Source organism: Salvelinus alpinus, chromosome 1 (assembly GCF_045679555.1).
Source record: "Salvelinus alpinus chromosome 1, SLU_Salpinus.1, whole genome shotgun sequence".
Lineage (NCBI taxonomy): Eukaryota > Metazoa > Chordata > Actinopteri > Salmoniformes > Salmonidae > Salvelinus > Salvelinus alpinus.
Window position 1 is genome coordinate 33,142,266 of NC_092086.1, and position 64,277 is coordinate 33,206,542.

At 41.5% G+C, this 64,277-nt stretch overlaps 5 protein-coding genes across 16 annotated transcripts; all 5 read right to left on the bottom strand.

Annotated features, from left to right (window-relative positions):
* Positions 1-8,620: 8,620 nt before the first annotated feature.
* LOC139573651 (transmembrane protein 238-like) lies at positions 8,621-10,556 on the bottom strand. Its single transcript, XM_071397348.1, has one exon. The coding sequence runs from the start codon at positions 10,340-10,342 to the stop codon at positions 9,818-9,820; it is 525 nt and encodes a 174-aa protein (XP_071253449.1). The 5' UTR covers positions 10,343-10,556; the 3' UTR covers positions 8,621-9,817.
* A 713-nt stretch (positions 10,557-11,269) lies between these two features.
* LOC139567809 (phosphoinositide-interacting protein-like) lies at positions 11,270-12,644 on the bottom strand. The gene has a single exon (XM_071389346.1). It carries the CDS (start codon positions 12,578-12,580, stop codon positions 12,158-12,160), a length of 423 nt encoding a protein of 140 aa, XP_071245447.1. The 5' UTR covers positions 12,581-12,644; the 3' UTR covers positions 11,270-12,157.
* A 1,126-nt stretch (positions 12,645-13,770) lies between these two features.
* Positions 13,771-33,529, bottom strand: LOC139573680 (eukaryotic peptide chain release factor GTP-binding subunit ERF3A-like). 3 transcript variants are annotated; one of them, XM_071397416.1, is made up of 14 exons: positions 33,020-33,529; positions 30,984-31,031; positions 22,070-22,318; positions 21,650-21,683; positions 21,427-21,504; positions 21,134-21,314; positions 20,717-20,871; positions 20,280-20,420; positions 19,949-20,042; positions 19,545-19,625; positions 19,101-19,274; positions 18,878-18,967; positions 18,559-18,727; positions 13,771-14,612 (listed from the first exon to the last, which is right to left on the bottom strand). In XM_071397416.1, exons 1-14 carry the CDS (start codon positions 33,210-33,212, stop codon positions 14,560-14,562), a joined length of 1,740 nt encoding a protein of 579 aa, XP_071253517.1. In that variant the 5' UTR covers positions 33,213-33,529; the 3' UTR covers positions 13,771-14,559. The 3 variants fall into 3 exon arrangements, with proteins under 3 accessions (XP_071253517.1, XP_071253537.1, XP_071253527.1); XM_071397436.1 differs by lacking the exon at positions 33,020-33,529 and adding an exon at positions 31,132-31,200; XM_071397426.1 differs by lacking the exon at positions 30,984-31,031.
* A 1,120-nt stretch (positions 33,530-34,649) lies between these two features.
* Positions 34,650-48,839, bottom strand: LOC139573658 (pyridoxal-dependent decarboxylase domain-containing protein 1-like). Of its 6 annotated transcripts, XM_071397361.1 has the most exons (25): positions 48,644-48,832; positions 47,120-47,196; positions 46,885-46,953; positions 46,640-46,720; positions 45,831-45,980; positions 45,563-45,752; positions 45,343-45,411; positions 42,952-43,030; positions 42,357-42,441; positions 42,198-42,246; positions 41,970-42,071; positions 41,623-41,748; positions 41,465-41,515; positions 40,718-40,798; positions 39,861-39,921; positions 39,574-39,644; positions 39,386-39,491; positions 38,915-39,086; positions 38,430-38,548; positions 38,160-38,281; positions 37,704-37,796; positions 37,499-37,595; positions 37,314-37,412; positions 36,953-37,173; positions 34,650-36,616 (listed from the first exon to the last, which is right to left on the bottom strand). In XM_071397361.1, the coding sequence occupies exons 2-25, from the start codon at positions 47,194-47,196 to the stop codon at positions 36,539-36,541; spliced, it is 2,448 nt and encodes an 815-aa protein (XP_071253462.1). In that variant the 5' UTR covers positions 48,644-48,832; the 3' UTR covers positions 34,650-36,538. The 6 variants fall into 6 exon arrangements, with proteins under 6 accessions (XP_071253462.1, XP_071253472.1, XP_071253483.1 ...); XM_071397371.1 differs by having other exon boundaries at positions 34,650-37,173; positions 45,831-45,977; XM_071397382.1 differs by lacking the exon at positions 40,718-40,798 and adding an exon at positions 41,112-41,156 and having other exon boundaries at positions 34,650-37,173; positions 48,644-48,831.
* Positions 48,840-54,861: 6,022 nt separating this feature from the next.
* Positions 54,862-59,150, bottom strand: LOC139573691 (putative nuclease HARBI1). 5 transcript variants are annotated; one of them, XM_071397483.1, is made up of 11 exons: positions 58,793-59,150; positions 58,431-58,501; positions 58,167-58,343; positions 58,015-58,076; positions 57,846-57,932; positions 57,717-57,758; positions 57,475-57,648; positions 57,360-57,395; positions 56,707-57,261; positions 56,314-56,425; positions 54,868-56,219 (listed from the first exon to the last, which is right to left on the bottom strand). In XM_071397483.1, exons 1-8 carry the CDS (start codon positions 58,948-58,950, stop codon positions 57,360-57,362), a joined length of 807 nt encoding a protein of 268 aa, XP_071253584.1. In that variant the 5' UTR covers positions 58,951-59,150; the 3' UTR covers positions 54,868-56,219; positions 56,314-56,425; positions 56,707-57,261. The 5 variants fall into 5 exon arrangements, with proteins under 5 accessions (XP_071253559.1, XP_071253550.1, XP_071253568.1 ...); XM_071397476.1 differs by having other exon boundaries at positions 54,866-56,219; positions 57,360-57,648; XM_071397458.1 differs by adding an exon at positions 56,522-56,637 and having other exon boundaries at positions 54,862-56,219; positions 57,475-57,932; positions 58,431-59,150.
* Positions 59,151-64,277: the final 5,127 nt, after the last annotated feature.

A 64,277-nucleotide genomic window follows, 5' to 3' on the forward strand; every position in this document is an offset into this window, starting at 1 on the left:
CTGACATGAGTGACCGACTTCACACTGACCCAAGGAGGAATGGGGGCTGAGGTTAAAAACTGGGTGTTACTGCCCAAACTTTTAAGGTACTCAAAATGTTGGATAAATTATGCATGAGACATAAATAGCCTTATCTTTAGGCTATTTTACAACTTAATGTTAGATGGTTCCTAACCCTGAAAGTAGTCTATTAGCCAGGAGAAACTATAGTCCATGGTTCGGATTTCATTAAACAGTCACTACAAACTTCAGCTAAGATTAGCCACCGCTAGCTAAAATTCAATAGAATGATTGAGGCAACAGCATAATTTTTTGGGACCAAATCACATTAAAGTAACATCAAATTAAATCATGGAGTTAATTTCAGTTGATTTGACTTTGAAATGTAGAATATTGCACAGTTGCCCCTATCACTCCCATCTAGCAGTGGCTCAAGTTTGCACCATAGATTGTGGTTTCTCTAAGCCCATGTACTACTTTCAGGTTAAGGAACCATCTAACATTAAGTTGTAAAACACTGAACTTATCCTTTAAGGTTATGCAGATGTCTGTGAAACAGACCATAACAAACTACTCCTTTAAGCATACCTTGTAGTGCTCCAGTGCCTCTTTAATGGGATACACCCTGTGGTCCACATACTGCCCTGTTAGAGGACACTCAGAAAAGATAGGCTGCAAGTCAATGACACAGAAGAGTGACAGTTTGATCCAATGTTCCTCACACTATCTCTGTGGAGGTTTCTGAGGAGGTCTTTGATGATGCACATAGGACATACTTCAAAGCCCTGCTGCTCCCAGAACTCATCCAGACAGGGTATGCAGAAGCTACAGCCACAGGTCTGGCAGCTGAGGTCCAATGAGACAGTGAAGACCTCACTACATACAGCACAGCAGGAGAACACGTGTTCCTGGAGAGTTTTAGCCTCCATTCTACCTCAGAGCTGGAGTTGAATGTAGGGCTCTTTACTGCATGCATGTGTCTATAACAGGCTGCAGTTGCCTCAGACATGGTTACAGTGACCTGAACCTATGGCCTGTAAGGTTTCGCCCCTCTGACACATTTTTCAAAAAATATTTGTAAATCCAGTGTTATTGAATGTGGCATTGAATGGGAGAAGGGGGAATCCACAAGTGAACAGTTAATTTGCGCAACAATCTTTTTATCTACACATGAACAGAACATTATCACTTCACAGAAAAAGTATATATCAACTGAGAACAATTTTACATAGGATGACCCCTCTGAAGAGTAGCATGCACATCCCTTCTGATTCCCAGGTACTGATTCCCAGATACTGATTCTCTCTCTCCAGCTCTCTCTCCATATCTCTAGATGTCTCTCTCTCTCACACACAGACAGACCTACAGACAGACCCCCCACCCCCTCCCGCCCCACACACACAGCCATCCAATAACAGACATTCAACTGACCCAACTTATGGCTGTTCACCCAAACCACAATATAGCTGACTGAAGAGACCAACTTTAAAGTCACACTCTGTAAGACGTGCATACCATCAAAGAGTGGGCCACCAACAAAGAAAGAGACCGTTGTACAGTCGGTTGCTTGTTTTGGTATGATACTTGCCAAAAAATATGTATTGTTAAAGTAGTCTATGGGCCAGAAGAAACGGCAATTCATGATTAGGTTTTCTTTAAACAGCCACTACAAACTTCAGCTAACATTATCCACCACAGCTAGCTAAAAATATATGGAAGTGATAGGGGCAACCATGCAACATTATTTTTGTATTATTGACAAATCCCTTAACTAGTGTCAAACAAAATAATTGAGTTGATTTCACTTGATTAAGCCATACATTTTAGAAAATTGCATGGTTGCCCGTATCAGTCCCATTGATTTTTAGCTAGCAGAGGCTTGTTTGTAGTGTCTATTTAAAGAAAACCAAACCATAGATTACACTTTCTCCTAGCCCATAGAATTCTTTCAGACATCTACATTAAGTAGTAAAATACAGCACACTTTCCCTGAAAAAATTACTACAGTATATACTATGGTAGGAATACTATATTATTCACTGTAGTGTTTTTGTAGACTTTCATGTAGTATTTACAGTTTATTATAATATAAATACTGTAGTAAAAAAAGAGTATATACTATATTATTTACTGTAGTTATAACGATACAAGGCGAAACCCAGATGCAGGCACAGGAGGCAGATGGTTTGAGCTCTGATATCTTTTATAGTCCAAGGAGTAGGCAAAAGACAGGTCGGGGACAGGCAAGAGTTCATAACCAGGTCAGAGTCCAAAACGGTACAGGGAGGCAGGCAGGCTCGAGGTCAGGGGCAGGCAGAATGGTCAGGCAGGCTCGAGGTCAGGGGCAGGCAGAATGGTCAGGCAGGCTCGAGGTCAGGGGCAGGCAGAATGGTCAGGCAGGCTCGAGGTCAGGGGCAGGCAGAATGGTCAGGCAGGCTCGAGGTCAGGGGCAGGCAGAATGGTCAGGCAGGCTCGAGGTCAGGGGCAGGCAGAATGGTCAGGCAGGCTCGAGGTCAGGGGCAGGCAGGCTCGAGGTCAGGGGCAGGCAGAATGGTCAGGCAGGCTCGAGGTCAGGGGCAGGCAGAATGGTCAGGCAGGCTCGAGGTCAGGGGCAGGCAGAATGGTCAGGCAGGCTCGAGGTCAGGGGCAGGCTCGAGGTCAGGGGCAGGCAGAATGGTCAGGCAGGCTCGAGGTCAGGGGCAGGCAGAATGGTCAGGCAGGCGGGCTCAGAGTCAGGACAGACAAGGGTCAGAACCAGGAGGATGAGGAAAAAACCAGGCACTAGGAGAAAACCGCTGGTTGACTTGGCAAACAAGAAGAAACTGGCACAGTCAGACAGAAAACACAGGTATAAATACACAGGGGATAATGGGGAAGATGCGGGACACCTGGAGGGGGGTGGAGACAAGCACAAGGACAGGTGAAACAGATCAGGGTGTGATAGTAGTGCTAAAGTGTTTGTTTTATTATCTTTGACACAGAAGTGGAGGCTTCTCCTTGATGAACACTAAAAGAGCAAATTTTCCATAACGAAAGGATAGATAGAAAGTCTATACTTGGCATGTAGGCTTTTCACTTACGGGTTCCACATATTGGGATATGGGTGAGGGGAATGTGCAGGGTCTATACAAATGAAATATTGTAGTATTTACTATTTCTGTAGTATTTACTACAGTATACTACAAAATTATATACTAAGTCCTACACATGATCAAGGGATACTACAGTGTGTAGTATAGTATTTTTTTTAAGTGGGAAGGACCTTTTTCAGAGCCATGCTGCTCCCAGAACTCCTCCAGACAGGGTTTGCAGAAACTACAGCCACTGATATTGCAGCTGTACCGTGCATTCGGAAAGTATTCAAACCCCTTGACTTTTTCCACTTTTTGTTACGTTACAGCCTTATTCTAAAATGGATTAAATAGTTTTCAGAAATGTTTGCAAATGTATTACAAATTGTTATGAATAATGACTAAATGATGTATACATTTAACGTAGAACTATAACTAACAGAATTCTACCCTGTCTCTGTATAATGATGGAGAATGTTTGTCCATAAGAGAAGAGGAACTGTTGCAGACAACTTGTGACCTCTGTGAAACTGATAACAGGGAAGGAAGTCTCCCCACCCAGGGAGGGGAGAAACCTTGGGCTTGTAGTAGATTGTATAACAGGTGGCAGGCAATATATGAGTAGGAGAAGACTTGTGAACTATATTGTCTGAGAGGAGGAGGGACATTTATGATGAAATGAGAGGTATATAAACCAATGTACATGTAAGGATGGGCAGAGCTCTCGTAAATAAACATTCTGACTATTGTAGACTGGCCTCTGTCTGTTTCATTTCAACAAGAACCTTACAGATTCTTAGTAACAGACCGAGTAGTTTATTGAAGTTCAGTTTATGAACATTGAGAACATAATTCTCATAACACAAATAAAAAACTGAAATACCTTATTTACAGAAGAACAGGTGCATCCTGTTTCCATTGATCATCATTGAGATGTTTTTACAACTTGATTGGAGTCCACCTGGGTAAATTCAATTGATTGGACATGATTTGGTAAGGTACACACATGTCTATATAGGGTCCCACCGTTGAAAGTGCATGTCAGAGCAAAAACCAAACCATGAGGTCGAAGGAATTGTCCGTAGAGTTCCGAGACAGGATTTTGTCGAGGCACAGATCTGGGGAAGGGTACCAAACAATTTCTGCAGCATTGAAGGTTCCCAAGAACAGTGGCCTCCATCACTCTTAAATGCAAGAAGTTTGGAACCACCAAGACTCTACCTAGAGCTGACTGCCTGGCCAAACTGATCAATTGGAGAAGGGCCTTGGTCAGCGAGGTGACCAAGAACCCAATGGTTACTCTGACAGAGCTCCAGAGTGCCTGTGGAGATGGGAGAACCTTCCAGAAGGACAACCATCTCTGCAGCACTCCACTAATCAGGACTTTATGGTAGAGTGGCCAGACGGAAGCCACTTCTCAGTAAAAGGCACATGACAGCCCACTTGGAGTTTGCCAAAAGGCAGCAAAAGACTCTCAGACAATGAGAAACAAGATTTGGTTTCATCAGACAAAACAGATTGAACACTCTGGCCTGAATGCCAAGCGTAATGTCTGGACGAAACCTGGCACCATCCCTACGGTGAAGCATGGTGGTGGCAGCATCATGCTGTGGGAATGTTTTTCAGCGGCAGGAACTGGGAGACTAGTCAGGATCGAGGGAAAGATGAACGGAGCAAAGCACAGAGATCCTTGATGAAAACCTGCTCCAGAGCACTCAGGACCTCAGACTGGGGCGAAGGTTTACCTTCCAACAGGACAACGACCCTAACCACACAGCCAAGACAACGCAGGAGTGGCTTCGGGACAAGTCTCTGAATGTCCTTGAGTGGACCAGCCAGAGCACAGACTTGAACCCGATCGAACATCTCTGGAGAGACCTGAAAATAGCTATGCAGCAACGCTCCCCATCCAACCTGACAGAGCTTGAGAGGATCTGCAGAGAATAATGGGAGAAACTCCCCAAATACAGAAGACTCAAGGCTGTAATCGCTGCCAAAGGTGCTTCAACAAAGTACTGAGTAAAGGGTCTGAATACTTATGTAAATGTAATATGCGTCACTCTAAAGCGGAAAGGTGGAATAAACGAGTCAGGAGTTGGATTCTTGATTGAACACAGTTCTCTACTGAGGGATTTTGGTCAATACAAACACTCCAACATAATCAATGAAAATCTCCCAAGGAAAAACATACATCTTCTTCAGATGAAACAGGAACACAATTATCTTTAAACTACAACAAAAGTCACGGGTTTGTCACCGTCTTAATGGTTCTTCGTGGTTAGCTTCTCTCTCTTGGTAGCCATCTTCCAGAGATAGGTTTTTCCTCCCTCTTGCTGGTTCCCTCCTCTCTCTTGTAGGGAAAAGATAATAGGTCATTAGTACCATCAACTGTGCTTAATTGCCTCAGGTCCCCTTGACTCACATGCCTAGTTGGGCTACTATCCGTGAGTCCAGCCTGCCCTCTGGTGGTCCTTCCACAATATATATATATATATATGTGTCATGACTTCCGCCGAAGTCGGCTCCTATCCTTGTTCGGGCGGCGTTTGGTGGTCGACGTCACTGGCTTTCTAGCCATCGCCGCTCCATTTTTCATGTATCCATTTGTTTTGTCTTGTTCCTTGCACACCTGGTTTTCATTCCCCAATTACACTACATGTATTTATTCCTCTGTTCCCTCTAATGTCTTTGTGGAAGATTGTTTGTGTGTTATGTGTTTTTGAACGCACTAGGCTTGTGTGCGTTTTTCCCGTGTTATTTTCACAAAGCCTGTTTTGTATACATTTGATGTGTTGTGACTGTTTAGCGCATTATACACTTTGCCTTGTTGGCTGGAGTTTTTTTGGACGAGGTTGCGTCAGTCTGTATATCTCTCCTGCCGAAATAAAGTGTGCGCCTGTTCACAATTCTCTGCTCTCCTGCACCTGACTTCAGCACAAGTACGCACACGCCTGACAATATAAATGTGCAACAATTTCTAAAAACCTGTTTTTGCTTTGTCATTATGAGGTATTTTGTGTAGATTGATGAGGGAAAAAAACAATTTAATCAATTTTAGAATAAGGCTGTAACGTAACAAAATGGGGAAAAAGTCAAGGGGTCTGAATACTTTCCGAAGACACTGTATGTACGGTATGTACATGGCTGGCAGGCCAGATATAGTTACAGGAAGGGGAATTCCATACCAAAGCTTAGCATAATTGCCTCTTGTTGAACCCATTGCCTCTTGTTGAGCCCACAAACTGTTAGGACCCACATAAATCTGTCCCAACAGCAGTCCCAACACCTTACCACTGCTACACCTGGCTATCAGCGGAGCCTTGTCTGGCAGCTAAACATTTCCTTCAGCCTCATTTACTGCCTTTTAAAAAAACATAGCTGATATGGCTGACTTGCTTAAACAAATGTGGTTTCTATTGACAATTGAGATGTACAAACTATAGCATAAGGGGACGACAAGTGGATAAGAGGCAATCCGTAATTTCGATTAAGACATTAATGAGCGAGCTAGGACAGACAAAGTCAATATAACTATTTGTTGATAACTTTTGAAATGTACAGTGACAGAATTCCTAACATGGGCTGTTCTTACAGTGTTCTCCCTGTACAACAAGTCAGAACCATAGAATAAATAAAGGGGGCATATAAGCAGACAATGAAAGCTCTTCCAATATTCGATGATTACATTTCTCTAAAACAGGTTATGGGCTACATGTGTACCACCAAGTCAGAACAGTAGGCGAAATTAAGAGGGGAAAATGGACCAAATTATTAGGGTGAGGCACATGGGTTACTAACAGCTTACTACACAACATACACTTAGTATTACTTTCTTAGCAACAGTATACATATCTCCCTGTCATATTACATAATTTATGCAGCAGCATACAAGACATTTTTGGACTCACCTTATTGTGCTGTGCTCACTTGAACAGGAAGGTGGCGCAGTGGTCATTTGTGGGCAAATTTTGTCATCAAAGTCTGGCATTCTCTGGATTTATGGTGCTCTCAAGACAACTGGGAACTCAGAAAAAAACAAGGTTGAATCATGAACGCGTCAGGGATCTTCAGGTCGTAGCTCTAGAAAGAGGCCCAAGTTCCCGACTAACAATTCTGAGTTGGATGACCGTTCAAAAAGTCTTTTCCCAGTCGGAGCTTGTTTTTTCCCCGAGTTTACAGTTGTCTTGAACTCACTGAAGTCAGATTTCTCAGTTCCGAGTTAACAGTTGTTTTGAGCACGGCAGAAATCATGCTGGATTGACAGCATGGCCAATGTTGAATGTTTATCATTTTAAGCTTGGAAAATAGAACCTTAAACCCAGACTTGGGACCACACAGCCACTCCACTGAAGAGCAGGCTAGTGATTGCTTTGCAATGCTTGCAGTTAGCCACTGATTCCTTCCAAACCATTGTTGAATTTGCAATTTCCAACTTGATGTGTAGTGTTTATGTCCAATGGCCGATGAGTACCGATACGTTTTTATCTATTATTTATCTTCATATGACAAGGATTAAAAAGGATTTCCCTGTAGATTGTCGACTTGATTAATGATGATGACTGCTAGCTAAGATTTTGAAAGTATGACATTGACATGATCAGTCCATTCAAAGCTACTGTAGATATAACGTGATTTGACATTTTATCTGTGGCCAATGACCTTGAGACTTCTTGGATGGGCACTTCTAATGTAACTCTATGGCAGCACCCATGGGGCTTAGAGTTGGCGGTGACGTAGTGTCCCCATGAGTGACAGAAAACTGAGCAAATTAAGGCGCAACTTGAGAACACTGCCAACCCCTACGCTCCGTATTTTCCGCTGGCTGCACCACCACCACAGAAAGCACTGAGCTAGGCTGAAACACCTGTATTTTGGAGCTGCCTTACTCAAGAGAGCAAAAAATAGACCATGTTTGTATGCAGCTTTATTAACTAAATTATTATTATGATTTTTTAAATTTATATTTTTACATTGTTTGCAAACTGATATGTGACACGTATTAATACCAAAATAGGTAACCCCCCCCCAAAAATGCTTTTTTTGCTATAAATGTGGGGCTCAAAAGCACCACCTGCCCTGAACGACAGGTCACCACTGTTGCTGACTGACAAAGCGTTTGTTTGTGATTGATCCTTTGTTTGGTGACTAATGATTTGAGATCTGTGGGATTATTTCTTCATACAAAAGTCTATCATGTAGTATATGTAAAATGTCCAAAATTTCAGCCACCTGAAATTTGGCAGGGTAGCCTACAGATGTAGGATCTTAATTTGAACCAATTTGCTACAGCAGGAAAATAATCCTGCAGCAACAAGAAATGTGAATTGTTATGTGGATTATAATTAATGGACAAGTTTCATTAGTGGAATTGGAAATTACAAACTTCAGAAGCCTTCTTAAACCAGGAAGGTTCTCCTGCAACCAGGTGATCAAATTAAGATCCTACATCTGTAGTATTGCTCAGCCATTAAAAAAAACTTTTGAGTTCCTCATATAATCACTGTCAATGTAATAAAAGGACCCTGACTGAAGCTCAAAAACATAGTACAGTACACCGCTCCCATACTTTATTGTGTGGAGTAACAAGGTGTCAAGGTCTAAGCTAGCCTATTGTAGATAATCAAAGTGTTGTCATTCCACACAGTAACACTCATATGTTATTCTAGTCAATGTGTAGGTACTGTGTTTGGCAAAAATCTGAGAATTGTCAGTTGGAAATACAAACAGGTAAAAGGTTTTTGTTTTCACCTTCGGAATCATAAAGCATGATGAGGCAGCCATATGGACATACAAAAGTAATGTCTGTATAAATAAAGGTAGGGAAATCCATAGGGTACAAAGGTCGTTAATGTGCTATATTGCTTATCACCACTGTGGACGGGGATGTAGAATACAGGTGCCAGGTCAAGTTCACAAGCACCTTCTCAGTAGCACTTAGACCTAAAAATGAAAATCTGACATATTTGCTAGAAAAAAATCTCTGTATTATCAAAGTATTGCATCAATTATCCACAAAGTATTCACAAAATTAACATAAAACAAACAAAAAGTCCTCACTGAGGAGCATAATTTGATTTTAAAAACAAAATGTTTCAAAGAAAAAATCCCATAGGACAATATTAAAAACGAAATTAGCTTGTAAACATTGTGAGATGGACAAGTGAAATGTCCTTATGGGGTTCAGTGCTGCCAAGCCTCTAACTTCTGTTGGACAAAATATATGGTCACCTCATGTCATAGTTGCAACATACAGTCATACTGTAGCTTACATCAGTTTAGATCGATGTCAAAAATGTGTCCTAACTCCTAAAATAGACAATTCCTGGTCAACCTACGTTTCTTTGTTTCATGTAGCAGCAGCTCTATTTCGCCCTCTCAGAAACAGTTTTATTGTTTGAACAGGGCTTGTCTTTAGGCGTGCACTGCCATTCAATGACGTTAATGGTTAACAGAAAGATAAAGGAAGTCTGTTTCCATTAGATCACACAGTTTCTTTCACTGAAACACATTGTCATTTAATTTTATTATAAGGAACATTATAGCCTACTGAATTGTGGATCAAAGTTGTGGGCTATTATCAAGCAAAAACAATAGCCTAGAATGAAGTTGGCCTATAAAACCTATAATCTATGCACATGTTTAATGAAAATTAGGCCTATCCAATAACAAAATGTATCCCTAGGCTATAGCCTAAATGGCTTAATGACCGATTGAAAATAATAGGCTAACCTTGTGCGCATTGCGCATCATATGGCCGAGGTCTCTGTAGCTGTGTGCGGGACAGGTATGTCAGTGTCCACGGATGCAGACACCGTGTGCATGTCCTCATAAAGCGGCCCCATCGTCAATACGACAGGCGGGGGCTTCGGTTGCTGTTGGGCATCCCTCATGTGCGTCGTAGACAGCCCGGTCCCTGCCCTTCTCGCGACCCCGCGGGGGGGGCCTCCATTCCGCCGCAGAGAGTTCCTGACACTGTTGGAGAGACGGCTGGATAACCGCCTCACCGCACCTGCGATGCCCCGCTCCTTCTTCAAGAGCCCGACGTCATCCTCCAGCTCCTCCGGGGGGACCTCGATGTTGCCCGTGTACCAGAACACCCACCAGACGAGGCTGAGGAAGATGATGATGGCCCCGGCGTAGATTAAAAAGTCATAGAAGAATATGTCCGCAAAAACACCGATCAAAAGAACGAGCAGCCCGAATATGTCGAAGGACACTGCCAACCAAAAGGCGCAGGAACAGCGCCCAAGACCGCGGTACGTCGGCTCCATGTCTCTAAATTGGCTTGGAGATAGGCCTAACAAATACTTTGTTTAGACCACCTTTTCTAACTATCATTTGCGGTTGGTTTCCTGGTGGAATTCGGTGAATTCGGTTGGGGTAGAGTTTCAAACGGAGCCGTTTGTTTGAACAGGTAAGGTGAGACAGGTGAGGAAGCTCGCCCCTATTCAGGTTTTCCTGTGTCACAGCACAGGGCACAGCACAGAGAGAGGTGGGGCGTGGTAGCCGTAGACAGGTGAGGGAGGGCTGGGTAGACGGGATACTGGCATGACACCAGCCATATTAATACTGTAAAGGAGGTAGGACATGTGAGACATACATTTTAGAAAGGAGCCATGATGGTTCTGATTTTCTAGATATCGGTCATCAGTCCAATATGCAGAGACGCCGAACATGGCACACTAAGGTCTGTTTACAAGCATCATGATATTCCTTTCACCTGTGGAATGACATTCTGGACAACATTTGACTCATTACGTGTTTCTCTCCCTCATTTCTAAAGAACATAATGGCAGAAATCTATTCACAGCCAGATTGTTTCTATAAATTAAAACAGTAATGACAGACACAAAAGCCTCTAAGGCTGTGTTTACACAGGCAGCCATATTCTGATATTTTTTCCACTAATTACTCGTTTGACCAATCCCATCAGATCTTTTCACAGATCCTTATCAGAGCTGATCTGATTGGCCAATTAGTGGGAAAAAATATGATTTGGACTGCCTGTCTGCAGCCTTAGTATAATGTTATACACCCAACCTCTCACCTGACTGCTAAATAATGGCGTGTAGGCCTATTGCCACCTTGTGGTCTTTTGTACAGAAAAACATGTGCCCCCATACAATTTATTACTGTACATTGAAAATAAAAGACTAATATATCAAATATAATTTATTATTCATTACACAATTGCTGCATTATGTTCATAAATAAAATTACACATTTAGAAAGAAGATAAAGGGTACCTGAAGACTTGCTGCTCTCACAATGTTGGATATTACATGGAATCAGAGTAGCCTACATGAATGATTGAATGAACAAATGCACAATGCAATGTAAAACTAACATCTCAAGTTTAGGTAAAAATGTAAACATTTTGGCTAACTTAGACCAAATTTAAATCCCACTGGCCCCACCTCCTTTAAACATTTTTTTGCTTTTGACCAGATGGACACAGCCTTTTTGACCCAGAAACATAAAAGGTTAGATTATTTAATCCAGCAGCAGTATTGAGGGACAGAGCGAGGGTGCACCCACTACCAATCAGTGTCCAACTGTCCATCATGAGTTCAACAATCAGCTATAATACTGTCCGGTAGAATTTTCTGACTCTGTAATCCTGTTTCTAAAGGATTTAGCAATCCACTACAACAGCAGCTACAAGGCAAACAGCAGCTTATGGTGGAAAAACAACAACTATTACAGATCACAATCAGACAGACAGATGGGATAGCCTGGGCCGCAGCAGCACGGCCATGTTCTGATCATGTTAAAACCCTCCAACAGAGCAATCACATGATGTTCCCTTTTACAGGACGAGGTCATTCAATCCCATATTTGTATTAGGGGCTAGATAGAGGACAGCTACATACAGCAGATAAACATCGCATTTCACAGAGGTCTCTCTTGCAAAATGGAATCTATATGAAGACTAACCTGCATAAATAAAGGTTTAATAAATACAAATCCATCTATGTTATACCTCCTCACACATTTATACATCTTTTAGGAAGTGTGCTTTCCAGAATTATGTTGGGAGAAAACCCCACTAACACGGTTGACCTACTCTACAAAACAACATAGTTTTAGCTTGAAGAGTCCATGGCTCTTCGGTGCTGTTCGTGCACCTGAAGCGCCTTGCCATTGACCTTGGTCAGAGCCTTGTGCTCTAGTCTCTGTTTCACCACGGGCACCCACACCAGCCCCGTGACCAGGAACATGAGCCCCACAGAAAGGAACACAGGACCCAGCAGGTAGGGCACGTTCCCCACCTGGGTGAAGTAGAGCAGGGAGAGGGCCGTGCCCAAGCCGAACAGCACTCCGCCGATAAGGATGGCCAGGATGGGCCTGGTGAAGTAGTACCAGCAGGGGACGTCAGTGCCCAGGGTGACCCCGTCAGGGACATGGTTCAGTGGGGTCGTTGCTTCAGTGTCCTGGGTCTCATGGTTGGTGCTGGTGCGGCTGGTTTTACGATCCATGTCTGACACCGTAACCACTGTGGATTGCATCCTTGGGTTGTGCTGAGGAAGGGATAACAAATCAGAACAGACACCACTTAAAAGTATAGGACTTTTTCAATCACTGATACTTCACAGACATACATTCAGAGATGTACGGTTTACTATTTTATCAACCTATCTGTCATTGCAGAGCTCACCATTTCAGACCTTATTTGACTTAATAAAATTGCAATAAAACCACATGTAAAAAGAAATTCCATCCCATTTTTACATTCAATCAAATCCTGTAGTCTCCAATTTAATTCAAAACCATTAAAAAAACAATGTCCTCACTTACCATTAGGCGCTTCGCCTGTCGCTCTTTGCCCAGTGTTGGTCAGAGGCTGGCTGGTTGCTCCTCTGATGACTACTGTCAAAACCACTACTATGGCCAAAGCCACGCCCACACAGAACAGTGACCCCACCCTGTAGTTCCCTATCCCGCTGTGTCCCTCCACCATGTCATGACAATCTCTGCTTTGCTCCAGTTGACATACAATATATTCTCCCCACATGGCATTTTAGGCTATGTATTATGGGAAAATGGAACAGTACATTATTCTTTCTAAGATGTCAGTTGGAAGGGCTATGGCCACCATGACTGTTTTTGATGGGGCCTGATGGCCAAATTCTACAAATAAAATCAATTGAATATTATACATTTGAATGCTACAAATTGATAGAATTTAAGTTTGAAAAGGGCATGATGCTTATGGAGAATGGGTAATTTATGGTATGGGAGAGTATTATAGACATTCTAATTGGGTCCAGATGTCAGTTGTGTATGGATAATTAGGTTAGCGTAAATACAAGTCATGTTTGATTTATTAAATTGATCTGTGATTAAAACAATATCCATTAGAGTAAAACTTGAAAGGGAGAGAAGAGGCGCCACCTGCTGGTCATGTAATTTAGTAGAGTATAAAAGGTACACAAGTGGTCATCATTACACACAGGCAAATATCCAGCTGTAGGGCACATTCTGTATGGGTTGAAACAAAGTATTTTAGGCTTTGAAAAGGACTGCCTGAACACACTTGTGCCATGAAACAGCTCTACTAAATTCCATCTTTCTCACAGGGTAAATACACATTTTTTTGGTATGCATGATAAAGATTAAATGACAAATGTCAACTTAATTATATTTTTCCTCTAACGTTAAACACTTCTGTGAAACAGCCCAAATAAAGAACGAGCACTTCTCCAATTTTTATATTTTATTGTCATAGTAGTTTGCTTTAATAACATGTGAAGGCGCTCAAGCACACCGCCAGAACGCCATATAAGAGAAACCAAAAGTGGGTAAAAGCAATGGGAGACATGTTCAACTAGGGTTGCAAAAATCCGTTAATTTTCACAAAATTCCCAGGTTTTCCAGAAATCCTGGCTGGAGGATTCCGGATTCCCTGCCTATTCCCCCCTGATTATGAATTTTGGGAAGTTAGTGGATATTTGCAACCCTTTGTACAACCAAGATAATAACAGTTTGGCTTCAACTTGTTAAATTCTCAAACATCTTTTTTTGTAAATAATATATTTTTCTGTATTACAAGCAAATCCTGGTCCTCGTCTGGTTACAGATATAACTGCTGCCATTTTACATTTTCAATGGAAGAAAAAATTAAAATAAAAAAAACTGGAAGAGAAAAAAATTGTGTTTTATGGTCATGAGTAGACCAGAGTAGGGGTGTGAGGGAATGGGTTTGGGGGCAGGGCCCAACCCAAAAATGGCATAGCTGAGCTCTCAATATGAGAAAGCTGACTCGTGTGTACTTGATCTCGTTTTTCATTTGCTTAAAAACAGGTTTCTTTTTCAGAGAAGTTTTTTAAGCTGATCATCGACAGGTCAAGGGGGGGAGAGAAGAGAGGGCCGCGAGCAGAGTTGCCGTCACCGCCGCCTGTGTTCCCATCAATGACCCCTGACCCCACTCTTCACCACCACCCCACCATGGTGCCGGACTGTGACCGGGGACTCCCATGCAACCGCTTCAGTCCCTCTCAGCAACGAGCTTCAGCACCTTACCAATGGCAATGGTCTTACCTGGGGAGAGGACACAGAGACGTAGGTTAACAGCAAAGCCCCTGTCTACTCATGTCCAAATGGGTAGACAGGGGCTCATGTCCAACAGTACTTTTTCACCACGAATGCAACTCAACCACTAACAGACTTTAATCTAGGGCTGGGCAATATGACCAAAATATTCTATCACGGTATATTTTTTTTTTAAAGACGGTATGACTGTTTTTAGTCTTTGAATAATAACATTTGTACATTTGCTTTATGAGTAGTGAGTGATCCTAGGGTGGCAACGCATACATTCTAAGTGATTTCAAAGAATCTTTCCCTATTCTGATGGTTGAATTGAACAGTATAAAACAAAAACAAATGTCAGCACTTATCATTTCTGCATCTCCTGCACTCAATTGCAGTGGTGGGAAAAAGTACCCAATTGTCATACTTGAGCAAAAGTAAAGATACGTTAACTTCTCTAGGGTAGGGGGCAGCATTTTCACGTTTGGATGAAAAGCATACCCAAATTCAACTGCCAGCTACTCATCCCCAGGAGATAAGATATGCATAGTATTAGTAAATTTGGATAGACAACACTGAAGTTTCTAAAACTGTTTGAATCATGTCTGAGTATTTAGCAGGCGAAACCCCGGGGACAAACTATTCAGATTCTTTTTTTTTTTTTTGAAGTCACTGTCTTTTCAATGAGTTTTCATTGGGAAACCAGATTTCTAAGCAAATTTATTGCAGTTCCTACGGCTTCCACTGGATGTCAACAGTCTTGAGAAATAGGTTGAGGTTATTCCTTTGTGTAATGAAGAAATACGGCCATCTTTAAGTCGAGTCACTCCAGGTGTCGTGTTTGATTGAAGTGCATGTCCAAAAGGCATGCTACATTTCGTTTTAATCCTGTATTGAACACAGATCATCCCGCCTTCAATTTTATCGATTAAAAACGTTAAAAAATACCTAAAGTTATATTACAAAAGTAGCTTGAAATTTTTGGGCAAAGTTTACAGGTAACCTTTGAAATATTTTGTCGTCACGTTTGAGCAAGTTGTAACCTGTGTTTTACTGGATCAAACGCGCCAAATAAATGAACATTTTGGATATATATCGACGGAATTAATTGAACAAAAGGACCATTTCTTATGTTTATGGGACATATGAGTGCCAACAACAGAAGCGCGTCAAAGATAAGGCATGAATTATATTTTTATTTCTGCGTTTTGTGTCGCGCCTGCAGGCTTGAAATATGCTTCTCCCTCTTTGTTTACTATTGTGCTATCCTCAGATAATAGCATCGTATGCTTTCGCCGAAAAGCCTATTTGAATTCTGACACGTTGGCTGGATTCACAACCAGTGTAGCTTTAATTTGGTATCTTTCATGTGTGATTTAATGAAAGTTAGATTTTATAGTAATTTAGCGCTCTGCATTTTCTCAGGCTTTTTGCCAAGTGATACAGTAGCGTCTTGCCTAAACTCAGATTTTTGGATATAAATATGAACTTTACTGAACAAAAAATACATGTATTGTGTAACGTGAAGTCCTATGAGTGTCATCTGATGAGGATTATCAAAAGGTAGTGATTAATTTTCTCTATTTCTGCTTTTTGTTACTGCTCTCTTTAGCTGGAAAAATGGCTGTCTTTTTCTGTGACTTGGCTCATACCTAACATAATCGTTTGGTGTGCTTTCGTCGTAAAACCTTTTTGAAATCGGACACTTTGGCTGGATTTACAACAAGTGTAGCTTTAAAATGGTGTAAAATACTTGTATGCTTGAGGAATTTAAATGATGGGATTTCTGTTGTTTTGAATTTGGCGCCCTGCAGTTTCACTGGCTGTTGACGAGGTGGGACGCTACCGTCCCACATACCCTAGAGGGGTAAAGTGAAAATCACCCAGTAAAATACTAGAGTAAAAGTATTTGGTTTTAAATATACTTAAGTATAAAAAGTAAATGTAATTGCTTAAATGTACTTAAGTATCAAAAGTAAAAAATAATTTCAAATTCCTTATTTTAAGCAAATCAGACGGCACCATTTTCTTGCTTACGGATAGCCAGGGGCACACTTCAACACTCACCAATAATTTACAAACAAAGCATTTGTTTTTAGTGAGTCCTCCAGATCAGAGGCAGTACATGACCAGGGATGTTCTCTTGACAAGTGCGTGAATTGGACCATTGTCCTGTCCTGCTAAGCATTCAAAATGTAACGAGTACTTTTACGTGTCAGGGAAAATGTATGGAGTAAAAAGTAAATTATTTTCTTTAGGAATGTAGTGAGGTAAAATTGTCAACAACAAAAAAAATAGTAAAGTACAGATACCAAAAAAAAAAAAAACTTAAGTAGTACTTGAAAGTATTTTTAGTTAAGTAGTGCTTGAAAGTATTTTTAGTTAAGTAGTGCTTGAAAGTATTTTTAGTTAAGTAGTGCTTGAAAGTATTTTTAGTTAAGTAGTACTTGAAAGTATTTTTAGTTAAGTAGTACTTGAAAGTATTTTTAGTTAAGTAGTACTTGAAAGTATTTTTAGTTAAGTAGTACTTGAAAGTATTTTTTAGTTAAGTAGTACTTGAAAGTATTTTTTAGTTAAGTAGTACTTGAAAGTATTTTTAGTTAAGTAGTACTTGAAAGTATTTTTAGTTAAGTAGTACTTGAAAGTATTTTTAGTTAAGTAGTACTTGAAAGTATTTTTAGTTAAGTAGTACTTGAAAGTATTTTTAGTTAAGTAGTACTTGAAAGTATTTTTACACCACTGCTCAATTGAGAATTTCCATACTGCCATGTAGGGCTGCACGACATGGGAAAATAATCAAGGACTTATTTTTAACCAAATGTTGCAATGACCTGCGAATTAGAGTAAAACTGTTTGAATCATGGAAAAATGACTATTCTAATTCTATAGTTAGAATATAATAGTGGGCACTTTGAATATAGTGTTTGAGATGACAACGAATTAAAATACCAGGGAGGAGTTATTGTGACAGGGAAAGAACTAAAGTGTTGATACGTGTTTCCTAGGGAACCCTATAAGCTTTGGCTACATTGCATGTTCTCTCTTAACTACTTCATGTAGCTAACATATTCTTGCTTTGCATATTCCTCTTTGATTTAGAAGATACTGTTGCACAAACATGCTGATTTAAGTCTACACCACCACTGGTATTATCAGGCTGTATTATCTAGCTATGTTTGCTCTTACTCAGTACATTTATTAGCTAGCTAGCTATTAGCATTAGTGGCTAACAATTAGCGTCTCACAAGATTTAGGGCAACTTGCTAAGAAAAGTCAAACTAGCCGTTTGCTGAAGTAAGAAACACACTAATAGTGGATTTATATTAAGAAGCAAAGTGAAAACAGCATTGTTGTCATCAACATTGTTACATGTGCTGCATTGACCATGCAGACTCAACGCAAGTGTCTCCTGGTTGAGGAACATTAAATGCACTCCTTGAGTGACAGGGGGCGTGGCTAGGTCTGTGTGGAAAGTGGCACGAAGAGAAAGAGCGAAGAGAGAGGACTCAAGTAGCGAAGTAACTTATAAAAATGTACGTTACACATTGCGTATCACATTTAACAAACCAAACATTCAAATACCGGTATAGAAGGTAAAGTAAAAACCCAAACCGGTTGATCCCTGCATCAATACCGGTATATCATAAAATACAGTATATCACCCAGCCCTACTTTAACCTTGGTTTCAGTTTGGATTACATTTAAACCATTGTTCCTTCCAGCATGGCCATTTAGGGACTACTAACATTTTACATATACACTTTCATCATTCAACAGACGCTCTTATCCAGAGCGACTTACATAAGTAATCAGGGTTAAGTGCCTTGCTCAAGGGCAAATCGCCATTTTTCAAGTAGACAGCTTGGGGATTCGACCGAGAGACCTTTCCTTTACTGGCTCAATGCTAGGCTACCTGCCGCCTACTAACAGTCCCAGTGATGGCAGAGGCCCGTACCTTCATCCCGTAGGGTGAACCGTCCCATCTGGGGGAAGTCTTTGAAGGTTTCAAGGCAGATGGTTCCGGCGGTGCGCAGACGGGCAATGCACACCTGGTCCTGTTTCACAAAGCGCGGTCGCGTCTTACTTTTCTCTCCCGACTTCTTGTCTACCAGACAGATTAAGGCCTAGATATGGAGCGGAACCATCACAATAACTATACTGGCATGTCTTTAAAACACTATTTGTCGTCAGGTGCAGATCAAAGGGAATACATTGCAGATTCAAAATGAAGATGGTTCCTTCTGTAGGTTATGGCATTATGACAGTATCTTTACCGTAATTTGCACTTCTTCGATGCAGGTGTGGATGTGGAGGACAGCATTGTAACCAGGGCAGATAATGGACTTGTGTTCAATGATGACAATCTGTGAGAACACACAACACAATACTGAGTAAAAACAAACACCAATAAATCCAATATGTTTGCCATTAGGGCGACATTCAGACAGGACTACGGTCCAACTCCAACCGCCTTAGTATCTGTGGTGACTGGCATACCTGGGCGTCAAAGGTGCGTCCAGAGTGGCAGAGGTTCTCAGCGTTACAGAGGATGAAGCCTGGCAGGATCTCCTCCTCCTCGATGCCCTTCAGTCTTAGCTTCAGGTTCTCTCCAGGAGAAGCATCGTCTGTCTCCACGTCATCACTCAGCAGGATCAACACCTCCACTGTGTGCTACAGGGAGGGATGGAAGGAGGAAGGGACACACAGCCATTAACACACTTTCATAATAAGAGATGGAGCGAACACCTTTATGGTAAAAAACAACAACAGAGGGAGATACCGTGTGGCACAGAGTGAAATGGAAAATAGGAGAAAAAAATACCTATGACTAAACAACTCTGGCTTAAGATACTTGCCACCACATTAGCTAGGATTAGCTATAGCTCTAATGCTCTGATGGGCGTTGGATGTTCCATGGAAGGCTGCTGGAGAATGTCTTACCCTGTTTGGCATCATGACAAGCTGCTGTGCTTTACTGATGGACCCTGACTCCAGTTTCCCCAGGATGACAGTACCCATGTCCTATAGGGTGGGGAACAACAGTAGAAAGAGGCCAGATTAAGTAACCCAAGTCAGAAGAAGGTCTTCTCCAGTTGTGTGAGAGGCTTAAAAACTAGTGTGGTTTAATAGGCTTTTTATTACCAGGAAATAGGATGTTACATGTACAGTGTAGCTGCTGATGTGGGCAGTATGAATGACATGGCTCACTACAGTTGTTGACCATCAAAATACTGTCATGTAAAGGACAACCATACCTAAATAAACACTTAAATATAATGAGTTGGTAGCCATATTTATGGCAATAGAATAAAAATATGAAGGTTTCATAATGTGGTCGTCTTCACCTTGTATTTGTCTACGATGGGTAATCTGACTGGTCCGTCGCTCACTCTGTTTAAGTTTGGCAAACTGTCCAGATGTGGAATGAATGGTAACCCCCTGGAAGACAGACAGAGAGGAGATAAACAGGTCAGGACAGTAGCGGCAGGAGAATATTCAATCCATTCACACTGGAACGTTATAGTACCTTTGGTGTGGCTTCGTTAACAGAGAAGGAAGAAGCGTTTCTTACTGGACAAGAACAGATAGTACCTCTCCATTTTGGACTGTTTTCTTCCGTTTCGTACCTAGTGAACACAGCCCAGGAACAGCAGTGTAAAAGCTGGTGATACTCACGTATACCAAGTGCACGACTCAACAGGCTCCTTGAGGTTGGCTCCTGTGAGGCCGGAGCAGGGCATGAAGTGAATGTCTTTCTTGGGGTTGAAGCCAACCTTCTTCAAAAATGGCACTAGTTTTTCCTTGCATTCTTCGTACCTGAGGTTTCAGGTTAAACAACAACAAAAAATGTGGGTTGAGCTGGATTTCAGATGCATGAGAATAAATGTTAAACTCTCGAGCAAATTTTGAAATGTCAATGTATGCATGATTTCCGTTAAGGTTCTACAAAGACCCTACATCAACAAAGGATTCCACCCTAGGCTTTGACCATCCCTATATCATCTTGTCTGTAATGGGTGTTATCATGTTTATGGAAACTGGAGCAAGCACTCATGAGTACCAGTTTCCTGTAGCCTGATGTGATTTCTGTGCTCTAAGTGGTAACTGCGCACCTCTCTAGGCTCCAGTTCACTGTGGGGTCGTCCATTTTGTTGACGAGGATGATCAGATGCTTCACCCCCGCCGTTTTGGCCAACATGGCGTGCTCCCGTGTCTGTCCACCCTTCTCAAAGCCCGTCTCAAACTCTCCCTTCCTGGCTGAGATCACCTAGGCAGGAGAAATACACATTGAAAATCATTCAAGGAACCATGACATTGCTGTGTAGATTTCAAAATAATGTATTTTACGATCAGGTAAACAAATATTTATCATGGTCCCTTCTTAATTTCAAATCGTTATTTTTATAATTTTTATATTTACCATTTCAAGAGAACTTTGTCTCTCAACTGGATATTTTGGTATTTGCAGCCACAAGTTATTTCAGCCCCCCCCCCCCACCTTGAAAAACAGCATGACACTATGGACTCACCAGCACAGCCAGGTCAGCTTGCGACGCTCCTCCGATCATATTGGGCACAAAGCTTTTGTGGCCTGGCGCATCCAGGATGGTAAAGTGCTTTTTCTCAGTTTCAAAGTACGCTCTGCCCACCTCCACAGTCTTCCCCTTGTCTCGCTCCTCCTGGTTAGTGTCCAGAGCCCAGGAGAGGTACCTGGCAGACAGAGGAAGCGAGGGGGTTAAACCCTTGTTACACTGACAGGCTTTAGTCATATACCATATACCTTTTGCAGTAGACCCTGGTAAAAAAGCAGAGTTTAACTCACCAGGTTTCCCTGTTCTTCTCCTTGGCTTCTCTTTCATACTTCTCCAGAGTTCTCTTCTCCACCATGCCTGTTAAATACCTATCAGTGAGGAAGGGGATAACCAGAGGGCGTGATGAAGAGGGGGAAGGAGCAAAGAGTGGAGGGGTGGTGAGAAATGCAACAGGTGTTAAAAGCCCCATTGGACTGAATGAATCATAACCACAACAGAAAGAGAGATACTCACATGATTTGTCCTCCGATGGTAGACTTGCCAGCATCTAGGGAGAGATAAGGGACAACAGGGAGTGGTGAGAGCAGATAAAAATGGCCTGTGCTGTCTAGCCTTGTAACAGGGCCGATTAAATGAAAAATAAATACAAAACATTGCCTGGTTTTCCACTGTTTCCTATTAAGCCAATAGCATCGTTTCCCCTAGATTTGTTTCTTTGACAGATCCCCCAATCAGCAATCCAGGTGTGACAGTGACAACTATACACCATGGATATTATATAGGAATGCCAATAAACATGTTTTATTGGATCAAATGAAACCAAGAAATAACAGAGCAACGCCGAGATGACCCACACACCTAAGTGATAGTAGGTGAAACCACTGCAATAGCCATGAAAAAGAGGAAGAAAGCAGCAGATGTGCCCCCACTCACCAACATGCCCGATGAACACCACGTTCACATGTTCCTTCTTGGGCGCGTCTGGTGGGAGGGCGACCACTTTAGGCATGATTGGCAAGTCTTCCTCCTCCTCTAGGACTTCCTCCTCCAGAATCTCCTCAACAACTATTGGTCCCCCGTCGCCACCAGGCCCTCCTCCTGGTTCTTCCTCATTGGGCCCCACCCCTTTCAGGTCCCATGTCTCCTCTGTGGTCATTTCAGAGTCGCCGTTCTCCACCGGGGCTGACCAGTGACAAACCGAACAGAGCATTAGTGGTGTGGAATAAGTAATCATGATTTATGTTTGAAAATAGATTCCTCTGGTCTCAGGTTTGATGTGAAAAAGCCTACCACCGTAGCAAAGAATTTGGTAAATTAGGTTTCTCTACAAATGTTTTAGTTTAGATAGATAAAACACATGTAATTAGTTTGCCATAATATTTAATATTCAAAGGGGAAAACCTAACTAGGGCTACACTACAGGCTGGCAATGATGCAGAGTACTCATACAGTACAGTTAGAGCATATTAATTAGCCATGAGGGTATTGTTCTACGAAGCTTGTTAATGGTTACTACAGCTAAACTTCTGGCATAAGATTTTACAGCTAAAGCTACAGAATGCCAAATCTACAGAACATTAGAGCTTAAGGTCAGAGTTCATTCCAATAACATTGATACAATTTCCCTTTTGATTTCTAGAAAAAGCCATTTAACACCTGAAATAGTGTAACCATTCAGCACCCTACAGGCTTTAAAGACCGTAGTAGTGAAGACAGACCATGCTGACACTTGGAGAGCATAGCTCATCATTCCAACTATGAGACAGTGAAATCCGTAGTGTTTAATCCTGTTCCTGAGGACCCAAAGCGGTGCACATTTAGTTAACTTAGTACTACACACCTGATTCCACTTAATCAAAGGTTAAATTAGTTGATTAGCAAAATCAGGTGTGCAATGCTAGGGGGAAAAACTAGCATGTCTACCCCTTTGGTTCCCCAGGACCAGGAAACACTTGCAGTAGAATATGGGTTAGAGGTCAGTGAGTGCTCCAAGGCAGCCTGGGCCCGGACCTGTTTGGCTGGACTTCAAGCCTTTCTTCCATCCCGCTCAGTCATAACTTTTAGCCTAATGTAAATTATGTAAGACCTCAACAGTAAGGAAGGCTGAAGTCATTTTGCCAGTCACAGGAAAAGTCAGACTAATTGAATGGAGTGGCTGGGGATCATTCTGGACCCCTCTTCCCAACAGCGAAAGGTTCCAAAGCTTCTGCACATGTCGGATTCTCTACTTTACCCACAGTCTCTGCTCTACTCAAGACGAATGGTGCTCATTCAATAAAGTTAGATCAAAGCTGAATCAATGTCTGCTAGATCACATAATGATAGTCTTCTACATAATATAATAACTAGTATAATGTTCCTAGTTACTCTTGTCCAAAACTCAAAATAAGTGCTTTGATTTAAACTAAACACAAAGGTAGGCTATGCTACAGCTTCTTAACACCATCTGCTCTAAACTTCACTCACTGGCTCGGTTACCATCCAATTGACCACAGGTTCACGCTAACATTCTCAAATCTGTATAAAAACCAACATGCGCATTTCCCCACCAGAGATGTGTTTCCATCAAAGGTACCCGTTGCAGATATAAGGCTGTGCGTGATGAGTGCACATAAAAATACCCTTTGCGGTTCAAGTTAAATGGGTTTCCTTCACATTTTCAACTGATGGGTTTCTCACACAAAAAATGTGCGTTATATAGCGTGTGCCAACTCTGGAATTGGTACGCGCGCTCTAGCCAACAGCGCTATCTGCATGATTTTGGCTAAAGAGCACATATAGCCTACCTGATATTATTATTGACAAAAAAGCGAGATCATTTTAAATTTGTCAAAACGGCATCCAAGCATCGATCATCATGTCACCAGAATAAGACCCTCAATATTTATAGGAAAGGAGCATCAAGCTCATCACCTTGCACTTTCACCACCCTGTGAAGTTCATAACTTATTTCATCTGTAGCCTAATAGGCCTAAACCGCATGCTTTCACAACGAGTCGTAGTGGGAGGACCAAACATGCCATCGACTGACTCCAAGTTTATGATGGTTATTATATCAATATTTGCGCACAAGTGTTTCCACAGACATTTCATATAATTCAGTTAAACCAACAAAAAGATCTCATATTGTCTAGCGTAGTTAGTTTTGTCGACATTTTGAAAGTTCCCCACATTTTACTCCCATCAGGCCTGCCACAATTTTTTATCCGACGTACTTTACTCCCATAAAAAAATGGATGAAAACCTGGTTACTGCTCATAATTTTAGACAACTGCAGGCTACTTCCAAACTGTAGAACTCAAGATCTAAATGAAAATCCCCATGAAACTGATTGAGATCAAATGGTTGGTATATGCAGACGTTTCATCTGTAAAACTTTAATTATACTTCACCATGAGGTTGAGTGCACACTTTGGGGTAAAGTGGAAAATGGAATAGGCAGAGGCTACAAATACAGATTTTCCAGCCCCACCGCCAACTTCTCAAAACGAATGAGACGAATCATGTTCTGCGCATGTTATTTCACACACACGCACAAGTCTCTCTTTACTCAATTCAATGGGCTTTATTGGCATGGGAAACATATGTTAACATTGCCAAAGCAAGTGAAGTGGATAATATACAAAAGTGAAACAAACTATGCTTTACTCACACTTTACTGAACCCTCAACCAATTTGATTGACATGTAGCCCGTCTATCTGCCTCAGTTCTGGAAAGCTGATTGAAACGAACATTCCAAAAATATATATGAAGGCTCTGTCTGTTCTAACAGATATTGCTGTAGCACAAGCAAGATGTAAGTCTGCATTTTGCATTGGCGCAAAACAATCAGTTTTGTGATAATCTTTTGATTTATGCCGACATATTTACTGATAAAGAACTCTGCCTCCCAATAGCCAACGCTGTTGACAAGGGTTCTAACGGTTCACCAAACCCACTTAGGTGGGTATAGCAGTTTTTGGGTCATGGTTCGGTAAAGCGGAAAATGAAATGCCAACAGTTACCAATTCCATTTATGATCATGAGTCATAATACCTGATGAGAGCACAATCAGGAATACCAACACTTTGTATTTTCTTAAATGAAAACACGACTACCCATCAACAACAATAAAATAAAAGTGCAATATGTGTGTAAAATCAATATGTAAACATGACTCAGACATTGTGTAGGCCTATGCTATAATGTTTTCTTACAAAGAAAAATATGCGCACGTGTGACTCGAGTGAGGCGCGTCTGTAGCACAGTAGTTCTTATTACCCACTCCAGGGTAAAGTGATGGGCTGTCACAGTGAAGTAGCTCTGTAGCCCTGGTGGTCCATCCATCTGTAGTAAGTGCAACACAGGGTGCATTGGTCAATTAATTGACAATTTCCTCTTTAGCTTGCTTACATAGAGGGGGGACTAACACCTGTTTGCTGAAACAGGTGCGAGAGGGCAAAGTTCATAACGTGGCTTGAGCACTTTCACGAGGTGATGAAACCCCCTATTCTTCTCAACAAATGAGAATGGGCGCAAATATCTGCAGCTATAAAACATAGCTATCGCTCTTGTAATTTATGTGGCAGAATCAGCTGGAAAGGGTTGCTTGAATGCAGAGGGGAGACAGTTATTGTATTGCATTTCCATCTTGCGCCACTGAGGTGAAGTCGGCTTAAATGTGTCATGTTCGAGGCTTTGGCAGTTGAAAATGCATTTTTGTTGATCAGTGGTGACATACTCTGTTCATTGCCGCTGTAATCTTCTGGGAAGCAAAAAGGTTTCCAAACTGGAGATTTAAACAACGGAGAATCGTCCTGGTTTTTCAAACACACCACCCACAATCGTACAGAACTAGTTCCCGGCTGCGCCTCACAAAAGAACAGATTGAAATGCGCCAAATAAGATTTGAGTTTTGATTACAATGTGCGCATAAGCTCTAGTTGTTAACTTCTTTGATATATGGGGCAGCATTTTCACTTTTGGATGAATTGCGTGCCCATAGTGAACTGCCTCCTACTCTGTCCCAGATGCTAATATATGCATATTATTATTACTATTGGATAGAAAACACTCTGAAGTTTCTAAAACTGTTTGAATGATGTCTGAGTATAACAGAACTCATATGGCAGGCAAAAACATGAGAAAAAAATCCAAACAGGAAGTGAGAATTCTGAGACTGGTCGTTGTTAAAGTCATCGCCTATTCAATTCCCTGTAATATATGGATCTGTTTGCACTTCATACGCCTTCCACTAGATGTCAACAGTCTGTAGAACGTGGAATGAAGCTTATGCTGTGGGACCGGATGGGAGGCGTTTGAGTCAGTGGTCTGGCAGATTGCCAGTTGTTGGTCACGCGCATTCCTCATGATATCGCCATGCGTTTCATTACTTATACAGACATGAAGAAATGCTCCGGTTGGAACGTTATTGGATATAAATGATAACAACATACTGAAGATTGATTCTCTACTAAGTTTGACCAGTTTATTCGACTTGTAATAACTTTTTGAGGTTTACGTCCGCCGTTTGCCTGCATCTGCGCGAGCGTTTGGACACGTGTACTACACATGCTAGCAAAAGTAGCTAATTGGACATAAGTAATGGACATTATCGAACAAAACAACTAGGATTCCTGGCACTGCATTCTGATGGAGATAATCAAAGGTAAGGGAATATTTATGATGTAATTTCGTATTTCTGTTGACTCCAACATGGCGGAGAAATGTTGTTAAATCTGAGCGCCGTCTCAGATTATTGCATGGTGTGCTTTTTACGTAATTTTTTTATTTTTATTATCTGACACAGCGGTTGCATTAAGAACAAGTGTATCTTTAATTCTGTGTAAAACATGCATCTTTCATCAAAGTTTGAGTATTTCTATTATTTGACATGGCTCTCTGCAATTACTCCGGATATTTTGGAGGCATTTCTGAACATGGCGCCAATGTAAACCCAAGATTTGTGGATATAAATATGCACATTATCGAACAAAACAAATGTATTGTGTAACATGATGTCCTACGAGTGTCATCCGATGAAGATTATCAAAGGTTAGTGAGTAATATTATCTCTATTTCTGCTATGTGTGACTACTATCTTTTGCTGGGAAAATGGCTGTGTTTTTCTGTGGCTATGTACTGAGCTAACATAATCGTTTGGTGTGCTTTCCCCGTAAATCCTTTTTGAAAACAGACATGTTGGCTGGATTCACAACATGTGTAGCTTTAATTTGGTGTCTTTCACGAAAAATTTATTTTTTATAGTAATACATTTGAATTTGGCGCGCTACTTTTTTTCCTGGATTTTGGCCAAGTTGGACGTTAACTTCTCTAGGATATGTGGGACGCTAACGGGATAGCCCAATTTTTTTCTTCCCAACTTTGACTTACTTGAGGCATACAACGCAGCACAGGCCTAGCATTTTGATTTGAGTATTTATGTATTCATTCAGGTTCACAGTGCGGAATGAACCAAGGTCCCTGTACCAAACGGCTCAGTACGAATGTTTGTACCGTTACACCCGTATTATTGACTGCCTGTCTGAGTCTTGCTTTGTTGATAGGCTGTATACATACAGCTTGCCTAAATAACAACCCCCCCATGAAAAAGAAATTGCCCGTTGCGTCGTGCTTATGTTCGCTTTGATTACTGTTACAACAGACAAAGAACAGCGTTTCTTCGAACAAGTGGCAGCGGAGTCACGGAGTGAGCAAGCACTGAGCAGTAGCTCAAAGGACTCGGAGGGGAAAGCACCCAGCGGATCCTGCACATGCGCAGAAATCTCTCTTTAGTCCAAAACTTCAGTTTCGCAGAAAATTAGGAACTGCAGCCACTAAATGGAATAAGGCACCAAGTTGCCACACCAGACATCAAGTTTGGTCTTTGTCTGCACCAAAGCGAGCCAGCATCAATCTGTTTATTATGACACAGTACAGCACCCTCACAGAATTCACTGGCATTACAACACACCTTAATTTGTACTTATAATAGAGAGGTTGGGTTCTTGTCTAAATATAATGTAACAAGACATTAGCTAGTCAATTGGCAGTCATCTACACATAATTAGACTAGAAGGGACACACAGCGGTCAAAAATAGATGACATACAGAACGCTTCCATGGCAACAATGAATGTGCACAAAAAATGTATCTAGTACAGCTTCTAGAACACATGTCAGAACTTTGTGACTGCTAATTGAGAAGACTGAGGCCCACAAGCATCAATTAGTGATTCATACCAGTGACAGTTGCTTTGGTGGACGTTGAACAGTGGATTGACTGGATTTACGGAGGACTTTGTTAGAGGCCAGAGGCTGGGCCATAGATTGTGAGGCTAGCTAAGCTATTCATGGATAACGCTGAACAGAGCAAAATGACCACAGGTGTAAAACACACACGTATACATACTAGAGGTCGACCGATTAATCGGAATGGCCGATTTCAAGTTTTCATAACAATCGGAAAACGGTATTTTGGGGCGCCATTTTCTTTTTTACACATTTATTTAATCTTTATTTAACTAGGCAAATCAGTTAACACATTCTTATTTTCAATGACGGCCACGACAGATTTTTTACCTTGTCAACGCGGGGGATCCAATCTTGCAACCTTACAGTTAACTAGTCCAATGCTCTAACACTGATAACATTGCACTACACGAGGAGCCTGCCTGTGCCATGAATGCAGTAAGCTAAGGTAAATTGCTAGCTAGCATTAAACTTCTTATAAAAAACAATCAATCAATGACTGTCATTGCTCCAATATGTACTTAAACATAAACATCAATGCCTTTCTTAAAATCAATACACAAGTATATACACTGCTCAAAAAAATCGAACACTTAAACAACACAATGTAACTCCAAGTCAATCACACTTCTGTGAAATCAAACTGTCCACTTAGGAAGCAACACTGATTGACAATAAATTTCACATGCTGTTGTGCAAATGGAATAGACAAAAGGTGGAAATTATAGGCAATTAGCAAGACACCCCCAATAAAGGAGTGGTTCTGCAGGTGGTGACCACAGACCACTTCTCAGTTCCTATGCTTCCTGGCTGATGTTTTGGTCACTTTTGAATGCTGGTATGCTTTCACTCTAGTGGTAGCATGAGACGGAGTCCACAACCCACACAAGTGGCTCAGGTAGTGCAGATGCTGGAAGTCATTTTGCAGGGCTCTGGCAGTGCTCCTCCTTCCACAAAGCCGGAGGTAGCGGTCCTGCTGCTGGGTTGTTGCCCTCCTACGGCCTCCTCCACATCTCCTGGTGTACTGGCCTGTCTCCTGGTAGCGCCTCCATGCTCTGGACACTACGCTGACAGACACAGCAAACTTTCTTGCCACAGCTCGCATTGATGTGCCATCCTGGATGAGCTGCACTACCTGAGCCACTTGTGTGGGTTGTAGACTCCGTCTCATGCTACCACTAGAGTGAAAGCACCGCCAGCATTCAAAAGTGACCAAAACATCAGCCAGGAAGCATAGGAACTGAGAAGTGGTCTGTGGTCACCACCTGCAGAACCACTACTTTATTGGGGGTGTCTTGCTAATTGCCTATAATTTCCACCCCTTGTCTATTCCATTTGCACAACAGCATGTGAAATGTATTGTCAATCAGTGTTGCTTCCTAAGTGGACAGTTTGATTGCACAGAAGTGTGATTGACTTGGAGTTACATTGTGTTGTTTAAGTGTTCCCTTTATTTTTTTGAGCAGTGTATTTTTAAACCTGCATATTTAGCTAAAAGAAACCCAGGTTAGCAGGCAATATTAACCAGGTGAAATTGTGTCATTTATCTTGCGTTCATTGCACGCAGAGTCAGGGTATATGCAACAGTTTGGGCCGCTGGCTCTTTGCGAACTAATTTGCCAGAATTTTACGTAATTATGACAACATTGAAGGTTGTGCAATGTAACAGGAATATTTAGACTCATGGATGCCACCCGTTAGATAAAATACGGAACGAAATAAACGGTTTGTTTTCGAGGTGATAGTTTCTGGATTAGTCAAAGGTATATGGTTTAGAGAGAAATAGTCGACGCGTTGTAATTCCTGTAATAACTTGCGGCTGAACTTGACAGGGGTTCCTTCGTTATTTTACCGTTCATGTCTTCCATAGAGAATGTCTTGATCTACTTCAAATAAGGTCTGTGTTTCGTGCAGGTTTAAACCGCCTCGACGTTTTGATACCCGTGTAAATCTCACTAGGATAAGGTAACGTTTGTCAACATATTTTCATAAATCCTCTACAAAAAAAATGATCTTCGCTTATATTTAGCCAATATTGATCAGAGTTACCTTGTCCTACACAGTTATAAAATTGGCAAGGTGGTGTAAGCCTACACGAAACACAGACCTTATTTTAAGTGAATATAAAAATATCCTATGGAATAAATGAAGGAACCGCTTTTCAGATTTTGCTAGAAGGTGTCATGGGAATTAAGACTCGCACTTTGGTCGTCAATTCTTACCATGCCCATTATTAAAATAGGATTTCCTGCACATAGAAATGACAGTTTTTGTTTTCAACATTCATCACAGGTAACTTAAACTCTATTTTTATTCAAACAGTTGAGAGTATTTGTCTCCTAAGCAGACTTCAGTATCATTGTCACTTCAGAGCTGTGTGTGTGTGTGTGTGTGTGTGTGTATGTATTATATTAAGTTAAAATAAAAGTGTTCATTGTTCATTCAGTATTGTTGCAGTTGTCATTATTACAAAAATGTGTTTGTGTGTGTGTGTATGATATATATACATTTTTTTTAAAAATATAAATCGACCGATTAATCGGTATCGGCTTTTTTTGTCCTCCAATAATCTGTATCGGTATTGAAAAATCATAATCGGTCGACCTCTAATACATACCTGCAGTTTCTGCGACCTCCATGGTGGCAACAACTGGTTCAACGTCCGCTATAAAAAAAGAGGTAGAGCGTATTCACATTAACACTTCTTCCATCAGACATTTTCATCAAATAAAATTGAAGGTGGGATTGGTGTGAAATCTACCGACCAGCGCACTTCCAGTCTACCACAATGGTCACAACTAATACAGTTCTTATGAGGCCAACAAACTGCAACACCAGTTCCCCCAGTTAACTGCTTCGCAATATGTACTATATAGACAGGTTGGTTGTTTAGCAACAACCAAAGCCTGCGCAACTATGGGGCAAAACATACGGGTTGGCTCAGATTGTTGACAACATGTAAACTATATTTCTTCAACTTTCATTTAAACATTTTTTGCAAAATCAGCACCTGTGATCTCAAATACATTGTTACAGTTCTTGGTTAGCTAGAATTTTTCAGTTAACATGGAATCAGTTAAAACACCTAAACACAAGACATGGTCTCAAGAACAAGATGAAATTGGATGACAGTAGTCACAATTCCCCACATGGCAGTTTCTTGTCATTGTTGGTAGCCATCTGGCCATCCAGAATCACAACATCCGACTTCTGCCCCATTGAAGCGTCAACCACTTGAGACATTGTCAGCTAACCCATCTATACGCAACAACAGCTTGATGTTTACTATACTTTTACTGGCCTGCCATTTTCGTCAAGAGCAGTTGAATATCTTTAGTATAAACACACATTGGTGATGTCCATCAACAGCAGAAAGCCTGTACAGGCGTGTTCGGCAGGTTAACAGGTAAGCTGATGTTAAAGGATAAGAAAACGGCCGTAGGTCAAAAATATCAGACTGGGAAAATAGCTAGATTTGAATCCCCTCATGACTTACAAGTTAGTATTGCCTAACAGAGAATGCATAACCACCACAACCTAAGAGCTTTTCTAGAAAGGATGGTAATTTATGTTTCAAGACGAAGCACCTTACATATTCCCCTCCATATTGGATTTGGCAAAAGACAGAACTGACCAAAACATGCCTCAGCTCATTTTCATTACATCAAAACGTAAAAGAGAAACATCTATGAATGGCTCTGACTAGTTATTTCTGCTTTCTTGGTCTGCTCAAATGGGACACTTTGTTCACAAGTTTGTCTTCCACTTATGGACCGTATGTAAAGCAAGATCGTCCACGTCACACCAATAATGTCAACACTAGTTACCAGTTCCTAAAGTTATCATGTCTTGCCCTTTATAAGGGGCAAGGTTGTACCCGTTCAAATAATTACTAGTTATCTATCTACAGTAGCTAGTTGGGTACATATCTTGAACTCCTAACTTACATTGTGGGAAGGGTATAGACAACAAAAAAAGCACAATTGGCCAATAATGTCTTAGCTAGCCATTTCTGACTACATAGCCCACGTAGACAGTAAAAACAATGTGGGACCGTTTGTCTTACCAACGTTAGGTACACAATTGTCACACGACTGACATAGGATAGGCTAACTAACGTTAAACTTAGTTATGCCAGTAACTAACATTTGGTAAAATGATAACGTTTGCTACTTTACCTAGTTAACTAAAACCTCGAATGTCCAAAACCTCACATATGGTTAATATTAGCTAACGTATGTAACTATAGACACTGTCGGCGACAGTTGGCTAAAAGTAAGCTAAGTTAGCTAACCGGCAACTAGCTAGTAAGTAGTGGTTAGAAACATAACGTTACTATAGTTAGTTAAAACCTACCGAAAATATTACGTACAAACAAGCCATTAACAATCCATCAACTACCGAATACAGCTAACGTTACAGTAACTTAGCTAACTAACAAACTAACGTTCGGATGCTAACTAACTAGCCTAGCTAAATACCGTTAATTTGGTAACTAATGCTTGCCTTTAACGTTAACTAGCTACTTTATGCGGTCTCTGAAGTGTAGACGCATGTGTGTTGTGGAGCTTGTTAGCTAGCAAACTAAGTTAACTTGCTAACAAGCTAGCTAACCATCTAGCCAAACGCAAACGTGAGTGACCACGAACTTACCACCGGAATCAGGATCTTCCGAGGGGCCTTTCTGAAAGAAGGACGGGACAAATTCGACGGCATTTATGTTGGGGACAAACGGTTTGGCATTCACGTTGAGGGCGGCGAATTCGGAATCGAGTTTCCCGTCAACCGGGGCCTCAACATCATCCTCTTGTTCCCAGGAATCAGGGGCAGCGTCTCTCGGGTCCATCGTGGGTCTTTGCTAGATGTTCAGTACTGTGGATAAATACTTGCGTTACGCAGTTGCTGAACTGGCTAGTGTCCGCCCCTATTATTAACAAGTTGTTGAGGTCACCCGATAAAACTAATCAAACTTCCCCTGTCTAATGTCTAATATGTGTTCGATTTACTTGCAATAAAATAGCCGGTTTCTCTCGGTAAAGGGATACGCGAAAGCAAGATTCGACTCAGCACTCCCAGCAAGTCCTCGTGTGCTGCTGACTCTCCCCAACCGATGGGAGCGACAACCAGTTGCATACTGGGAGATGCTGTGCATTGCAAGTGTCGCCGTTATTCGGTAGAACGTAATGGAGGAAGTTAGAAAACTACATTTCCATACACACGGAAAGCACACGTTTTACGTCAACGTTGCTGACCCATCTTGCAGGTTCAAAATTGTTGGGTTCCGATTCGGCAAACGTTGCACGAGACGCTCAAAGGCCAGTCTGAACAGTGAAAATAATTATTTACATAACACACGTATCCCGTTTAAACTTCAATTCCATTACCTCAAATTAACATCTCGCAGAAAAATCTAGGAACTGCATCTGCAACAAACTATCACTGGATATTTTTGTATAGGCCTGTCTGTGAGTTTGAGTTCTTTCCACAGTGTAGGCCTTCTCTATTGACAGACAGTGAGTATCTAATGGCATTGCAGTCCATTTCACATAAGTAAACATATGCAAGTTTAGTTCATTTTCATTCCCATTGAAATAAACGCAACATGCAACAATTTCAACGTGTTTACTGAGTTACTGTTCATAGAAGGAAATCAGTCAATTGAAATACGTTCGTTAGGCCCTAATATATGGATTTAACGTGACTGGGGAGCCAGGCCCAGCCAACCAGAATGAGTTTTTCCTAACAAAAGGGCTTTATTACAGACAGAAATACTCCTACTTCTTGATATGCCACACCTGTCAAGTGACTGGATTATCTTGGCAAATGAGTAATGCACACTAACAGGGATGTAAATAAATATTTTGCACAACATTTGAGAGTTAAGCTTTTTGTGCGTATGGATAATTTGTGGAATATTTTATTTCAGCTCATGAAACATGGGACCAACACTACATGTTGCGTTTATAATTTTGTTCTGTATGGACACTGCTGAGGTTCAGCTGAGGCCTTGGTGCAAAGTACTAATTTTGCCACTAGGGAGAGACAATGTCTAGCAAAATGTCTAGCAAAGACCCACGATGGACGCGAGAGACGCTGCCCCTGATTCCTGGGAACAAGAGGATGATGTTGAGGCCCCGGTTGACGGGAAACTCGATTCCGGTACTAAATCAGGATTTCAATGATGTTGACTGTGGAATTACTGATAACTTGGTAACTAACAATTTGATTAACACCTTTGACTTGTACATTTAAGAGTCCCTGCAAATGATTGATGACACAAAAGTGTTTTATATCATGTTTTAATAAAGCTGATTTGATTCTTCAATACATCCCTCTTTCCATCCCATGAAATTATTTGACCAGTGTTTTTTCAGACATCTTTGAGAAACAGGCATTGAACTTCAATGAGATTAGTGCAGTATGTACTTCAACCACCTATGTCCTTAAAACATTAATCTATTAAATATTTTCACTTCAGAAAACGAAATTAATGGTGTATCAAAAATAATGCTCCCAGTTCAACATTAAATATCAGTTATTTTTCTCCTTTGCTGTGAGTAGATTATTGCACCAGAATTGCTGATTAGGAGCAGAATAAAAAGTAACATGTACATACATGTTTAATGAATATGAAAACTATGTCCTCAATAAAGTAAGGTGATAAAGACATAACAAAGCCTTACGACAAACAGATATACAACAAATGGAAATTATATCAGAGTACAGTGAACCAAGATCATCTTTATAGTATCAATTCAGAAGACAACAATTACGGTTGTATTTTCAAGTTAAGTGCACATCCTAAGTTAAGAAAAACTTTAAAGTATAAGCTCATTCCATTCTGTCTGCTTTGGATATAAAAATGTCTAACGGCACAGTGTTGTACAGTGGATACAAAAGCAGTTTTATAAGCAAATGATTCATCACATTTGAAAGTCATTGGAATGTCAGTAGTCTACTGACACCCTAGGTCATTAAAGTTCTCCCAAATTTTATGACTACATAGCAGAAATATGATTGGACAACGAGAATATAACCCCTATCATTTAAATAATTACAACTGTGTACAAAACATGTCGTAAACCCCCTTAGAGCTGTAGGTCAAGAATAGTTAAATTCTCTAGATGTCTTCAAGAGAGAGAAGTTAATGGTATGGAAGGAACATAAAACTGGATCCTTGACAAAGGGCTGAGAGAAAAGGTATGTGAAATCAAAGAGAGTGTAATGGAAGCAGGACGGAAATATTGTTGTGTCATTTCAAGTCAGGAATCATAATTCATCACAGTAGTTATTGCAACAAATTATAGACTTATTTTGAGAATTAAAAAAATAAAATGACTATGTGCAACATTAAATAAGGTAGTGCAGTAATAATGGACAGAACAAATGGAATATATATATATATTTTTTAAACAACCCTGCATCGAAACCAAATCCTTTAACCTGCAAATATGCTATCATCAGTCTAGGCATTATAATAACTACTAGGCTACAGTATGTCTTTCTCACAGGAAACATCAACATAACTTACAGCCACTATATTTTTTGGCAAAGGAAATTTCCTCAGAATGCATGTTAAGCAAGACTTTGCTTGTAAGGAAATGTTAGCCCCATTGGTCAGATTATTAAAACCAGACATTTATATTGTAAAAAATAAAAAATAAAAAAAATACACCAATCAGACCCAAGTATGTGCAAAAATTAACAGGAGGGTGTTTGACAAACCATGGACGGTCTATTGGGGTAGTGCACATATACTGTGGGTGTGTTTAAAGATCAGAAGCGGGTGGATGTGAGTATTCTCTCGTTCAATTCATATCACAGTATGCTTTCATTTTTCTACTACATTTCCCTCTATATAGATCTGGTTTTACTGATCATGATGGTGATTGAGTGGATAGAAATAGGTATGCATACATTACATACAAACTAAAATTGTTTTATTTCCAGTGTTAGTCACACGTTACTTGGCTTGCATATAAGCTGTTTTACCTCCGGGCCATGACGAGACCGACTGAAGTAGAGTGGAGGCCATGAACCAGGAAGTCCTCAGACGACCCTTCACCTTTGACTCCCTGCCTCAGGTGTAGTTCCTGCTTGACCAGAGTTCTTAGGTCCTACTCCTACATAGTTATTTATTAACCCACAATGATTGAGTCCTCAGACACAACCCTAGAGACTAAGGCTGGATTCCATTCTGAAATCCTGGTTCCTTCCCGTTGTCCTTGACCTCTCCCAGTCATCAAGGGACTGGAAAGAAAGAATAAAGTAGAGATAAAATGCCAAAAGCACTCCCTACCCTTCTGGTAGGCTAAGTGAAGCCTTTGCTGTCTAATTATCTCTCATCACAGTTTCCAGTCCCTTTAGATCTATAAGGAGACAGTTGTCAAGAAAAGATGCAAGGGAGAATTATTTGAGAATGGAATAAATCCCTGCTCTGCAACACCTGCTGGACTGGCCTGGAACCTTTCAGAGCTGGTTTCAAATAACCCTGCCCTGGTGGCTGTCCTATCTGCCCGTCTCCTCCACTGGTGCCTCCTGGCCCTCAGGCCATCTCTCCTCCTCTTCCCCTTCCTGTGTACCCACCTCGCCGTTATCCTGCGTGGGCTCGGGTTCAGCCAGCACCTGGGGGGTCTCTGGACTCTCAGGGGCCACGGAAACCGCCTCGTCTGGGACAAGGGAAGGTGGGTTGGGTGTGGTGGGTTGTGGGAACCTCTCCCTGGAGAGATCCTCAGCCTGGCCCACGGAGCTTGTCTCACTGTGGGAGTCAGAGCCTCCTGCACCCTCGCGCCGGAACAGCCTCTGTCCTGCACGTGGAGGAGGAATCAGAGAATAGTAGTCTAAGATTTCCAGTATTTTTAATAAATAAAATATGTCCCTTGATTTTAAAAGAGAATGACTGCGAAAGAACAAGAATATCCCATCTATAGATTCTGTGAGACCATACCTGGCAGTCTCTTGGCAGAGGAGGTAGGGGTTTCTGGCGACGCCAGCCCACCTGTCTGGGCCTTCATGGAGTAGATGGGCTCTGTGGAGTCCAGGGAACCTATGGGAAACAGTCACTTAATATACCATCGGAATGCAGATGTACAGGAGCAACCTAGGAGCAGGCACACACACACAGTTGTGTACCTGCAGCCAGGTTAAAGGTTCTGCCCTTCACAGTGCTCTGGAACGGAGAGAACCAGTTCAACACAGAGCCGACCAGAGGAATCTGTCTCAACACACCCTGAGAGAGAGAGAGAGAGATGGTGCAATTTTTTTAATACAAATCAGTCCATAAAATGTACATGTATACAAATTAATGTCATACACATACAAAAACGCACACACACACCTCCTCCATGAGTTTGTCCTGGTTGTCTTTCTGGAGCTGGAGCTCTGCCTCCTGGATGCCTTTCCTCACCACCTCTGTCATGTTCTCTAATAGCTAGTGACAAGATGGGACAGAAGAAAATAGTCATTTACAACTCAATCAATGCAATAGGATTGTAGTATTGCATAGATTCTTTATTACATTTTATCATAAAAAATCGATATAATCTGGAAGTACAAGCCACGTTGGAGGAAGTGACAGACTGTAGGTAAACAGAAGTACCAGCCATGTTGGAGGAAGTGACAGACTGTAGGTAAACAGAAGTACCAGCCATGTTGGAGGAAGTGACAGACTGTAGGTAAACAGAAGTACCAGCCATGTTGGAGGAAGTGACAGACTGTAGGTAAACATAAGTACCAGCCATGTTGGAGGAAGTGACAGACTGTAGGTAAATAGATTAGAAGGAGATAGCGTTACCCTGCCGTTTTCCTCTATGTCCCTCCCCAGGGCGGCTATCGTATCCACTAGCTCTGCAACGTCTAGGTCCTCCGTTGCCATGCCAATAAATATGCAGTCCTTCTCGGGTCCGAACTCCAGGCCTAAGGATGGAGGGAGAGAAGTTAAGAGGTAAAGCAGGCAGAATCAGAACCAGGTCTGAATCATTCCTTGGATTGAGGGGAAGAATGAAACCTTGAGTTTCAGATGTGATAAAAGAAGCTCTGTGCTGTGGACAGGCACAGTACTGACCGGTGGAGAAGATGAGGTCTGCATCCAGATCCCCTAGTTTCACCAGCAGCTCACTGTTGATCTTCTCCACCTCCAACTGTCTCTTACTGTCGTTCAGCTCCTCAATCCTCGGCTCATACCTGAGTGGATACACACAATCATTTTGTGGACAAGTCACATTGCTTTACACAAATTACACACTTTATTTTACTGTACAGAAATGACCACGTTTTTACTATGAAATGGCATGGTAAAAGACACCTGAAACCCCACCTCTTTAAGGAATACCTAGGATAGGATAAAGTAATCCTTCTAACCCCCCCCTTAAAAGAGTTAGATGCACTATTGTAAAGTGGTTGTTCCACTGGATATCATAAGGTGAATGCACCAATTTGTAAGTCGCTCTGGATAAGAGCGTCTGCTAAATGACTTAAATGTAAATGTAAAATGGTAATTACACAGCTACTAATGATACAAATACGGAATGAATAACAGTATATTCCTACCTGACGGCTCCCAGGCCAGGCCAGCTGAGGTCCTCTATGTAACTGAGGGCAGAGTGGCGGTACACCTCCTCTCTGAAGTCCAGTCTGAGACGCAGCGTACAGTTCAGCACAGGAACCAGCTCAGTCAACCGCTCCACCAGCAGATCCACGTCACACCTCTGGGTCCCCAGGGCTGGGAGGGAACAGGTCAGAGGGCAGAGTTCAGAGGTCAACAGCTACAGGGTCAACAAAAGGAGAGTTGTGCCTGACTGATGATGATCAGGTGTTCTTCATTAACTGTACAGGTGAGTGTGTAATACAAATTATGGTATGTCTAACAGGTGAGTGTGTGTCTTACATGTGAATGTTTATTTTATAGGTGAATGTGTGCCTTTCTTTATGATGTGTGTCTGTCCTACAGGTGTGTGTGTGTGTGTGTGTGTGTGTGTGTGTGTGTGTGTGTGTGTGTGTGTGTGTGTGTGTGTGTGTTACCTGCGGCGGTCATAAGAGGGGTGAAGCGGACACAGGTGCCCTCGTCCTCCAACTCCACTATGTCTACCCCGCTGGCGGGCACCAGCTGTGCCAACCGCTCACACAGCTACAGGCAGACACAATCAATCAACCAACCAACCAAGCAACCAACATTGTCTCACCCATTACACATGTAAACAAATGCTCACCCATCTGTTGAGGGAATCTAGCACTTCTCTCTCTCCAGCAAAGTAGCCCTCCACAGAACCACCACTGGATTCTGAGTAGAGGGAAGAGGGCATAGCATTATGACCTATTACATATAACATGCCAAATTCAAACACATAGTACATTTACATGATACTCATTTGAATGCATTATTACATCATTTGAATGCCCACATTGCATCTAAAGTAAGTTGGATGCAGCTGAGTAAGAGTTCCTGGTTAGTTGAGGAAAATGTGTTAGAACAGGAAGAGTAGTGTTAAACACTCACCTGCACTGGTCTCCTGGGAGAACCTAAACACTACTACTGGAGAGTTGAGCTCATCCTCCACCTGCAGCACAGGAAGGGTGAGAGACACACAGGTGAGGTTCCACACATCCAGGATCATAACCTTTGATCTTTAAAAAACTCTGTTGTCATTAACATGCAAACAGGTGTAATGTGTGAGAATGGGCCGGAGAAGCTGTGTGATGTGATGCTATGGAGATGCCTGGGTTTGACACACACATCCTCTGTTTGAGCAGTCAAACTGGTCTGCATGGAGATTGTTAAATCATGTAGCTTTAAAAAAAGGTAAATGTTTGGGCATAAATGTCAATGCCTATGACTTCCATTCACAATGGACATGTCTGTGTTTTCCATGGACTTTATATACATGACTAACTCTTACAACCTACGACACAGCCACAACTGACCATTATACTGTATGTACTGTGTATACTTTGTACATCTACCCAGTACCCATAGCAGGATTGACTGGTTGAAGTGACATGTTTGATTGTTACTGTTGTACCCTAACAGGGTAGTTATGTAAACACAGTGAGGTCCATCTTTGATGACGCCTGGGCCAAAGTTCAACTTTAGAGTCATCAGGATTCTGTGAAGACGTGGTGGTGGGGGGGACAGGACATTGTCTGCTGTGCCTAAAACATGCCTGTAGTGATGATTGGACAGGAACCAGGAAGAGGACTGATTGCAGTTTTAGCAAATGAGTGCCCTCGATTTGAGCGGTGTCTCAAATACAGTGCCTTTCAGTGCATTCAGGTGGAAAAACATGGTCAGGTACAGAGTGAAACAGAGAAAGAAAGGTGGGAGCAGGCAGGGGAAAGAGGGTTGGTCCCACCTACAATAGACAGAATGAGAGAGCCCAGCAAGTCCCGTAGAGAGCCCCCTGAGATCGGCGGGATCCGAGAGAGAGACACCACACCCTGTAACCAAGGCAACCCAACAGCTCACTATCTACAGTATACACACGACACTCACTACAACAAACGGTACTCAAAGCCACCATCAACACAGTAACCAGACCCACACTCTGCTTGTTCACCAGATCAGCTTCAGCAGTTACTGCACCATTCCAATGATCTCTATATCGTCTACATGTGTAAATCATATTCACACTCAGTTTCAGATTATATAAAGGTCACTATCTGCTCAGAGCTGATGCCTGTGAACAAGGTTTTTGTTTTGCAACAGTAAGATGGAGGTCTCTGTTAGCGAGGCTCAGTGCTGTTTCTTTACCATAGTCAAAGCATCGACGAAAGAGATCTCAGAGTCAAGCTCATCCTGATGATGACATAACAGACGTCAGACGCCCGCATCTTTATAAATGTTATGTGTTAGAGTGAAGTGTGATCTTATGATTGTTTTCTTAAGTTATCGTATCTTAAAACTCAAGCAAAAGCTTATATATTGGGGGCCTTCATCATATGACCCACCTATGTGTAATGGCTTTATAGTGCCTTCGTTTACACCCATAGTGCGTTACTAAATACAATAAACAGCTTATGACTGCTTAGAACAGCCTCAATGCATAAATGCTTTCCACACACATTAATAGTAGTAGATAGTTTAACAGAAAGTTGTGGACCTACTGAAGTCTTTATGGAAGCCAGAGTCTTCAGTTTCTCCAGAAGCTGTTGGCTCTACAGACAAAAAGAGATAGAACACGGGTCAGTTTGTTAGCAGTAAGATGATAGAAATTAATACAGATCGCTAACCCACATGGTAATTACTAACCCAAAGTACTTACGAGCTCTACAGCGTGTCTAATCTTCTCCACTATCCCATCGTGGCCCAGGTACTGCAGGGAGAGCCAGAGAGGCAGGGCACGCAGCTTCTCTACTGGCTGACTGGAGGTCAACCCAGCTGCCAGAGACTAAGATAGGAGAGAGATAGGTGGATAGGTGAATAGGTGGATAGGTGAAAGCAAAGATTCCACCACATAGCTTTCACCAATACAGTCATATCAGATCTCTAGTAACTTCAAGGGAGGCAGGAAGGAAGGAAGGATGCAAGTTTAAAGGCCCTACAGCTACAGACAAGGAGAGAGTTAAAAGGGCATACCAAAGAAGAGAGAACAGGAAGGAGAAAGCATACCAGGGCTGGGTCCTCGTGTCTGTAGAGGGTGACAGCTGGGACAGCAGGCAGGCCCAGCCACGGACCCAGGGTCAGGGTCATACTGTCACTCCTGGTGGCCGCCTGGGGACAGGGGAGGGGGCAAAGACACATAGTAGACATATTACATTACCGTACTATACAGGCATCTTAGTGTATACATTTAGAGTTCTGAGGGTCACAGAATGGGAGAGCATATCCTATACGTACCGTCACGGGGGACGAGACCTCCCCCAGAGCCAGGGTGGCCAAGTTGACCCTGAGAGACAGAAAAGACCAAGCAGTTATAAAGCATGTACAAACCCCTCCAATATGGTTGTTTAAAGACATATTTGAAGTATAACAAGTATGTGTAATGTTGTTACTCACCCTTCTATGTGGAGCCACATGCCATACTGTTCACACAGCTCCTTTAGACGGCCCAGCTTGTCTGTGTGTCCCGCCCCAGGGGTGCCTGGGAAGACAGGCAGTGAGTACGCTCGGAGTCACTCTGCTGTACGTCTTGGTCAATAAGTCAGTGATAGACATGTTGATTTAACCTTTATTTGACCAGGTAAGTCATACAATAACATCCTGGTTGGTGAAGGGGTAAACATTGTTTCACTTTAGAGTGTAATACTATGTGTGTTGCTACCATGTTGTTGTCATGTTGCTACCATGCTGTGTTGTCTTAGGTCTCCGTGTTGCGTTGTCATTGTTGTGATGTGTGTACACACACATACATTTTTTTTATCCCAGCCCCCGTCCCAGCAGGAGGCCTTTGGTAGGCTGTCATTGTAAATAATACATTTGTTCTTAACTGACTTGACTAGTTAAATAAAGTTTAAATAAAAATAAAAAACTGTCACCATGCTAGGTTTTTCAATAAGCACACAACCTTGGAGAAAATAAAACACTTTTAAAGAGTAGAAGTGTGTTCTTAGCCATTTCTTGTATTAAAAAGGTGATAAAATTCCCCACTGACCAGCATTGGCAATCAGCAGCAATGGAAGCTTCCCAGTCTCCACATCCTCTCTAATCAGCTTGTCCAGCAACGCTATATCCTGCAATCAGCAAAACACCCAGGGAGACGTTTTCCATTTAAAAATCAGGGTAGTATGGTAGGTAGTACGCATACAGGCACCCCAGTATCCTAAATACATAAACTCAGCAGAAAAAGAAACGTCCCTTTTTCAGGACCCTGTCTTTCAAAGATAATTCATAAAAATCCAAATAACTTCACAGATCATTGTAAAGGGTTTAAACACTGTTTCCCATGCTTGTTCAATGAACCATAAACAATTAATGAACATGCACCTGTGGAACAGTCGTTAAGACACTAACAGCTTACAGACGGTAGGCAATTAAGGTCACAGTTATGAAAACTTATTACACTAAAGAGGCCTTTCTACGGACTCTGAAAAACACCAAAAGAAAGATGCCCAGGGTCCCTGCTCATCTGCGTGAACGTGCCTTAGGCATGCTGCAAGGAGGCATGAGGACTGCAGATGTGGCCAGGGAAATAAATTGCAATGTCCGTACTGTGAGACGCCTAAGACAGCGCTACAGGGAGACAGGACGGACAGCTGATTGTTCACGCAGTGGCAGACCACATGTAACAACACCTGCACAGGATCGGTACATCCAAACATCACACCTGCGGGACAGGTACAGGATGGCAACAACAACTGCCCGAGTTACACCAGGAATACACAACACCTCCATCGGTGCTCAGACTGTCCGCAATAGGCTGAGGCTGGACTGAGGGCTTGTAGGCCTGTTGTAAGGCAGGTTCTCACCAGACATCACCGTCAGCTATGGTCACAAACCCACCGTCGCTGGACCGGACAGGACTGGAAAAAAGTGCTCTTCACTGACTGACAAGTCGCGGTTTTGTCTCACCAGAGGTGATGGTCGGATTTGTATTTATCGTCAAAGGAATGAGTGTTACACCGAGGCCTGTACTCGGGAGCAGGACCGATTTGGAGGTGGAGGGTCCGTCATGGTCTGGGGCGGTGTGTCACATTATCATCGGACTGAGCTTGTTGTCATAGCAGGCAAACTCAAAGCTGTGCGTTACAGGGAAGACATCCTCCTCCCTCATGTGTTACCCTTCCGGCAGGCTCATCCTGACATGACACTCCAGCATGACAATGCCACCAGCCATACTGCTCATTCTGTGCGTGATTTCCTGCAAGAAAGGAATGTCAGTGTTCTGCCATGGCCAGCAAAGAGCCCGGATCTCAATCCTATTGAGCAAGTCTGGAACCTGTTGGATCGGAGGGTGAGGGCTGGGGCCATTCCCCCCAGAAATGTCCGGGAACCTGCAGGTGCCTTGGTTGAAGAGTGGGGTAACATCTCACAGCAAGTACTGGCAAATCTGGTGCAGTCCACGAGGAGGAGATGCTGCATTAAGTACTGCGGTGCTGGTGGCCACACCAGATACTAACTGTTACTTTTGATTTTGACCACCCCTTTGTTCAGGGACACATTATTCCATTTCTGTTAGTCACATGTCTGTGGAACTTGTTCAGTTTATGTCTCAGTTGTTGAATCTTGTTATATTCATACAAATACTTACACATGTTAAGTTTGCTGAAAATAAACACAGTTGACAGTGAGAGGACGTTTCCTTTTTTGCTGAGTTTATATACACACACGTGTATATATATATATATACATACACACACAAAGAATGTGGACACCCCTTAAAATTAGTGGATTCGGCTATTTTTGCTGGCAGGTGTATAAAATCGAGCTCAGTGACTTTCAACGTGGCACCGTCATGGGATGCCACCTTTCCAACAAGTCAGTTTGTCAAATTTCTGCCCTGCTAGAGCTACCCCGGTCAATTTTAAGTGCTGTTATTGTGAAGTAGAAATGTCTAGGAGCAACAACAGCTCAGCCGCGAAGTGGTAGGCCACACAAGCTCACAGAACGGGACCACCAGTGTTGAAGTGCATAGTGCGTAAAAATGATCTGTCCTCGGTTGCAACACACACTACCAAGTTACAAACTGCCTCTGGATGAAATGTCAGCACAATACCTGTTCGTCAGGAACTTCATGAAATGTGGAAGAACTTGACTGGCCTGCACAGAGCCCTGACCTCAACTCCATCGAACACTGACTGCGAGCCAGGCCCAATCGCCCAACATCAGAGTCCAACCTCACTAATGCGCTTGTGGCTGAATGGAAGCAAGTCCCCACAGCAAAGTTCCAATATCTAATGGAAAGCCTTCCCAGAAGAGTGGAGGCTGTTATAGTAGCAAAGTGGGGGGACCAACTCCATATTAATGCCCATCGTTTTGGAATGAGGTGTCCACATACTTTGGTAGTACACATTGTATGAGCCCTATCTAAATGAGGCTGATCTACCATTTGGTGCTGGGATCCAAACATGGTGTTACAGGGGACGGTGCACAGGCTGGACAGAGGCAGACCCAGCTAAGGAAGAGAGGATTTCTGTTAAAGTCAATCTACATTGAATAACTTCTGAAATATCTGCTCTTATAATACTAAAGTAACATCAAAAAGGTCTGTCTGTGTCTTCATGTAAGAACACGCAATGCGTTTCTATGCCTGCTTCTACGCCTACTTGGCTGCAGAGGTGCTGTCCCAGGCCAGGCCTGCAGGTGGCGCTCTGGTAAATGACAGGCTGTCTGGAGTTGAGCACGGTGTAGCCCTCTGTGGAGTAGTCCTCATAGCGGGTGTTGATGACCAGGCGACACACCTTCAGCAGGCCCTCTCTGTCATCTTCATGGTAGTATGCTGAGCCACTCTCATACCTGGCAGGACATCATAATCCACTTAGCAATGCACCAGGAACAAGCACACACATGCACTCGACAGACAGACCCACACACCTGAAGAGTCTGCAGAGCCAGAGTGTTGTGTCAGACGCGATGCGTGTGATCAGCTTCCTGAGTCTCTCCCTGTCCAGCACTGAGATGTAGGCTGCTAGGCTGTGTCCTAGCAACGCCATGTGACCCTGCTCTCCGACATTCTGCATCCTGCTAGGGGGACAAGACATGCACAGGAAGTGAGGTCACAAAGACGTGATGTTGATAAACTGCATTATACTGATTGTATTGGGAATATTTAAGAATAATAAAGTTCATATACAGTGAAGAGTGATTAACACAATGCTTAGCATATTTATTTGTTTTCACGTTCTGTTTGTGCAAGGTTCTGTTGATAGTGATTGACGCCAGACTGGAGGTACAAGGACACTGATTATTACTTTATTCTGTGAAACACGGTGTGATTCTGTAGCAGCTGACAATGTCACTGCAATTTGTTTTGACTTCCTACAAGCCTCTTGGGCTGTTTTTTACAGAACACTTGGTACTGTCTGATTAGAATATAAAGGGCCTTTCTCCAAGATGTATGGATATCATAAGGTGAATGCACCAATTTGTAAGTCGCTCTGGATAAGAGCGTCTGCTAAATGACTTAAATGTAAATGTAAGAGGCCAGATAGACATTTTCTCTGCCTCTGATCTGGAGGCGTCTCCCTGTTGCAACTTTAATAAACCGGATAGATTTTTTATTGATATTATCAACAACTTATTTTTGTTCACTTGGAAATTCTTATTATACTGATAAGAAAATTCTAAGATGGCCTTCCAACTGACATATGCTCTCAGTAGTGGTGTCTTAATGTCAGACCTACCGATGGCTTGGGTTATCTTCCTCCTCATCTTCATGCATGAGATTCTGGACCAGCTGGAGTATACTGGCCACATCCTGCCCACTGGAAGTTTGGAACAAAACACACAACGCGTTGCTTGAGGGAACTCATTGCTTCTGTGAAATACCATCCACATTTGTATGTGTGTGAGAGAGAGAGAGAGAGAGAGAGAGAGAGAGAAAGATACTAGATTGAAAGTGAGAAACAGGGGTATCTGCTGTACTCACTCTCCCTGTAGGGGTCCAGGGATACTACTCCTGCTGAACTGTCGTCTATCTGCATCCAGATCTGATGCCCTGGAGAGAAACAAACAACAAAACCAACAAGTCAGATAGTCCTTCAGGTGTGTGCATCTGACTTGTGTTAACATACATTATGTGTGAAGAGATGTGTGTCATTAACAGCCAGTGTAATACTCGTCAATACATCTTTATGAACAAACACCAATTCATAAAAGCTTACTTTCGGCCATCCTCCAAGATCTTCATGGCCTCATTGAGGTTCTTGCCCATCTCAGCGAGTGTGGGGTCGACCATCATCTACGGTCAGAAGTCAGAGACTGAGCAAAAAGACACTTAAGCAGATGGATACCTCATTCAATCTCAGGGTTAGACAGAGCCATTGCCAGAGGCTAGCTAAAAACACATCTTTCAGTTCTCTCTCCCCCTAAAGCCTTATATTTAACACTAATCCTCCCTCTACCCTCCTCTGTCACCTATTGGACTGCACATTGAGGTGGATCAGAGGTATATTAGACAGAGGTCAATCTAATTGTTAACATTAGTCAAATATTGACATTGGCATGATGTAACAGACTCTACCATAGTCTAGCTCATGTTATTGCCAATTCCAGGCGACTGGAGAAGCAGTTGAAAGTAAATAGTCTGACTATAACTTCTATTCATTACCAGTGGTGCCTCAAGGCCCTAATTTCTGTCTGAAATGATAATGGGTGTGGTTATGGATACACCTGTTATGTGATAGAGTTGGATTACCTGGCTGATTTCATCAAACCGGATGTTCTGCTTCTACAACATGCCACTCAATATATTTATTATCTGCCTAAATATTTGTCTTTCAGTAAAATGTCTGTTAAGCAACAAATAACATCCTTGATCATGATGACTCTGGCTGTCTACTGAAGTATGTTCTGACCAGGGGAGTTTAAGAGCCCTGACGCTTGCTCTATAACACGCATCGCTTGCCGTACGGTTTTGGAAACATAAGGAACGTATCTTCCATATCAAATGAAAATAATACACAGCCATATCTCCAAGTTGCATTACTTGTTTACGGAAGACATACGTGGCCACCTATGCTAAATAGCCATCTAGCATGCTCCAAATATCTGTGTGTAATCGTAACTGTGGAAAGTGTAGTTCGTCGACTGGAAGCACACACATCTTGTGGTTATGTGCAAAACTGCTAAAGTAAGTGTATATTTTTATTTAATTTATTACTGATATGAAAAGGGACATATCAGCATGTTTCGAAAACCGGTTTGAAAGGGGTGATTATTGACCTTTCTAAATGTTAAAACACAGCATCGGAATTGTAGTTCAAAACGATTTTCCCAGTCGGAGCTCGTTTCCCCCCCGCGTTCTCAGTTGTCTTGGGGACGCTGAAGTCGGAGATTTCAGAGTTCCCAGTTGTTTTGAACGCGGCACCTGCGCTAGTCAATCAGTTATCCGTGACCATCCATAACAAATTAGCAGCATCGTCATCACGATGATAAGCTGTTTTATGAATGGAAGGTGGCAGCTTCTTAATTGACGACATAAGCCATGAAAAAACAAGGACATGCAAGGGTTAAATGCCACATTGCATTGCGTGAATAAAGGAAATAAAGCTAGTTCCGCGTAATTCTTAGCAATGACAGCTGGCTTACCGCTGTTGGTGCTGCTAGCCTAACTAGCATTGCTAGCCATAGTTTGCCTAGCGTTACCGCTTGGACCACACCAAGATTGACAGCTCGTTTGTGCTTACCTTGTGACGCGGTGGCTTAAGACAGTTGGAAAGCTTGAGAAAAGGATACGCCGCCTATCCACTCTGTATGGACGTGGGGAATAGTATAATATTGACGGCTGAACAGCTTCGTTATCCTGCTAACTCCTGTAAATGTTAACTTCCTGGACTGGCGCTCCGTATTCCACGCTGGCAGAGCTGACGTATCGCTACGTTTGCTACACCACCAATGTGGTGCTGTGTGTATCTTGATTGGCTGATAGGTGCTTAGCTGACTAGCAGGCAGTGGAGTGCAGGGTTTTTGAATTGGGCCCCTGTATTACTTTGAAATAGCCTAGTTTAATTCCTCCATTCATTGAAGTAATGATCTATTTGGATGAGCAGGGCATCTAGTGCATAATGCACCAGTCCATCATAGACAGATAAGTGATTATTTCAGTGAAGGTAGGATGTATTCAAACAGAGGGAGAATAAAATAACCAAAAAGTCAAAATTTGATATATTTGACCATTTATCTTCTTGAAATTTGATTTTAAACCTAACCTTAACCATGGCAGGTAGCCTAGTGTGTTGGGCCATAACTGAAAAATTGTTGTCAGCTCGGGGATTCGATACAAGGCAAAAATCTGTCGTTCTGCCCTGAACAAGCCGGTTAACCCACTGTTCCCTGGTAGGCCGTCATTGTAAATAAGAACTTGTTCTTAACTGACTTGCCTAGTTAAATTAAAAAATAATTTAAAAGACCACACAGAAAACCTTATGCCTAATCTTAAATTAAGACCAAAAAGCAGCTTTGTGTTATCTAGTGGAAACCACTCCCAATTGGATGAGGTCAAAGGGGAGGGGAAGTGAAGAATCAAAGAAATGCAATTGAGATTCTCCCAGAGTGCAGTACACGTTCTTCTATTATTATACCTCAGTGGTAGTACCCTAGAATAGATGACGATGACTAATAATGAATATGGATGTGTGTATGTAATTATATTACTATGTAACTATTTGGACAGTAATGCTGAAACTTTTAATTTGGCTCTATACTGCAGCATTTTGAATTTGAGAAACAAATGAACATGAGACAGTACAGAATGTCATCATTTATTAGAGTTTTTTTCATAAATATCTGTTTTACCGTTTAGAAATGAAAGGACTGTGAATCAAGTGCCCCCATTTGAAGGTGCCAGAAGTACACTACATGACCAACAGTATGTGGACAGCTGCTCGTTGAACATTTAATTCCAAAATCATGGGTATTAATATGGAGTTGGTCCCCCCTTTGCTGCTTCCCAGAAGAACAGCCTCCGTTCTTCTGGGAAGGCTTTCCACTAGATGTTGGAACATTGCTGCGGGGACTTGCTTCCATTCAGCCACAAGAGCATTAGTGAGGTCGGGCACTGATGTTGGGCGATTAGGCCTGGCTCGCAGTTGGCGTTCCAATTCATCCCAAAGATGTTCGATGGGGTTGAGGTCAGGGCTCTGTGCAGGCCAGTCAAGTTCTTCCACACCGATCTCGACAAACCATTTCTGTATGGACCTCGCTTTCTGCATGGGGGCATTGTCATGCTGAAACAGGAAAGGGCCTTCCCCAAACTGTTGTCACAAAGTTGGAAGCACAGAATCGTCTGGAATGTCATTGTATGCTGTAGCGGTAAGATTTCCCTTCACTGGAACTAAGGGGCGTAGCCCGAACCATTTAAAATAGCCCCTGACCATTGTTCCTCCTCCACCAAACCTTACAGTTGGCACTATGCATTCGGGCAGGTAGCATTCTCCTGGCATCCGCCAAACCCAGATTCTTCCGTTGGACTGCCAGATGGTGAAGCGTGATTCATCACTCCAGAGAACGCGTCTCCACTGCTCAAGTGTACAATGGCGGCGAGCTTTACACCATTCCAGCCAACGCTTGGCATTGCACATGGTGATCTTAGGCTTGTGTGCGGCTGGTCGGCCATGGAAACCCAGTTCATTAAGTTCCTGACGAACAGTTATTATGCTGACATTGCTTCCATAGGCAGTTTGGAACTTGGTAGTGAGCATTGCAACTTAGGACAGATGATTTTTATGCACTACGCGCTTCAGCACTCGGCGGTCCCGTTCTGTGAGCTTGTGTGGACTACCACTTCACGGCTGACCTGTTGTTGCTCCTAGACGTTTCCACTTCACAATAACAGCTCTTACAGTTGACCTTAGCAGCTCTAGCAGGGAAGAAATTTGATGAACTTACTTGTTGGAAAGGTGGCATCTTATGACTGTGCCATGTTGAAAGTCACTGACCAGTAAGGCCATTCTACTGCCAATGATTGTCTATGGAGATTGCGTGGCTGTGTGGCTGAAAAAGCCAAATCCACTAATTTGATGGAGCATCCACATATATTTGTATATACAGTGCATTCGGAAAGTATTCAGACCCCTTCCCTTTTTCCACATTTTGCTACGTTACAGCCTTATTCTAAAATGGATTAAAAAAAAAAAATCTTCATGAATCTACACACAATACCCCATAATGACAGATTTTTTGAAATGTTCGAAAATGTATTACATATAAAAAACAGATACGTTATTTACAGAAGTATTCAGACCTTTTGTTATGAGACTCGAAATTGAGCTCAGGTGCATTTCCATTAATCATCCTTGAGATGTTTCTACAACCTGATTGGGGTACACCTGTGGTAAATTTAATTGATTGGACTTGATTTGGAAAGGCACACACCTATTTATATAAGATCCCACAGTTGACAGTGCATGTCAGAGCAAAAACCAAACCATGAGGTCGAAGGAATTGTCCGTAGAGCTCCGAGACAGGATTGTGTTGAGGCACAGATCTGGTGAAGGGTACCAAAAAATGTATGAAGCATTGAAGTGAAGGTCCCAAAGAACACAGTGGCCTCCATCATTCTTAAATGGAAGAAGTTTGGAACCACCAAGACTGTTCCTAGAGCTGGCCACCCGGAAAAACTGAGCAATCGTGGGAGAAGGGCCTTGGTCAGGCAGGTGACCAAGAACCCGATGGTCCCTCTGACAGAGCTCCAGAGTTCCTCTGTGGAGATGGGAGAACCTTCCAGAAGGACAACCATCTCTAAGGCTGAAATCGCTGCCAAAAGTGCTTCAACAAAGTACTGAGTAAAGGGTCTGAATACTTATGTAAATATGATATTTCAGTTTTTTATTTGTAAGACATTTGCAAAAAATTATAAACTGTTTTTGCTTTGTCATTGTGGAGTATTGTGTGTAGATTGAGGAGGTAAACATGTTTTAAACGTCTATTTTAGAATAAGGCTGTAACGTAGCAAAATGTGGAAAAAGTCAAGGGGTCTGAATACTTTCTGAATGCACTGTATAGTGTATGTACATTTAGGTTGGTGTAAAAGTGACTAGGCAATCAAGATAGATAATAACAGAGTAGAAGCAGTGTATGTGCAGTGTGTGTATGTGGGGCGTCAATATGCATGTGTGTGTGGGGTTTGTGTCTTTGAGTGTATTTAGTGTGTGTATGTGTGTTGGAGTGTCAGTGGAAGTATGTGTGAGTGTGTGGGTAGTGTCCAGTGGTTGTGTAATGTTCACGATTATCTGTAATCATGGCAGCATCCACATTAATGTAGAAGTGTTCAGAAACATATACTATTCTTATTTACAATACAAGTGACTCCAACATGACACAATACATTATTTACCATTCATTTCTATTGGGCACAACATAATCTGAAACACAACCAAAACAAATTACAAATCCATCGAACAAGTTGGTAGAGTCACAAGCTTGATGTAGTCATTGCGTCCTAGGAATATGGGACCAAATATTAAACTTGTGAGTAAATTGATTACAATATAAGTGAATTTGTCCAAATACACCTTCAAATGGAGAGGACTAGATACATAAAGTGCATTCATTTCTAAACCGTAAAACAGATATGTTTGAAAATACCCTCATATAAAAGGATATTTCATCTGTAATCCAAAATGTATAGAGGATAGAGCTAAATTTAAATGTTTTAGCTTCACTGTCCAAATAATATGTAGGGGAGTGTAAATAGCTGCACCGTTAAAACATGCAAATGCAAGTTCATTCAACTGTTATAGGTAGCCCAGTGGGAGTTGGACCTGTAGCCGAAAAGTGTTCAGTTGGTGTCCCAGGCCGGGTGCTGGAAGAAGGGAAGAATTGATCCGGCAACTGGAGGGTTGCTGGGTTCACATCCTCAAGCTATTCCCCTACTGTTGAGCCCTTGAGCAAGGTCCTTAACCCCACTCTCCATCCAGGGATGCTGCACTGCAGCTTTACCCTGTGCTCATCTCAATTGTATGTGTGGTGATGTACACATACTTGTACAGAGCAGAAGACACATTTCTGTTGTTTGCTGTAACATATGGGCAATAAAGCTGTATTGTATAACATTTTCTCAACCTCACATGTATCAGGTATTGATTCTGCCCACTGGACACAAACTGGTGCAATCAACATTGTTTCAGCGTAATTTGTCAACATATTGTGATGTGAAATCTATGTGGATTTTTTTTTTTTTACAAAAAGTCATCAATGTAAACTGTTGTTTTGAGGATGAAATTTCAACCACAGAATTGTCCTAATGGTAACAAATGTTAAACATAGACAAACCTTGTATAACATATGTTAGATTTGTACCTTTGAAACGCGTCAGATCTTCAATGTTATATCCACAACCTCCTACTGGAGAGTTGATCTATCTACAGCTATCAATTTGATCTCCCATCCAGGGTTTTAACCAAGTTCAACCCTGCTTAGCTTTGTCACGGACTACTACCAATGTGCTATCATCAGAATGATTACAGAGATATATCTTAATAACTAAATAGATTCACCGTTGCTATTGAAGTCAATCCAAAGGGTAGGTTTAATAGCGCAAATGAAATATAACCATACTCTATAAGTCATCAATGATACTATTTAGGCCTATATAGAATTTGTGAAGTCATCAACAGCTATTGTTTAAATTCAAACCAGAGTTATATACAGGTTATAATAAAAAATAGACAATACATGTGTTTCATGCTTTGGTTAATGTCAAATTGAATCTTCAAGTTAATAATGAATATGTTGGATTCACATCTCCATTTCAACCAAATATCTAAGTTAAATAATAGGACATTTAAAGTTTGATTTGATTTAGTCCTATTCTTTAATTTTGGTTGAGATGGAGACGTGAATCCAACATATCAATTACAAAGTTTTAGACAAAATGAAATTAAAGTCAGACTAAGTCAGTGGCACAAAATATACCTCTCCTTCAAATGTTGATATTCGGTTGTGTTGATAACCAAACACAATGCAATATAACTTTTTCAATACAGTAAATAGCCTATTAACTTGTCAATAAGTTAACAAATTATGTTGGATTCACGTCTCCAACTTAACAAAAAATGTCAGTTAAAGACTAGAATTACGGCAGTGGCTCATATGTAACTGTCCAAGCATTAGATACATCTCCTTTAAATGTTGATATTTAGTTGCGTTGTCAACCTAACACAATTTCGATATGACTTTTGTAATACAGACTAATGTAACAGTTTTAATACAACCTTAAAATGAGTAACTCATCCATGGCCACATTTTGAGGGAACTATAACTATAAAAGTCTTATTATGTAATCATAGAATTTCAAGATGGCAGGCAAAGGTCGGAGGTGGAGATCCACAATATAAATATCTGCACAGAATCTCGAACAGCATTGATCACTTGCATTATGTACTTTTAATGTAACCTCAACTGCAATTCAGGTCATTTGGTTGTGCTATTAGATGAAGCACAGTGATATCACATTGCTGTATAAATACAAAATATCTGACATTGTATTTCCATTTCAACTTTGTTGTCCCTTTAAATGGTTGAAAGTGCAGTGATAACACATTTAGATGACAACTAAACCAAAAATCCAACATTTTCTTTCCATTGGAATTTGGTTGTGCTTTTAGATGGTTGAATGCATAGTGATAACACATTGGGAATTCAACAAACTTCTGTCTCTCTTTTTGAGTGGGTCAATAAAGGTAGAAATATCTCTGATCAACATCTCATCCAAAAATGACCCACATTATCCACGTTGAAATGACTCTGTGTTGTTGTTTGTGTCACACTGCTTTGCTTTATCTTGGCCAGGTCGCAGTTGTAAATGACAACTTGTTCTCAACTAGCCTACCTGGTTAAATAAAGGTGTCACGACTTCCGCCGACGTTGGTCCCTCTCCTTGTTCGGGCGGCGTTCGGCGGTCGAAGTCGCCGACCTTCTAGCCATCGCTGATCCTCTTTTCATTTTCCTTTGGTTTTGTCTTGTCTTGTATTACACCTGGTTCCAATCCCATTCATTACATGTTGTGTATTTAACCCTCTGTTCCCCCGCATTGTCCTTGTCGGTGATTGTTTGTTTGTAAGCTATGTGCAAGATATGTTCTGGGGCCTGTTGCACAAAACTAGGATAAGGGATTAAGCCAGGATATCTTGGTGATCCTGGCTCAATTGATCCGTAATCCGGTTGCACTAAAGATGGATAGGGGGCAGGAGGATATGTTATGGTATAAATTACCATGGAGATTTATTCTGTGGAGCTAGCCTGCTCCAGACCAGGCTAAATTCCAGGATCTATTTAATCTCATCCCTAATGTCAGTCAGCAGTCACCACAAATGGAAACCAATAGTTATTTCACTGCTCACTATACATTGTTATCACATATAACTAGACCCACTGTTATTATTTAAACGTTTGTGATCATTAATTTCAATGATTTTGGATAAAAAATGATTTTTAGATGATGTTGCTATCATTAGATAATTTACAGTTTCCCATAGACTATAAGGCTATATATAAAATGATAGAATATTAGGGCCACAGAGGGTCCTTATTGAATAAGGACAAAACAAAGCAGTTAAACCATCAGCTCCTTTCGAAACTGAAGTCACAGTGACTCTACAAGATGGAAAGCACAGAATCCAAGCATATTATACAAAATGATACATACACATTCAAAGGTCTGTATATAACACACCCTGCATGTCTGCACACTAAAATAAATGCAGGACAAATCCATACACATCAACTGAACAGACAAATGAATGGATGCAGTAGCCTCCCTGCAGCCTTGTATTACACACAGTATACCGCACAAACATCATAAGAGGCCAAATTCGTCAAAAAACGAACCCAAAAAAACCCAAATTCCTCTGCCACCGCAGGACATATTTAACCAAAATTGAAAGCACACATACTAACTAAAATAATTCAACACATATTGGTCCCTCAGCAGCCGACCACTGTCGTCATCAGGGAAGATTGCCGGATTGTCCCAGTCCATGGCTGGTGGCACTCTGGGGGCCCTCTCCTTCCTCAGGCAGGCCACATTGTGGAGGACAGCACAAGCCACAGTAATATCACATGCCCTAACAGGGCTGACCCTTAATTTGTGAAGGCAGTGAAAGCGTGCCTTCAGGAGGCCAAAGGTCATTTCAACTCTGGCCCTGGTCCTGGCATGGGCATGGTTGTAGGCCTGCTGTGCTTCCTGGGGGTCTGTGAAAGGTGTCAGGAGAAAAGGCTGGCAGCCATACCCCCTGTCTCCCAGCAACACACCAGAGAATTCACCTGTCAACACAAAATCTCATCATTACTACCTCATAAACACAGTGATATTCTTGACACAGCCATGATGGTTATAAATAGGGGTTGTGTGGCTTACCTTGTGATAGGCACTGATAGATTTCAGAGGCCCGAAAGATTCTGGAGTCATGGACTGAGCCAGGCCATTTTGCCACAACATTGCTGATCACACAGTCAGCATTGCAGACCATCTGAAATCATAAGATGAGGAATATTACACCAATCAATGCACATCACTGGCAATGCAGAGTGTTCGTCAATGGACAATATCAAAAAGTTATGTTCACCTGAACATTAATGCTGTGAAAGGATTTCCTATTCACAAAATCGGCCTCATGGGCACCTGAGGGGGCTTTTATCCTTATGTGTGTGCAGTCCACTGCACCAATGACATTGGGGAAACCTGTCACACAAAGTAATGAGTATCCTACTATGTGTTAACAGTTGTCCTGTAATTTGTAGATCCTCTTACCTGCAATCCTATAGAACTCCTCTTTGATGTCACAGAGTCTTCTGTGGCCAGGGAAGGAGATGAAGACATCTGCTAATGCTTTGATAGCCAGACACACACTCCTTATTGTGCGGCAAATTGTGGCCTTGTTCAGCTGTTCTGCATCCCCCACTGAGTACAGGAAGGCTCCACTAGCAAAAAAGCGCAAGGCCACACAAACCATTTGCTCCACACTCAGTGCATGGCTCCGTGCAGTGCGGTGCTTAATCCTGGGACCCAGTAGTCTGCATAGATACCTGATGCCATCTGCAGAAAACCTGTATCTTTCATATAGATGGTCATCAGGGAAGGCCAGTGGGTCCAACCGGTCCCTGAAGACCCTTTCTCGCCTGAAGGCTCTCCTCAGCACAAGTGCTTCTTCATCCACCACATCTCGCACGAATGGGCATGCCATTGTCAGAGCAGAAAGGAACACACAATTTTGGCCCTTCATATAGGCTAGTGGCCACACCTGGTGCTGGGGGGGTGGGCAAAAGAGGGCGATGCCTTATAACGATGACTTGGTTGTACTGATTGCTGGGAAAATAAAAAAAACCTTAGAAAGATGCCACCGTCCTGTGTGCTCACAATAAGAGCTCATATGTCATGGCTCACTTGACTTTACGAGAATATACCTAATTTTTATTTTGAGCTGTGTCATCTTCTTGGAGCTGGGGGAGGAAAGAAAAATAATGATTAATACATTTGTGTTACAGTTAGCATACAGTGTACATTGAAGGCATATCTCACCTCCCTCTCAAGTTTTTTTATTTCAAGGTCCAGTTTCCTAATTGTCCTCTTTTTTATTTCGGACTCCAGTGCAAGATTTTCCATCTTTTTCTTCTTGTACTGAATGTCTATGTCTGCCAGTTCTATTTGGCGCCGGAGGTGGTTGCCATACAACTTTCTGATAGCTTGTGAGCTCTGTGAACACAATACAATTAGCGCAGCTGGAATTTGGCAGGATGTGGTGTCCTTTTATTAATACGCACTATGTTGCCAGGCTGGTTTTCCCACTGTATAGCATCTGGGTCCTGTAAAATAAATTAGATTTTTTGATTTTGATGAGGACTCCTCACCATTGTAGAGTAAATAGTACTTTCACAGTCTTAACATGATACCTCATGCCTTCTGGAATCCAGAGAGATGGTCTCCTCCTCATCATCGTCTCCATCATGTGCTGTTGCTGCTGCACTGGGGCCTTCACCCTATCACATTTAATCGGATTCATATTGAAGCTAGTAGACAAGACATGCCAGGCCTACAGTATGCCTTTGATGGAGTACTCACTGGATCAGCATCGTCTGGTGCTTGTGCTGGTGGCTCTAACAGGAACACAGTGCTGCCAGACACTGCAAGGCAATAGGTAAACCAAAGTCAGACAGTCCAAATTGATTCAATATGAATGTGGTTGTATCCCATGTAGAGATGGAAGGACATACCTTGAATGAAGCGGGTGGCATCTTGGGAGGAACCTATGCTCGTCTCTTTCCCCCCAGGGATCCCCTCTAAGACGGGCCTGCCTTTATTTAGCTCCAAGGCCATGTCCTCTGCTGGGGTAAGGTCAGCCTTTGGTGACCCACCACCCGTGCCTTGTCTGTGGGTATTCTTTTTCACTGCTAAAACAGTACAGACAATGTGTGAACAGGCACCTTCTGGGTACAATATATGCTTGTGCTTTGTTAAATATTAGTCAGGGACCATACCATTCTGCAGAATGTTCTTGTATTTGATTTTGACCTGCTGCCATGTCCGTTTTGGCCCGTTCATGTTTAATCTACACACACACACACACACACACACACATTTAATGGAGTCACATTGCAAAAAATTACTTGGTATTTTTGTCTTGTTTTCAGTAAAAATATCAAAAAATTTATCATAGCTTTATACAGTGTGATGGAGTTACTTTACACAATTTCACTCATATCTGCAGTGCATTTCAATTAAAAATTTAACCGTTTCATAATTACAGTACAACTGCATTTTTGGAGATGTGAATTAAATATTTGAATTGTAATTGTGATGTTTCAGCGGAGCGGTGAGTGTGTAATTGTGCACTACTTACGCATTCAGGCGGTCTGCAATACTTTGCCACGCTTTTTCTCTTTGCTTTATCACTGTGGCGGTGTTGCCTTTCTTCTTAATTATATCTTTTACCTCCTCGTATGCCTCCATGAGGATTTGTGCTTCCGACGGGGAAAAGTACGCGGCTCTAGTTGCCATGGTAAATCAGTTAATCTGTGATCTGTGGCGGGGTCTATTTGAGTGAGCCGTGAGCGCGCACCTATCCAGGATTGGTTTCACCTGGCTTAATGAATCCGTGTCTGCTCATCCTGGCTTGGTCTTTGTGCAACCAATTAAGCCTGGACGCACATGTTTTGGCTTCATTGAGCTCAGCTGAGTCATTTATCCCGGATGTCTTAATTCTACTTTTGTGCAACAGGCCCCTGGTGTGCGACGGGTATTGTACCCACTTGTATTATTTTGTAAATTTTGGTTTTCAGAGTTTTTGAGCACTTATTAAACTGCTCCGTTTATACCAAGTTCGATCTCCTGCGCCTGACTTCCCTGCCACCAGCACGCATTCCTTACAAAAGGTGAAATAAAAAAATTAAGTGGTTTGCCCAGTGGCTGAGCTCATACAGCAGGTTTAAACATTCTCATTACGTCAATAGAATACAGGCCTATAAGTGGGAAAGGTTTGACAGACAGTGAATGGAAAATGAAAACTGCAAAGAAAAATGACTTGAAAATAGCTTTATTTGTAGCAATTTCAGAATCTGTACCTATAAGAGTATGTACATCTTATTGACATATAATGCAGATATACAGTCAGAGATGCACAAGCATCACCTCATGCAATAAAATCCTGAAATGCTGTATTTATTTGTAGATCTACCAATTTGGGCCAACCCAATCCACCACATTCACCAGACAAGGTAAATAGCAATTTCCTTGAAAATAAAAGTGCCATACGAGCAACCATGCCATGGCAATGCATTTCTATAGACAATAACTACAGTTCTGTATCATTTTCTACACATACACAATAGATCATTTTAGAAATAATACTGATCATAATACTTGCAGAGTATATGTAACGCAGAGTTCAATAAACATATTGTAGCAACCCTGTGATACACATACTACGGCCACTGCCAAGAGGGCTAGTCCTATTGGCACTGCAGCTACAGTAGTGTACATGCCCAGCATGGGAGTTTCTGGTTTCATACCAGACAGAACCAACAACCCCACGAATTCTATACAATACAGTAGCCCTCAAAATATCAAGCAATGAAAATAATAAAATGTGCATTATAGTCTCCCATTTTTTACTTCTTGATACAATCTACGCCCGCATTGATGTCTGTTATGAAGACGACGATTAGATAGTGAATATTATTACTTAGAATAAAAAGGCAGGTAGGGGGTGGTAGCAGCTATATTAAAAACATATATCCAGCAAATATTTTATATGTTTGTAAATGAAGTAAATATAATATAGATTTAGGAAGATAAGTAAACACAAAACTTGTGGACGGAGCAGCAGTCTTAATCACTGCAAGAGCTCCAGAGAACATTAACAATGACAGACTATCTGTCATTAAGCAACTACAACTCATGCAATAAAAACAGAGTGAAGGCTAATTTTACTTAATGGCTGTTCATAAAGTGCAGAGAGAGAACAAATGGATGTTACTGAACAGGAATGACTGTCGACGAGTCAGTGAACGGAAAGGGTTTTCCACCAGTAGCCTTTATAAATGGCATATATTATCATATTATAAAGAAGAGGGTTAGACTGCACAGTTTTATAAAGGGTGTTAATAAGTATAATTAATCTGAAAGACAGAGCAGTCTAAAGACATAAAATACAGTTTGAGTCTAATGTTTTTTTTAAATATACTAGCATGCACTAATCATGCTCTACGATGACATATTCGGCAAATTCAAGGCATCCCCACACTAAGAAGCAATCAAGCAAGCATTCAAAGTATTTTGAAAGAAAATATGATCTTAAAATACTCCATGAAGCAAGCATCCACAACCATAGCTTGCAATGTTAACAATGTATATATTTTTTTACAATATTGTTGTTTACAATGGAGATTACGCTCAATTAATTTCTTATCTAAAATACAGGAGTTGCTTTCAGTATTTTTCAAGTAAATGCATCACTCATCTGTCTACAGTTATCTCTTAATAACTTCTCTCTCATCTACCCTTTTCATTCCCTTTTCCCCTTTCTATTTCATTTCAAGGAACTACTATCTAAAACTCCTCCCTTTCACGTATTTCCCATCCTGTTAAAAAGTGATACAAGTCTGGCCAAAGAGCCAGCAAAGATATAAAGGCTTAGGAAAGATATTTAAAATTGAATCACCAGTTAATTAGGCAAATAGATGGCTTTCAATAGTCATGATGGACATGATGGTGGAAATCTCATCAGGGAAAGCAAGTCATTGGCTTCCAAATGACAAATAACACGCATATGAATATGAATCAATATGAATCACATATGAATCACATATGAATCAATATGAATCTATGTCAGCAGCAATGTTTGATAGAATCTATGTTATGGTCTTTGCTCATCAGTATGTAACAACACCTAAGCAGCTTATTCAATTTACTGCTCTAATTTAAACCTATTGACATCCATCAGAGAGACCATTACTGTATCCCAATACAACGAGGGCAGAGTATGGGTAGAACATTTTTATTAATCACATAACTTATCATAGAATTAAAGGTAACTACTTTCTCATTCTAAACCTAAATTAAACTACAGTAAAAGTTAATTGTGCCTGGGCTATGAAATTATAATGATGATGATGTGCATTTCGTAGAATTACATGTAGAATCCCATAAAATTGGTTACTATTCATATAATTCTAGAACCGATTTAAGATCTCTGTGGAGCATTCATCCAGCCTATAAAGTAATTGGTTTCCCCAATGTTTGCATTAGGGTGTCATGGAAAGGTTTGCGGCACTGTCAGATACCTCCTGGACGATTCATCCTGCTGCTTTCAGTATACGCTATTATGAGGTCCACACTATAGTGAGGAGTTAGTTAGGAAACAAACTGTACTGTAGTGCAAAACCTACTAAATAGATACACAACACAATGGTGTCATGGAGGACAAACATAGTCTCTTAATATCTGCAACAAAATGGTTTGGCCAAGCCTCAAACTGAGCCCATCCTTTCAGGTCTGATCTTTATCTAACTACCTCACATGATGCAGGAGCCATTACACACAGAACATGGACTAAGTATGCACTCCAGACTGGGAGATAACCTACAGCACATTCACTTCCACCAAGAGCATGGAATTCCTGATTATGACACAAATTTATTTATTTAACTAGGCAAGACAGTTAAGAACAAATTCTTATTTACAATGACGGCCTACCCCGGCCAAACCCGGATGACGCTGGGCCAATTGTGCGCCGCCCAATCGAACCATGGTCTGTAGTAACACCTCTACCACTGAGATGCAGTGCCTTAGACCACTGCGCCACACGGGAGCCCATCATAGATGGGTAACTTTCCTTCTAATCAGCAGTGGTGTAAAGTAATTAAGTAAAAATACTTGAAAATACTACTTAAGTAGTGTTTTTGGGTATCTTTACTTTACAATTTATATTTTTTACAACTTTTAATTTTACTTCACTACATTCCTAAAGAAAATTATGTACTTTTTACTCCATACATTTTCCCTGAAACACAAAAGCAGGACAGGAAAATCGTCTAATTTACACACTTATCAAGAGAATATCCCTACTGCCTCTGATCTGGTGGACTCACTAAACACATGCTTTGTTTGGAAATTATGTCTGAGTGTTGGAGCATGCCCCTGGCTATCCATAAAAAAAAAGGAAAATGACGCCGTCTGATTTGCTTTATATAAGGAATTTCAAATTATTTATACTTTAATTTTGATACTTAAGTATATTTTAGCAATTACATTTACTTTTGATACTTAAGTATATTTCAAACCAAATACTACTCAAGTAGTATTTTACTGGGTGACTTTCACTTTACTTTTACTCAAGTATGAAAATTGGGTACTTTTTCCACCACTGCTAATCAGGGACTGATTCAGACCTAGGAAACCAGGGGAGTGAGCTCTCTGGACAATTACTGACATTAATTGATCTATTAACTACCAGGACAAGACAACTGGCAATAATGCTGATTTTGAGGCCAGGAAGTGTGAATCCCCCAGGACCAGCGGAAGCAAAATAGCCCCATAACATGAAAGACCCACTACCACATTTTAAAGTAGGTATGGGGTTATTTTCTGCATATGCATATTTATTTCAATGCAAAACCCACCACTGGTGTGCGTGGCCAAAGATCTTTATTTTCACGTCATCTGACCATAGCACTGATTCAAATCCAAGTGCCAAAGCTGTTTAACAAACTCCAGTAGTTTCCATTTGTTGGACGACATGAAAATATAACTCTTTAGCCATGCACACCAGTGCTGGATTTTGCGTGGAAAGAAAGAATGCATATGCAGAAAATAACCCCATACCTACTGTAAAATATGGTGGTGGATATTTCATGTTATTGGGAAATGTTGCTACCAATGGTCCTGGGGCCCTTGTTAAGGTCAACGACATCATGAATTCTACCCAGTACCAGGACATTTTAGCCAAAAACGTGGTTGTCTCTGCCAGCAGGCCGAAACCTAGCTGCAAGTGGATCTTCCAGCAAGACGATAACCCCAAGCACACATCAAAAGCCACAAAGAAATGGTTAATTGACCACAAAATCAACATTTTGCAATGGCCATCTCAGTCTCCAACAATGAATCCACTTGAAAACCAGTGGTATGGAGGAATGGTCTAAGATCCCTCCCAATGTGTTCTCCAATCACATAAAATTTTCTAGAAAAAGGCTCAGTGCCGTTATCCTCGCAAGGTTTGGTATTGAAAGGTAATGAAATCAGGGGTGGCAGTAAATTTGACCCCTATGTTTTTTTACTTGTTAAAGCAAGAATCCTTAGTTGCTACATCCATTTTTGGACTCATAAATTAATGATATATACCCATTGATTATTGAAGAATATAACTTATAAATGCCTCAAGAGCTTAGTTCAACTGTCGTACCCCATCAGAACCCAAAATATAACCTTGTTTTACTCCAATGTTTGTAAACAATGTCAATGTAGAGCCTCAAAACATGGTTAAAACTATCATTTTCATCTCATTGATGGTCAGTCCTTGCATCCGTAGCTCTGTCTATGAATTTGAGAGTGGTTACATTTCTCCAGGCCCTTCCCTCAGATTTTTACCAAAAAAGTGTTTGGTTGACCGCTTTGTTATTTAAGAATTCTAGATTTAAACAAAATCTCTTTCTCTGAGTAATTGTCTTAGTATAAAATTATATCATGTTCAATTTCTTTGAAGCAGACAATATAGCTCAAAATGTGTATTATTTAGTATTTTGTGCTCATCTTTATCAAGGGTGCCAATAATTTTGGACCTGACTGTATGTATATAAGAGCCACTTGAAATAGGGGAGAAACATTCCCCC

Excerpts from the sequence above, each read along its gene's own strand:
- LOC139573651 (XM_071397348.1), bottom strand. The coding sequence starts at position 10,342 with ATGGAGCCGACGTACCGCGGTCTTGGGCGCTGTTCCTGCGCCTTTTGG.
- LOC139567809 (XM_071389346.1), bottom strand. The coding sequence starts at position 12,580 with ATGCAATCCACAGTGGTTACGGTGTCAGACATGGATCGTAAAACCAGC.
- LOC139573680 (XM_071397416.1), bottom strand. The coding sequence starts at position 33,212 with ATGGACCCGAGAGACGCTGCCCCTGATTCCTGGGAACAAGAGGATGAT. Across the intron at positions 20,043-20,279 it reads GAGTCGTGCACTTGGTATAC|GGGGTTACCATTCATTCCAC; the intron begins GTGAGTATCACC and ends TCTGTCTTCCAG. Across the intron at positions 18,968-19,100 it reads GACGCACCTTTGACGCCCAG|ATTGTCATCATTGAACACAA; the intron begins GTATGCCAGTCA and ends GTGTTCTCACAG.
- LOC139573658 (XM_071397361.1), bottom strand. The coding sequence starts at position 47,196 with ATGATGGTCGACCCCACACTCGCTGAGATGGGCAAGAACCTCAATGAG. Across the intron at positions 45,753-45,830 it reads TGGCTCTGCAGACTCTTCAG|GTATGAGAGTGGCTCAGCAT; the intron begins GTGTGTGGGTCT and ends ATGTCCTGCCAG. Across the intron at positions 37,174-37,313 it reads CTCTGCCAAGAGACTGCCAG|GACAGAGGCTGTTCCGGCGC; the intron begins GTATGGTCTCAC and ends CTCCACGTGCAG.
- LOC139573691 (XM_071397458.1), bottom strand. The coding sequence starts at position 57,178 with ATGAAGGGCCAAAATTGTGTGTTCCTTTCTGCTCTGACAATGGCATGC. Across the intron at positions 56,426-56,521 it reads TTCACAGCATTAATGTTCAG|ATGGTCTGCAATGCTGACTG; the intron begins GTGAACATAACT and ends TTATGATTTCAG. Across the intron at positions 56,220-56,313 it reads CTATCAGTGCCTATCACAAG|GTGAATTCTCTGGTGTGTTG; the intron begins GTAAGCCACACA and ends TTGTGTTGACAG.